General features: G+C 41.8%; 11 protein-coding genes across 13 annotated transcripts in view; 6 read left to right on the top strand and 5 right to left on the bottom strand.

Annotated features, from left to right (window-relative positions):
- Positions 1-8187, top strand: part of LOC129370520 (uncharacterized) — a 9012-nt gene extending 825 nt beyond the window's left edge. The window contains exons 3-8 of the mRNA XM_055046561.1: positions 235-461; positions 808-1152; positions 5079-5461; positions 6894-7306; positions 7466-7692; positions 7832-8187. Of these exons, the coding sequence (XP_054902536.1) occupies positions 235-461; positions 808-1152; positions 5079-5461; positions 6894-7306; positions 7466-7692; positions 7832-8187 (1951 nt within the window). The remainder of the gene's footprint in view (positions 1-234; positions 462-807; positions 1153-5078; positions 5462-6893; positions 7307-7465; positions 7693-7831) is intronic.
- A 2158-nt stretch (positions 8188-10345) lies between these two features.
- On the top strand, positions 10346-11905 carry LOC129370519 (olfactory receptor 52E4-like). The gene is made up of 3 exons (XM_055046560.1): positions 10346-10734; positions 11164-11390; positions 11532-11905. Exons 1-3 carry the CDS (start codon positions 10361-10363, stop codon positions 11903-11905), a joined length of 975 nt encoding a protein of 324 aa, XP_054902535.1. The 5' UTR covers positions 10346-10360.
- A 1853-nt stretch (positions 11906-13758) lies between these two features.
- On the top strand, positions 13759-14886 carry LOC129370737 (olfactory receptor 146-like). Its single transcript, XM_055046910.1, has 2 exons — positions 13759-13829; positions 13938-14886. Exons 1-2 carry the CDS (start codon positions 13759-13761, stop codon positions 14884-14886), a joined length of 1020 nt encoding a protein of 339 aa, XP_054902885.1.
- Positions 14887-16877: 1991 nt separating this feature from the next.
- On the bottom strand, positions 16878-17825 carry LOC129370518 (olfactory receptor 52N5-like). The gene has a single exon (XM_055046559.1). It carries the CDS (start codon positions 17823-17825, stop codon positions 16878-16880), a length of 948 nt encoding a protein of 315 aa, XP_054902534.1.
- Positions 17826-22327: 4502 nt separating this feature from the next.
- LOC129370624 (olfactory receptor 52N2-like) lies at positions 22328-23299 on the bottom strand. The gene has a single exon (XM_055046730.1). The coding sequence runs from the start codon at positions 23297-23299 to the stop codon at positions 22328-22330; it is 972 nt and encodes a 323-aa protein (XP_054902705.1).
- Positions 23300-27074: 3775 nt separating this feature from the next.
- On the bottom strand, positions 27075-28025 carry LOC129370621 (olfactory receptor 52D1-like). Its single transcript, XM_055046722.1, has one exon. The coding sequence runs from the start codon at positions 28020-28022 to the stop codon at positions 27075-27077; it is 948 nt and encodes a 315-aa protein (XP_054902697.1). The 5' UTR covers positions 28023-28025.
- A 2292-nt stretch (positions 28026-30317) lies between these two features.
- Positions 30318-31262, top strand: LOC129370618 (olfactory receptor 146-like). Its single transcript, XM_055046714.1, has one exon. It carries the CDS (start codon positions 30318-30320, stop codon positions 31260-31262), a length of 945 nt encoding a protein of 314 aa, XP_054902689.1.
- Positions 31263-34300: 3038 nt separating this feature from the next.
- LOC129370626 (olfactory receptor 52N5-like) lies at positions 34301-35238 on the top strand. Its single transcript, XM_055046732.1, is given in 2 exon segments — positions 34301-34454; positions 34457-35238. Coding segments are annotated over 2 exon segments (936 nt in total).
- A 1057-nt stretch (positions 35239-36295) lies between these two features.
- On the bottom strand, positions 36296-39354 carry LOC129370616 (olfactory receptor 146-like). 2 transcript variants are annotated; one of them, XM_055046711.1, is made up of 2 exons: positions 38441-39351; positions 36296-36326 (listed from the first exon to the last, which is right to left on the bottom strand). In XM_055046711.1, the coding sequence occupies exons 1-2, from the start codon at positions 39349-39351 to the stop codon at positions 36296-36298; spliced, it is 942 nt and encodes a 313-aa protein (XP_054902686.1). The 2 variants fall into 2 exon arrangements, with proteins under 2 accessions (XP_054902686.1, XP_054902687.1); XM_055046712.1 differs by lacking the exon at positions 36296-36326 and having other exon boundaries at positions 38410-39354.
- Positions 39355-44402: 5048 nt separating this feature from the next.
- Positions 44403-61870, top strand: slco2b1 (solute carrier organic anion transporter family, member 2B1). 2 transcript variants are annotated; one of them, XM_055046512.1, is made up of 15 exons: positions 44403-44643; positions 44765-44852; positions 45917-46054; positions 46599-46761; positions 46875-47084; positions 48121-48219; positions 54048-54178; positions 56624-56717; positions 56967-57131; positions 57316-57505; positions 57663-57807; positions 59069-59232; positions 59637-59701; positions 59872-59992; positions 60769-61870. In XM_055046512.1, the coding sequence occupies exons 2-15, from the start codon at positions 44793-44795 to the stop codon at positions 60947-60949; spliced, it is 1926 nt and encodes a 641-aa protein (XP_054902487.1). In that variant the 5' UTR covers positions 44403-44643; positions 44765-44792; the 3' UTR covers positions 60950-61870. The 2 variants fall into 2 exon arrangements, with proteins under 2 accessions (XP_054902487.1, XP_054902486.1); XM_055046511.1 differs by having other exon boundaries at positions 44403-44691.
- Positions 61871-64821: 2951 nt separating this feature from the next.
- Positions 64822-69007, bottom strand: part of serpinf1 (serpin peptidase inhibitor, clade F (alpha-2 antiplasmin, pigment epithelium derived factor), member 1) — a 5877-nt gene continuing 1691 nt past the window's right edge. The window contains exons 2-8 of the mRNA XM_055046509.1: positions 68491-68551; positions 67628-67823; positions 67326-67481; positions 67001-67204; positions 66238-66377; positions 65955-66165; positions 64822-65685 (exon numbers count right to left, since the gene is read on the bottom strand). Of these exons, the coding sequence (XP_054902484.1) occupies positions 65435-65685; positions 65955-66165; positions 66238-66377; positions 67001-67204; positions 67326-67481; positions 67628-67823; positions 68491-68550 (1218 nt within the window). The 5' untranslated portion in view covers position 68551 and the 3' untranslated portion in view covers positions 64822-65434. The remainder of the gene's footprint in view (positions 65686-65954; positions 66166-66237; positions 66378-67000; positions 67205-67325; positions 67482-67627; positions 67824-68490; positions 68552-69007) is intronic.

Genomic DNA, 69007 nt, shown 5'->3' with positions numbered 1-69007 from the left:
ACTGAGATCAATGAAGATGCATCAATTATAGGATTGAAATTATTTTTGCAGAAAAGGCCTTGAGATGATGTGAAATGCTACTCTATAATAAATTGACTTAATGAAATATTTTTTTTCAGGAGATGTTTTTAGGTTTTCATTGTGGAATCTTATTTTAATTCTTTTGTGGTTCAGTGTGAATGATCAAGTCTCAAGAATAGTGAATCAACATCTAAATTTGTCTTCTCTCTGCAGGTATGTGGCAGTGTGTGAACCTCTCAGGTATCACTCCATCATGACTTCGGCTCGGCTGCACAGCTGCTGCGCTGTGGCCTGGATCGTTGCTCTGCTGCTCATCGCTGTGCTCTTCTCCTTCCACATGAACGTCCCACTGTGCGGCCATATAGTCCAAAATGTCTACTGCAGCAACCGGGGAATCCTGAGCCTGGCCTGCATTCCCACACCTGCCAACAACATTTATGGTCAGTGTTTCCTTTTTTACACAAGATGTGAAATACAAACCTTACAAATATGAAACAGAAGAAACAGCTTGGGGGAATACTTCCATCCTTTTTCTAAATTTTGCTCATGCCCAACATTGGCAGATACATTAACATAATTGTTTTATTTTTTTGCTGAGGGTACAGCGAACCTGATGTATGGCTATGATAACAGTGGAATGCCAATTTGTTTTCATTTAATATCCTCTTTACTTCAGTAAATGTATTTTTTCTTGGGACTCAAACAATAAGCTGGCCACTAGTGATACTTTAAAATTTTTTAAAATATATTTATGATATATAACCCCTAGTCTTCATTTCTTTTCAGGTCTGGCGATGACCTGGACTTTGAGCACAGGGACCTTCATCATCATCGCCTATTCCTACATCAGAATCCTGAGTGTTTCCATAAAACAAGGCAGAACAAACAGCAGCATCCGCAGCAAGGCGTTTCAGACCTGCGCTCCACACATTGTTGTTTACGTTCTCTATGAAATCGCTATAATGACTGTGATTGTGAGTTACAGGTTCCCCTCTCTTTCCCAAAATATAAAAAAGTTCTTCAGTATCCTTGTCTATATCATTCCCCCCATTATTAACCCCATCATCTACGGACTGGTCAGTAAAGACCTGAGGGTCAGCTTCATCAAACATTTCTTAACCAGAGTAAGAAACAAAACTTAGAACTAACACTGTAGCTGGTCTTCTTCAGTTATATAATTCCGCTGATGGAACTTATGTAAATGTTTAGATAGCTTCATTAAGTTAATTTAATTTATTATATAGTGCCATTTCACATCATCTCAAGCGAGAAGGCCTGCATGCTTTGGTGTCTGAGACTGCAATAGAGCTCAATAAGTGTCTAACCACTCCACTGTAACAGGCTGCAGAATGTATTGACCAACAGTTCTGAGACCGATGCTTGGCAAAAAAATGTGAAAGCCGGGACTACACAAAATGGAAGCTCCAAGTTTGATGAGAAGATCACGCCTCAACAGGATCACAGGCCATGTAAGGGAACACACAAATGGATGTCCCACAGTCTGATTACCCACCATGGCTTAGTCCCTGGCAGAATCTGTGTTTCCCAAGAGAAATCCACTGGTGATGTAGCGTGGTCAGTTAAGGCTCCTTGTGGAGGCGTCATGTTGATGGAAGAAAATGTGGCTTCAGTGTCAACAAGAACACTGTCCCACAGTCTGATTAATGGTTACTGACCTTCACTGACAACATGGGTCCCTCGTTGACATGTCATCTTGATTTCTCTGCATAACGGCAATCAAAATGCTATAATAAACTTCAAAAACTCAAATGCTCAAGTGATAATTACTTATTTTAAGGCATAAATGAGTAAAGTCAATGGTTGTCATCCTCAGGAGTCAGTGCGACCCATGGGTTGAAAAATGGTTTATTATTTCAGTCCGACTGTCATGTTATAAAATTAATGAAGAATTGTCATGTACTTTGAAAATTCTTGGCTATGGTGGTGTTCAGTTGTCATGCTGACAGACATGTTCAAATATTTCTAGTGAAAACATGAAGATGAGTTCTGATGGTATCAGTATCATTCTTTATGTAGAACTTATGATGTTGCAGTGATACAATTTTTGGGTATTTTTCAAACACATGCAAAGGTTCAAGAAAGCCAAGTGAGACAGGAATCTGTGTTGGTGTTTCCATCGTACCTCTATGTTTGGAAATGTGTTGAAAACGTGTAGAAAACCTTTAAAGGGACACAAGGGGCTGGATGCAATGACCTGGACTTTAAGCACAGGGACCTTCATTCTCATCAGTTCTTCCTACATCAGAATCTTGAGTGTTTCCATAAAACAAGGCAGAACAAACAGCAGCATCCGCAGCAAGGCGTTTCAGACCTGCGCTCCTCATATTGTTGTTTACGTTCTCTATCAAACTTCTTCACTGATTGATTTTAATTCAGAGGTTTCCCTCTCTTTCCCAAAACATGAAAAAGTTCTTCAGTGTTCTTGTCTTCATCATTCCCCCTAAAAACCTTTAGTCAGCTTTATCAAACGTTTCTCAACCAGAGTAAGAAACAAAACTTCTCACTAACACTTTAGCTGCTGTTCTTAGGTTATATAACTCGTCTTGTGGAACGTTTGCTCCTTATGGATCCTGTAAAATGTTTATATTATTTATGTTCTAAGAGGTCACACATCCTTTGCTATCTGTTACTGATAGAGTTGTGTATGCATGTTTTTATTTAACCATGACAGTAACTTAACTGAGGTTAAACCCCTCTTTTCCAAGAGTGACTGGGCCAACACAGCAGTAGAAAACAGTAAATCCAAAATACAAGACCAAATACACACAAGACAGCGTTTAACTAAACAAAGGTTTAGTACCAGGAGACGAGTGATCTGATGCCTCTGCCCTTCCTGATGGATTGAATTGCCCCAAAGTAGTAAGAGGTGATAACATCACATTGTTAAGTTTACTATTGCAGGTGACAGAAAATGTGAAAGCCTTTATACCCAGCATGACATATAAACCCATCAACTATTCACATACAAAGAACACAAAAACTGCTTAGTATTGAAACCTGACACTGAAATAATAAAGCACATTTTATTCAACTTTCCGTGTCTGTTTATTGCAAGTTAAAGGAAAACAGAGGAGTGTCTCTTCTTTGCTGGCTCATTCAAACATTCAGAAGTGGATTTCATGGTCCCACAGCCGTCCTGCCGATTGCCTTCCTTCTACACGCAGAGAAAAGCCAACGATCACACAGTGAGAGCATATTTTACTGTGTTAACAGGATGTTAATGATTTTCTGGTTCAAATGATGAGGCAGCCTGTGTCTGCTCCTGGTGGATAGTCATCAACACAATTATTTTATCAACTGGTATCATTATTTATTTTATTTGTTCTTTTCTATGAGTTTGTCTTATTTAAGTTTTAAGTTTTTACTATGGACCTTTTTTTGTGTCTGGAAAAGTATCAATTTGTTGATTGATTCATTGATTGATTTTGGGGAGAGACATTAGCTTAGCATCTATATTCTTCCAGCAAGCATCAGGTCTGCAACAGCATGACACAGGATAGAATACATCCAGATCCCTGAGAGAAAGCAGAAAAAACTAAATGCAGCAGTTGAAAGTCAAACCTCAGATTTATCTGAAGCAACCTCGAGTTGAGCAATTATCCATTCGAAAGTCACTGTCCTTGTTATCAGCTTCTGCTTCATGACTTTGTGACTGACAATGTTATCAATGTTGTGTTTGACTTTGTATTAAGCATGTTTCTAACAGAAAACATTGTTGGATGACAATAAAGAATCACTGGTACTGATTGCGGCAGCAAGTCCTCATTTCACTTTTTAAAGTAAGAATAAAACATATAAAAGACAGGCAGGGGTTGTTGCAATTTTTGCTTCATTAACTGTAAAAAGGAAAATATGACTCTTGAGTATTTGGGAATTGAGGTAAAAAGGCTATAAGCTTCAACACTAACTCTTTATAGAGTATTCGCTCTGTGTGCCCAAAGAGAAGACAACGTTCAGCGTGTTCTGCAGGGTTTGATCCTTTTGGTGTTTCTGTTGGGAAACATCTGTGTGTCACTCCTTGTGACACACTCTCATGACTCGCATGGAGAACAGCTTCGTAACGCCGGATCTTAAGTCTTTGCTGACCAGTCCATAGATGATGGGGTTGAGAGCTGGTGGAACTATGATGAAGAGGATACTAAAGAACTTCCTGATGTTTTGGGAGACAGAGGGAAACCTGAGACTGACAATGATGATAACTGAGGCTATCTGATAGAGAACATACACAACGAGATGAGGCACACACGTCTGCAAGGCCTTCTTTTGAACACTGCTGTCGGTCCTCCGCTGTTTAAATGAGGCGCTCAGGATTCTGATGTAGGAAAAAGCAATGATGACAAACACCCCGGTGCTCACAGACCAGGTCATGGCCAGACCTGAAAAACATGGGCAAACATTTTCACATACAGTTTCTGATCAAACGCAGAGCTTTCCTCTCAGTAAATGTCCAGACCGTAGATGTTGCTGGCAGGTGTGGGAATGCAGGCCAGGTTCAGGATGCCCCGGTTGCTGCAGTAGACATGTTGGACTATATGGCCACATAGCGGGACGTTCATGTGGAAGGAGAAGAGCACAGCGATGAGCAGCAGAGCAACGATCCAGGCCACAGCGCAGCAGCTGTGCAGCCGAGCCGAAGTCATGATGGAGTGATACCTGAGAGGTTCACACACTGCCACATACCTGCAGAGAGACAGAGCTGTCATGGATCGGGTTTTTAACTAAATGGTTATTTAAGCTGATTTCTTAGGGAACCCATTAAGATGCTATTTGTATTTTACATTTATCCATTTTCAATTTAATTCTGGAGAATTTGTTTAAATAAACATTAAAACAAAAGGATTTTCCTCTTTGAGGTGAAAGATAATATATGATCCAACTATTTAATGATCAAGAATATTTATTGAAGTTAAATGTAAATTAGGGAATCCACCAAAGGCTCCTATACTGCAAATTTTGAACATTAAAAACTAAAAACACTTATGGACACTCAAGTCCATAATGTTCTCACACTTGACACGTTTTTTCACCTATCATAGGCCATCACTCCCAGAATGGTTTGCATTGCTACGCCGTATGTGTGAACACAGAAACCCTGAGCAATAGCTGGGAGGTAGCTGATCTTCTTCTGCCCCATCAAGAAGTGCATCATGAGCCTGGGAAGCACCGCCGTGGCCCCCAGCAGGTCACAGACCACCAGGTGGCAGATCATCACAAACATGGGTCTGTGCAGGCTCCGGTCCATCATGATGACACAGATCACCACACCGTTCCCCAGCAGCACCACCATGTAGGCAAACAGAGCCAAGAAGAACAAGAGTGGACCATGTCCTGGTGGAACGTCGAAGCCCTCCAGTTCAAACACAATCGGCTGCCTGAGAGGAGTGAATGTCAGGTTCTCCATCCAAAGCTGGACAGCTCTGTGAGACAAGCAGATTAAACTGTAACAGATTTAACAACAAACATGTTACAAGCTATGAAACTTAAAAATCCAGCTCTTTATGTTACAGAATGCAAACAAAAGGTAATAAAATGAAATGTAAAGAATTAGTAAAACCCGGCGATCACCTCAACAGCAGAGAACTGAAGTTTCAGTGTAAGATGAAGGTGCTCATCATATTTGTGCTGTTCTCACTTTTGAGCAAACAGACATCTCCGTTAAATTATGTAACTGTGTATATGATTTATTCCCACTGTCAATCAAACCATGGAAACAGATTCTCCGCCTCCCATGTCATTCTGAGGTCTGTGTTTCTGGGTCTGGTACCAGAAATAAACTATGAATGGTTTGGGAGAAATGTCTTCAGCAATGGTTTACAGAAAGAATTAAAAATTGTTTGCTGATTTGACATAATCCTCTTGTTACAGCCAGATTTCTGTGAGACAAAACAAAACAATCTAATCATCTCAGATAATGTTATTGTCATAATTTGCAGTATGAGATGGTGAGAAACTCAGTAGATCCAGGTTATGGAGAGAAAATGGAGACTTAATGATGCAAAACTCAAGGCAGCACAGAGATTACTAATCTCTGGTAGCAACTGGTAATGAAACTAACTGACAGCAGACTAGACCAGACAAAGAACAAGGGACACAGGTGGGTTTACTAACACAGGGAGACAATTGTGTGTTTTCAGGGGAAACAAGGAACAGCTGTACTCAGTCAAGGCATGGTCGGGTCAACACAGAGACTTAACAGAACACAGAAACCTCAGAAAGAGACCTGATGTACAATAAAACACTTTTTCAATTATTATTTTTTTCTGATCAGAGTCGTATTCATCTTTATGTTCATGGTGGATCTTTTTAGGTCAGTCTTTAATTTGTTTAATTTTGTCCGTGGTTAAGGTATTTATTGTGTTAATGGGACAGTGGGTGGATAACTGAACAGAAGTGCAGAAAACCATGTTGAAATAGCTTTCTGTTTCCCTGGGTCATGGGTTGTCAGTGTTGGGTGAAAATGGTGTGTAAATTTGAACTTTGTCCTCTAAAAATAGAATAACATTAAAGAGTATTGTTATTGGCTGACAGGCAGGGAGCGATGGTGCTATGGAAATCCAGTAGACATCAAATGATTTAAATGGAACACCTCCTGAAGGACGGAGCAACACTGATGCTCCATCAAGATAAGAAGGGCCATCCTCTCATCATCGTTTAACATAACCTTTTGTTTGCTGTTGACGTTTTTCATGAAGGTTTTAGCATCTCTAAGACTTTCCATTAAGTGGTGTTTAATTTTCAGGTATTATTTCACAATCTATACCAAGGACAACTGTAACCTATTTACTGATGCTTTGCAAAGATGAACTTGCTTCTGTCTTTTTATAGCAGTTTTTATGTTTAATATACTGGAGGGTTTAATCTGCTTGTCTCACAGAGCTGTCCAGCTTTGGATGGAGAACCTGACATTCACTCCTCTCAGGCAGCCGATTGTGTTTGAACTGGAGGGCTTCGACGTTCCACCAGGACATGGTCCACTCTTGTTCTTCTTGGCTCTGTTTGCCTACATGGTGGTGCTGCTGGGGAACGGTGTGGTGATCTGTGTCATCATGATGGACCGGAGCCTGCACAGACCCATGTTTGTGATGATCTGCCACCTGGTGGTCTGTGACCTGCTGGGGGCCACGGCGGTGCTTCCCAGCCTCATGATGCACTTCTTGATGGGGCAGAAGAAGATCAGCTACCTCTCTGCCATTATTCAGGGTTTCTGTGTTCACACATATGGAGCTGCAATGCATACCATCCTGGGGGTAATGGCTGTTGACAGGTGATAAATCATAAAATCTTTGCTGGTATCTATGTCTGTATTAACTTTTCCTATGTGCTAACATATTGACATTTTCTTTTAATGTCCATGAGTTAAACTACTATCCGTCAGTAATGTGCATAGTACAGATAGAAATGTTTTTTTGCCTTCTCTCTGCAGGTATGTGGCAGTGTGTGAACCTCTCAGGTATCACTCCATCATGACTTCGGCTCGGCTGCACAGCTGCTGCGCTGTGGCCTGGATCGTTGCGCTGGTGCTCATCGCTGTGCTCTTCTCCTTCCACGTTAATCTCCCTTACTGCCGTCGAATCATTCAGCACGTCTACTGCAGCAATAAGTCCATAATGAATCTGGCCTGCACTCCCCCCCTTATCAGCAACATCTACGGTCAGTGCAAATGAGCAACTGAAAACAGACAACCATCAGCGTGATAAAGGAACAACAAAAAGCTCATTTTACTTAAACAGGAACCACTTCTGATAGTTGCATGAATCTGACTGGTCCTGTAACTCTCTGTGTCTCACAGGTTTATTCATTGCTTGGTTCGTGAGCACAGGGATGTTTGTCGTCATCGCTTATTCCTACATCAGGATCCTGAAAGCGGCTTTCAAGCAGGGCAGGAACGACACCAGCATCCGCACCAAGGCCTTCCAGACATGTGCGTCACACTTTGTTGTGTATGTCTTCTATGAATTAGCCACGTTGATTATAATCGTTAACTACAGATTTCCATCCACCTCCCAAAACATCAATAAGTTTCTTGGCATCCTGTTCATCATCGTCCCTCCAGCCATCAACCCCATCATCTATGGGCTGGTCAGTAAGGACCTGCGCTCCAGCATCATCAAGCACTTTTCTACCAGAACCGTTCCCAAGAACTGATTTTGTCATGTTGTTATATTTATGAAATGTTGGAAGAACAGGAGCTTGTAATAATGCAATGTTGTTCAAGCAGATCTGTTTGGGATCTGCTGTCTTCAGAAAGTGAAAACAAAGCCATAACGAGTTTCTGTCCTTATAGTTTTAGAATATCGACATGAAAGTCAAAATGAAAGGTCAATTATCTGTAACTGGTTTCATGAACAGCAGGATCTTCCCCAGTATCCCCTGTATTTCATTTAGCTAAAGTACAAAGTGAGACATGAAAGTAAAACATTTTCTGTCGACTGCCTTGATGTTGAGCAGATTCAGACGCCCTACATGTAAAAAAATAAAGTTATAAATACCAATTCAGAGTAAGGGTCACAGAATCAATTGGTGCCAGTCCTTATTGGGGTCCTTCCGAAAAAATGTAATTTAATTTATTGATTGTCCTCACTTTTGTAAAACTATTCAATATTTTAAATCACTGAGTTTTTTCTGTGCTTTGATGTTTCAGTATGAGCGAAGTCCAGCACTTTAATGTTTGGGTTATTGTTCAAAGGCCGAAATAAAACATTTTTAACAGATGACTTGGTTGGACCGTGCCGATAAATAGAGAAACCTGGATTAATTACATTGTTGATTGTTTTTGTAAACATGGAGTTCTTACAGGTTTAAAAAGTGTAATCCTTTAATAGCCACTTTGAGTTGCAGATGCTAACCTTGCTTTGAAGGAAGAACATGGTGTGGTGCTGAGACTGAAACCATATATTCACTGATATTTTAAAAATCGATGTTTTATTGCAATCTGAAGATAAAATCATCATTCTAGACAATGATTATGTTGTCTAAGGTTTCCTTTTCAAAGCTGTGACACCCTCTACTGACTTAGTCTGCATGTAACCCTGTGTTATAAAACAACTTGTTTTCACAAGGGAACCTTCTCTGAAAGGAAAATGTTCACAGTTGTTCATCTAGAAAAATAAAGTAATTCCTAAACCACTTATGCGGTGTCTTGTTAAAACAGGACACTGTATACCAATTAACAGGACCAGTGTCCTGTTAAGATACTTAAAAGGACACTCTTAAGAACCCTTAACTTTACTGTTGGCTTTGGATTTAGTTTCTAAGTTGACCAGTCAGAATTTTTTCACAAAGAAGACAGCCATGTCAAAACAAGCTCAAGTCGCTCTCTGGATATTATTGGCACGAAAAAAAGCCATTTCATAACATTATTGGTCGAATGTGGCGTCAATCAAAAGGGGGGTTGGGGTCTCTGGACTGCCCAATAAAAGTGTCATAATGGACATCGGTGCAGGTTATGGGGTCAACTGATGTAAGGTACAGAACAGACAGAAGAAATAAAACCACAAAAGATGATGGTAAATGGTCCTTATCAAGTCCGAAGTTACTTTCAGAGATGCACCCTCTGAAGGTGACTCCAGTTGGGTCCTCTGCACACAAGGTGGACAAAGTGTCTCAATCAAGGACTCAACAGCAGAGTTGGGTGAAGCACCACCTTGTGTGGTTACAGGACAAATCTAAAGCCACAGATGTGTAACCACAAACCTAAAAACTATTAAACCGACCATTAATATCAATCAGTTGATTGGATTAAAGTGAAACCACCACTCGACAAGTAAATAAAAATATGTCGAGTGAGTTAAAAATGAAGGCTTTTGAATTTCAACCAAAGATCTTAGCAAAGCAAGATTTAAATTCATGTCATGGTCAGAACGGTTCATAACTTGGAACATTGTCAGTGATTGTGTAATCATGAAGTTTATTGTTGGTGTGTGACTCAGTGATGCGTGTTCAGGCTGCAGGTAGGGAGCGGCTGTAGTGTTTCCATGGTGCAACTGACAGCAGGTGGTATTAAAAAGAGGAATCATTAAATGGTCAACACACTCCTCAATAATCAGAGCTCTGCCAACCAAAAGGTGACTCTCCAATGTTCCCTTTGGCTTTCTGTTGATGTGTTTCACTGGATATTAAAGTTTGTTGGTTTTGCTGATGTTTAATCAGCTTCTTATGAAAATAACTGTACAGTCACTTGTATATATCTTTATAATCTTTTAGTTTATTGCAGATTGTTTTATCACTTTAATGTTATTGTTTTCTTTGATACTGCAGGAATAAGCTGATCCAGATGGTGTCATCTCTCTTATTTTTTGACAGGCTCGTACTCATTTGTATGGAGAACCTGACATTCACTCCTCTCAGGCAGCCGATTGTGTTTGAACTGGAGGGCTTCGACGTTCCACCAGGACATGGTCCACTCTTGTTCTTCTTGGCTCTGTTTGCCTACATGGTGGTGCTGCTGGGGAACGGTGTGGTGATCTGTGTCATCATGATGGACCGGAGCCTGCACAGACCCATGTTTGTGATGATCTGCCACCTGGTGGTCTGTGACCTGCTGGGGGCCACGGCGGTGCTTCCCAGCCTCATGATGCACTTCTTGATGGGGCAGAAGAAGATCAGCTACCTCCCAGCTATTGCTCAGGGTTTCTGTGTTCATACATACGGCGTAGCAATGCAAACCATTCTGGGAGTGATGGCCTATGACAGGTGAGTGGGAGAACCAGTCCATATCTTAATGTATATGTTGTTCCTTCAGTGTTTTGTAATGCATTCTACATTATTTGCTAATTCCTGAACATTTCACTGATCTGTCATTCACTATGCTCTTTCTGTTCTCCTTCTGAGAGAGAAACGTTCCTGTCTTTAATGTCACCTGATTGTTCCTTCATGTTTTTGCAAGGAGGTAACCAGGGCAGCATCCTTAGTCTGAAGAATTAGCTGCTCCTAAATGACTGATTTCTGTATTCAATTCCAGGATGTCATGTAACTGATGTGTTTTTTACATTTTCAAAGAAATATAATTACATGTAACTATTTGGTTTCTCAATTCATTGATGGTTGGTGTGCATATCCCACAGATCAAGCTACATCCCCTTATATTTCGCCCGGTCCTTTAGAATAAATGTCTCTCTGCAGGTATGTGGCAGTGTGTGAACCTCTCAGGTATCACTCCATCATGACTTCGGCTCGGCTGCACAGCTGCTGCGCTGTGGCCTGGATCATTGCTCTGCTGCTCATCGCTGTGCTCTTCTCCTTCCACATGAACGTCCCGCTATGTGGCCACATCCTTCAACATGTTTACTGCAGCAACCGGATCATAATGAATCTGGCCTGCACACCCACTCCCACGAGTGACATCTATGGTCAGTGTAAAGAAAGTATTTTAAAACTTCAGTTCTGGAAAACATCAAGACTTAGCACCGCTTCATAAAGCAGAACAGTCTTCGCTCTGTCACTAACATTTATTTACTGTCTGTAATGCTTTGCTGTTCTGTGTTTTATAGGTTTATCCATGACCTGGTCAGTGAGCACAGGGATGTTCATCATCATCGCGTTTTCCTACATCAGGATCCTGACAGCTGCTTTTAAGCAGGGCAGAACCGACAGCAGCGTCCGTACCAAGGCCTTTCAGACATGTGCATCACACCTTGTGGTTTATGTGTTTTATGAATTAGCTTCGCTGATTATCATCGTTAGCTACAGATTTCCATCCACCACTAAAAACATGAAGAAGTTTCTTAGCATCCTGTTCATCATCGTCCCTCCGGCCATCAACCCCATCATCTATGGGCTGGTCAGTAAGGACCTGCGCTCCAGCATCATCAAGCACTTTTCTACCAGAGCAACTCACAAGAACAGACTTTCTGTCTTACAGTGAATATTTATTTCAAAAGCACAATTTATAAATAAATATGACCGGTAGCTCACAATAATGTAAGGCTGTAAAACTGAGTGTTTTTAATTTATCATCAATAAAATCAGAGAAACTTCCAAGATGCTATTTACTGTTTAGTTGTTTCCAGTTGTGATCTGAACCAGTTTGTTAAAAATGGCAAAATATTAAAATAAATTGAAAATACAATATCTCACAGTGACGTTGATATTGGAACCTTTCCCAGTCTCCAAACCACCAACAGCATGATTACAGTCTGACCAGCTGTCTCTTCATGACAGACCTCAGTTCATTATTTGCATTGTTTGGCTTCTACATTCAACCTACACTCGTTTATTTGTGTGTTTATCTGACATGTTTAAAGCTCAGACATGTTGAAGAAGACCTAAAGTAAAGACCTGACTGTTACTGTTCACCAGGACTCAAAGCGGGAGGTTTCCCAAAGGGCCGGTCACTGGTTTGGAATCTGTTCTTATTTCACCCCAATAATGAATGGCATTAGTGCTGCCTTCATGGTCAATTTGGTGTTTTGTAGATAGTGAAACATCAGTCTGGGTTGGTCTAATATTCTGCACATTAGGGGATATGTGAGCGGGCCTTCCCAATTTGAGGAGAGGAAAAAATTAATCAATTCATCAAAGGAGGAAAGAAGGCCTGAATTTGAAAAACCTATGATACCAAAACAAGTTAATGCAGGATGCATCCAAATGCACCAAATTAACAAATATATTCCACACTGGACGGGTCAAAGGTCAGTGATGGTCGGGATCAAGCAGAGAGACTTCAGCAGGTTAGGAAGCGCTGCATGCATGGCTCCATCATCCCATCGCTGACGTGTGTCTGTGTTTCTGAATGTGATCAGAAAGTTACACCAAACGCCCATAAATAATTATCTGCTTGATAAATTAGAATCAATCCAAACAGGCTGAGAAAAAGGCACATCTATTTACTGAACATGTTTACAAAGTGGAGAAGATACTATCTGAATATACAGACTCTTCTGGGTTTTTATTTTTTTCCAGTTCAAGGAAATAAAGTCAGTAAATCAGTTCATGCATTTAATACTTTTCTTAAGGTGATTGTTTTCTTATAACACTATAAATTCTTTGACAAACTTTATTAAAAAGTATTATTGTTGCTGTCAGCTGTCGTAAGAGGGACATGATAGAGAAGAAGAATAAAAAAGTGAGTGGAGAAGGAACTACTAAAAAAGTTATGGTTTCAGCTTTGGCATTATGTGTTTCCTTAGGATCATATTAACCTCTGAAAGAGTTTATACATTTTTACTCCAATATTTAGTTTTATTTCACAGAATGTCACCTGTGAGACAAACAAAACCGTTTAAAGATATGATGGTTAATGTTGCCTTACTGAATTAGAAATAAAGCTAGAAAGAATCTATGCTGATTTAAACAACAAAGTGCTGCCTGTAGACACAAAGGTTTTATGAAGTTGTACAAGTTGCAGCGTTTATCAGCAGCTTGTACAGATCTGTCATTACTGGTAATAAAAAATCCCACAGACTTTTCAAGAGCTTTCCAGTGAACAAGGTTAACATGGTGCGATTTGTTGTCAGGGTTCATTCGTCACGATGCATCCCATAATACTCTGTGGTGACGTAAAGAGCAGCTCCCTCTGAGCTCAGCAGCCTCTTAAAAGCTTAAATGTCTGATTCCTGACAGGAAGAAAAGGAGGACATGTCAGAACAAACACGGACAAATTCATTGTTTTCTTCATGAGTTGATTATTAAAAGTGTTGTTATTCATGCAGTTTTTATTGACGTGTTATATTTGTGTGATTTGAAGCACTGACGGTAAAATCAGTTTAAAGAAGTGTTATGATGGAAACCTTCAGCTTCAACACAGACACACACGGTCATAAAGACTGGAGGATCATCAAGAACAACAAGTAATTGTTTTCCAACACTTGTGTAAAAGTTCATGTTGTCAGATTGGAGCATTCACTGTGTGATTTTTGTGTTGAACAGTTTGAATCCTCCATGAACTTTTCTTTCAGGTCGGAGGAAGGCTACGCCTACAACAGCTTCACGCTGCAGCTGGAGAGTTTAAATGTCTCTGGTGGATCCAGATATGCTGCGTTTTTCTCGATTCTTGTCTCCTATGTGTTTATCATTGCTGCCAACATTGGAGTTTCTGTCCTGGTCTTTCTGGAGAAGAGCCTGCACTTGCCCATGTATCTCTTGCTCTGCAGCTTGTCGGCCAACGACATTTTAGGGAACTCTGTTGTGTTGCCCCGTGTACTGCTGGACGTCCTGCAGCCGCCCACGGACCGCCTCATCGGTTACTACGAATGCGTCCTCCAGGCCTTCATCATCCACATGTTCAACACCACCTGCCACACGGTGCTAATGGCCATGGCCTTCGACAGGTATGTGGCCATCGGCAACCCTCTGCGTTACTCTGCCATAATGACCAACAGGATGGTGATGAAGCTGACGGTTGGTGCCTGGGGAGCAGCGCTGATTCTGGTTGGGATCCTTCTGGGTCTGACAGTTCGGCTGAGCCGCTGCAGGACTTTCATGAGAAGCGTGTACTGTAACAACGCCTCATTGTTTCTGCTTTCGTGTGAGGATGTTTTCATCAATAACGTGTACGGCCTGACCTTCACCGTGGTGCTGTTCACCGCTTCCATCGGCAGCATGGTGGTAACTTACACCAAGATCACCGTCGTCTGTCTGACCAGCAAGAGCGCAACTCTGAACAGGAGAGCACTGAAAACCTGCAGCACGCACCTGCTGGTTTACCTGATCATGTTTCTCAGTGGAATGATTGTCATCATTCTGCAGCGCTTCCCTCAGTATGCTGAGGAAAAGAAAGTTACAGCCATTTTGTTTCACATTGTTCCTGGTGCCTTGAATCCCGTTATTTATGGCATGCAGTCCAAAGAGATTCAGAAATATTTTTCTAGGATGTTTTACTCCAATAAAGTTTTGATGTCACCTTGATGTCTGAAAGCTCTTTCCTTCCAAAGAAATGACAAAAGGTATTTTATTTTTGGAAGCTCCAAAGTTAAACCAGAGTTTAGGACAAAAAAGTCCTTATAGCAACCATATCTTTGTTCATTTCCTTAACTGAGTTATTAATTAGGTGATTCAGTTTGAGTTCAGAGAATGTTTAAGTGATTTTTAACACGTTGCTTTGGACTCACAACAAAACAGCCATTGTCTTTGACAGTAAATGAAAATGCAGATGTTTGAACTATTTTATTGCCACATTTCAACCAACAATCTTGATAAGGTGAGTAGCTCTTGCTAAACTTCATAAAGTTTATTCTGCACTTTGTCAGAAAACACTTTAGATTAATTTCTAACTGTGTTTGAGTTGAACTCCATGTTATTTGATGGTTTTTTGACCTGAAGGCCAAGCAGCTTCCAGATGCGCCTGAAACTCTTTTCTGAATCCAAACAGGAGTTCATGTATTGCTCCTTTGTTTTAGTGTCTCTAAGCTACTTTTGGATCAGGAGGAGTTCATGACTCGACATCTGCAACGATCCTGCAGCTGCAAACAAGCCCATAGCATGAGCCTCCACCCCCATGCTTAAAAGTAGAAGGTGATGATGCTGATTAGCTGTTTATTTTCTCCTCTGCTGTAAATTATGATAAACAGATTTACATTAATATTGATCTGACTCACATGTGCAGAGTTTTGTTTTCAATGGAAGCTGAAATGGCATATTCAAACTTTTTGAAATCAAGGATAAGAATAACAATATGTTAATCTTTCATTGCTTTTTCACAATAAAAGCATGTTCTAAAAATGGTTTTGTGTTTTCATTAAGATATGTCTGCTGCTCAACAGAATATGGGCATTCACAGAGAAGTGAATAAAAACAAGCACAATCATATTTATAGAAATATTATTTATTTATGAATAATGTTTATAGATATCATATATATTTCTTTGTTTCATTGACAGAGTAGTGTGAAGTCACGCAAAACAAAATTGCAGCTTTGCATTAATTTTAAAGAAAAAAGATTTTGAAGCATTTAAACTCATTTTCTGGGTATGTTATTATAATTATTAATTTCATAATAATTAATAATCATCACCCCTCCATGGTGACGATGAAGGTGGACTCCCCTAAATTTAACAAATGTAGTTTTTTTGTTTTTTTTAGGCAGGTGTTGACTGAGTGAAACAATATTCTGATCCATAACAGGATTTTAAATCCTGTTTGATATTAGCTATCCTTCAAATTCATGAAGAATAGCTAATATATTTTTCCAGCTGAGCTTTTCAAACTTTTTCTGCTTCAGATAAAACAATACAACTGTTATCACGTTGTATAACAGTCTACAGTCTCTTAGATTAATGAGTCTTTTTGCATTAGTGATATAGTTGAAATTTTAAATCAGTCCAGTCTGGTAGGATTTATTATCAGGGTTATGCTGCTCCATTACTGTTCTTTAAGTTTGTTATGTTTAACTAAATTTGTTCCCTAATAAATTAAAACAGTGTAATTTTTTCAAAAAAGTTAAACATCTAGAATTTCTTTTCATAGTAAATAAGAAAATACAAACCAGGAAACTGATCTTCCAGTTCTTGATGTATTTCAAATTTTAAACTTTAAAGGTGATACTTTCATTAAATAAAGCTTTTATTAATCAGACTGATTTATAATTACAGTTCTTTATAATATATGTAACATAGCTGTGTATTCTCACAGTTTGCTTAATAAATAATTATAATTTGAAAACTTATTTCTGTTTCTCTTTACATAACCTTTGTCTCTTTTTTCACAGCCCTGTATGTGAGAACATGTTCATAATACTTAATGAAACAAAAATGGACATTAAAGTATAAATATGTTTGAATAAACAGCAGTTCTTGTGGATGTTTCCAAGTACAGATAAAAAATTGGGAATAAAAGTGAAATATATTCTGAATATTAACAGATGATTATGTTTCTGTTTACATTTGAGTACATGTTTTATTTTACCCCTTCATTTCTGCCATTGTGTTCTTTGTAAATAAGATGAAAATCTTCTGGCGGACGGCTTTGATCTGCAGTCCGTAGATGATGGCATTCATAGCCGGAGGAACAACATGGAAGAGGATGGAGGCCATCTTCCTCTGGTCTGATAAGTCAGGGAATCGATGGAAAAAGATCATGAGGGCTCCTGAAAGGAAGGTGATGATGTAGAGGACGAGGTGAGTGCCGCACGTCTGCAGCGCCCTGGAGTTGTTGGTCTTGCTGCGGTTGGTGAGGCACACCATGGCGATTCGCAGGTAGGTGAGCGTGATGCTGCCGAGTGACGAACCCAGCAGGACCACGGTGTAGGCCAGGCCGTAGATGTTGTTGACCAGGATGCTCTCACAGGACAGCTTGAACAGCGAGGGGTTGTCGCAGAACGGGCTGAGTACAACCGCCCGGCAGCGGGACAGGCGGACGCTGAGCCCCACCAGCACCAACACCATCAGCAAGCACACCGCCCAGGCTGACATGGACAGCTTCACCACCATCCTGCTGGTCATGATAGTGGCGTAGTGCAGCGGCTTGCAGACGGCCACGTAGCGGTCAAAGGCCATGATCATAAGGACGGTGTGGACGACGCTAGCGTGGAAGTGAGCAAAGAAAGCCTGTAGCACGCAGCTGCTGTAGCGGATGTACCTCTGCGCGGTCGGTGTGAAGATGGTGCTCAGCACCGGGGGGATGATGGTGGAGGCACCGAGCACATCGTTGGCACCCATGTTGCAGAACAGCAGGAACATGGGCTGGTGGAGGCTCCTCTGCAGGGCAATCATGGTCACCAGGCCGACGTTGGACAGCATCACGAAGACATAGATGAGGAGCAGCAGGATGAAGACTGGGATAGACGAAGAAGGAGTGACCTTTAACCCCTCCAGGAGCAAAAGGTCTGGATCTAGAGTTGTGTTTTCCATAAAGGGTCAGATGTAATGATGCCTAAAGAACAAAATCCACCAAAAGCAGTCAGTCTCACCTGCAGAAATCCTCAAATTTTCTCCAACCTGATACATCTCTGCCTTCGCCTTCACAGTACTTTACATTAATTCAGTTCCATTCAGTGTATTTTCATATCACCAATTCAAAAACTAATGTTGTCTGGAGGCACGTTACAAACAAAATGTCAGTTCGGTCAATTACTCTACTGTGAATGTGATAAACTAATCTGATGTGCGACACTTGCACCCCACGTATTCAGCAGTGACCCAATCATAGTAACACTCACTAAAGCAGCTCAACACGTTTACTCCAAAGCAATGGCTCTGGTAACAACACGCTCAACTCAGCACTCTGGTTGCTTGAAACCTGAAGATGAAACCAGCAGCTTGTCCTGATTTGAAATTACTTTGGGTGATCAGTACCTGAAAATGTGAGAGAACTCAAAAATGTTAGATTTTATTTTCAGATCCTCAGTTAATGACAGAAAAGCAACATAGCTTTGTTCAGAACCAGTACGCATCAAATCAGACAGGCTGAGACCACAATGAACTCTCACCTTTTCACACGCTGCATAACAGGCACTGTTTTCAAACCTTGTGTCTCTTAAAATAATTAAATCTCAATGAGGAATGACTGTTTCAACAAACACGACAAAGGCAAAGCAATGGCAGCTTCAATATTTCACAGGAGGTCCTATCAAAGTTCAATTAATATAACCAAAAATAATCAGGACATGAACATTCATCTCTGCTTTGTGTAGAGCCAGTTATTAGAAAGTGAGTACAGGAAAGAGACCATGATGATAAATGTGAAGCTTAATGCAAAACAAAAACACTTCTAAACATCCTCCTCATCACTAGAGAGTAAAAAACATGAAAAGTTGACGGTAAGTCAACTGATGATTTGGTGTTGCAGCAACCTGCCAGAAGATTCATCAGATCACAGCTGGGGTTTCCTTCCAGTAGCTTTCACTCAGCAGACTGGAAAATGACAAAACCTGACAAGGATGTCAGAAATTGATCTATTTCTGCTCAAAACTCCAGATGTTGGTTTCTTTGCTCCTGGTTCCTTTTAAAATGATGACGAGGATAAACATGATGAGGCAGACAACACTACTGTTATCACTACAATATTATCAGAACAGAAATATATAATCTGTTAAGAGAGCGCTGCCAGTAAAAGGACCAAACTTGACGTCAAACCCAGTAAAAGTTTGAATCATGACACAAATAGCACATATTCAGTCAGATTCTCACCGCTGTTGACAGAAACCTCCTCTTCTGACTCCTGAGCTCAGTCTGCAGATTTATAGCAACATTGTCAAACTTGGGTGAAGCGTCATCACTGAATGTAAACAGCAATAAGTTGTTTCCAGATCCAGACGCAGGGATGTTTCAAAATAAAAGCAGCATTGCATGCCTGTATCTGAGAAAACATCCTGTCCCATAACCCGTGACAGCTGATGGTCAACTGACTTTATGGAGAAGTCAAAATGTTTTAGTTAAATATGTAGGAATAAACCTAAGATTTGTTAAGTTATATAAACCAACAGAAAGAATAATTATGTTATTGAGTGATGTCATTCAACATTTTAATGAGTCTAACTGCACCAGCAACTGTAAACATCAGTCACTTTGACGTTAAAGTCTCCACCAAGGCTGCAGGTTGTAAAGTGATTAAACTTTATCCCAAAAGTTAAAGGTTCAATCGTTTCTATGCAAACTGCTGTTCAGCATTTTGTTGACATAGCCATAAAAATTTTAAAAAAATAAACAGTCTGTTAGTTTTGAAAAGAAATGATCAATTGTGTCACTTGACTTTAAGCATGAACACATGCTTAAGGTCACCAAAAGGGGGCAGCATAGCAGAAAAAAAGAAAGCTTTGAAACTGCTGGTACAGTGAACCCTCGCTATAACGCGGTTCATCTTTCACGGTCTCGCTGCTTTGTGGATTTTTTGTGCAGTTTTTTTTTCCACAGTGTATTGTATTCTGTGTCCTGATTGGCTAAGCAGTCTCTTCGCTTCTCTGTGTGTCAATAACGTTGCAGTGTAATGTGTAAACGTGCTGTACGTTAAACAGCTTGCCAAATTTAAGTTAGCAAATTCTCTTGCAATTTCAAGTTTTTCTAAAACCCATAATGTCCACAAAACGTTTTGCACAGACAAAAAGGCACTTGAGGTCGGGCCCAAAAGCCAGAGGAAGATTCTAACTATCGCAGAAACAGTTAAACTTCTGGACATGCTGCTCAAACATAATCGATGGCGGCATGTCGGTTTATAAGAATCATTTTGCCCAGAAGAAAAAGGACAACTAGTTATAGTTGTTGTCACTCAGGTGTGTTTTTTCTTCTCTTGAAAAAACACACCTGCACTGTGGGCTTTAGAAGAAAAAGGACTGCAGAGAGGAGTCAGGATGCAGCGGCTCAGTCAGAAATACACGAGTCACTATTTGTCCTACTGGACTTCATATATTTTTTAATAATCATTTTTCATTTTCTCCCGTTCTAATCCAATGGTTCGGGTCGCGGTGGGGCGGTGCTGATCTCCGCAATTTGAAGCCTCAAGTTCATATTCATGATTAAAATTATTATTTTACAGTATGGTAGTTATTTAAAAAAAAAAAACTTTATACTGTACTTTAATTTGTTAAACAAATGCTTGGGCCTGTAAAAAGGTTTAGTTGTTTGGTTTCAATGTATTATGGAGTTTTTCATTGATAATAATTGTAAAAAAATAAAAATAAATAAATAAAGGTTACTACTTTATGGATTTCGTCTATCACGGGTTCTTGCTGGATCGTTACTCCCGTGAAAACCGGAGTATAATGAACTGCAGTATAATTAGGAGATTAATGGTCAGGATACTGGGAGTATTTCCTCAGAGACAAACTCATAAAACAAAGTTTTATGAGTCACAACAATATTAAGCAGCTGGACCAATCAGCAGGTGGGCTCAGTTTAAACCTGAGACTCATTCTGACCTCCTGATTGGTGGAAGGCGTGAAGACCAAGGTGAGACCCAAAGACCGACCCGGGAATCAGAGGAACCAGAGGCAACCTGGGAGACATTCACTGAGGGTAGATTTATACCAACTGTTCAGTTGGACTGTCCCAGGAGGCCAGAACCAGAACCATCAAAATCAGAACCATAAGAACCAGAGCCATCAGTTTTATTATTTTTGTTGTGTTGTGTTTTTTAAATCAGACATGATCAACAACATCTTTTGTTTTTATAAGAAAACATATGAAACTTTTATTTAAAAAAATCAGTTCTTTATTTATTTTTTGAAAAGTCACAATTTTGTGACACATTAACAGAAGTCAGACAATCTGTGAAAACATTTGGCTCTTCCACCTTCTTAGCTCCTACATTAGTCACAAATATACACCATTCCTGCTCAGTCTATTTCAACAAATATTTTAAAAACTATATAAAAAAGTTACGTACACCAGCATTATTGCCAAAGTAAAAACTGCCAAAATAATGAACTTGAAATAAAAATATTCTATGTAAAAAAAAAGTCATTGAATAAGTTCTCCCTCCTTTCCAGTTAATATGTCAGGCTGCTTAGTTTTCCCCATTCTTCCTCCTAAACTGAGCCACTTCTGCTGGGGGTCAGCTGTGAAGAGCTCTGGGCTTTGACTAGGCCACCCCAGAGTCTCCACTGTGTTGTCTTCTAACCATGCAGGGAGATTTTAAAGCTTCGTATTACTTTGTTGGCGCTAATATTATGGTTCCTTTAAAAATGTTAGTGTGAGGATTTTTCACAAATTTGACCAAAGAAATTGAAACAAACTGGGTTTTAGTAACATGTTGCTGATAAAAGAAAAAAGAAAAAGAAAAAAGCCTGAAGAGTTTCTTGGCTGGGTTGCCTGTTATGGGTGGACACAGAGAAGCGGTTCTGAGAAGCAGAGTTCAGTTCAGCTGGACGTGGTCGGAACAGAGTCTGGAATGAAACGGATCAATCCGGTGAAAACCTGTTACTGAGCTCAGAAAGTAACAGACTGTCCTGGTTCAGGACAGTCTGATCCAAACCAGACTGTCTGAATCACACAGTGGAAAACGTAAAGCGCTGAGGAACGAATCAGGATTTCTGCTCAGATAAATAGGATTCTAGTCCAGCTGATATCACAGAAAACTAAGGCTGCTCCTGTTTCCATTTGATGGCTGAACTTTATTGATTCTGAAACCAATTTGTTTGGTTGAAATGTTGCTAAATATAGGATGAAAGTTGCTGAGTTGGTGACAGAGGGGTGACTATTGTTAACTGCAAACATGCAGACCTGACCTGATGGGCCAGTCTGCCAGACAAACATCTCTCATTAGAGAGCAATAAGGGAGCTTTGCTGAGGTATATGAGATCGGAGGATAAAATTGGCTTCTCATGCAAATATCGGCCGATCGCCAATCTCCTAAAATTAAGGAATATATGTCAATATACCTCTAATGTAATGCATTAACTCCCTGAACACATTAGTTTCTAAGACAAAGAAAAAATCTTCCTAGACTGAAAAAACTTGGACAATAATTTCTTAATTTCTTTTGACTGAACTCCATAAATGATGGGATTCAGGCTGGTGGGAATGAAATGGATCAGGATAGCCGATATTTTCCTCTGCTCAGAGTACTGAGGGAAACGATGCATAGCTACAATTAAAATACCACAGAAAAGCATGATGAGATACACAACCAGGTGTGTGCTGCAGGTCTTCAGGGCTTTAGTGTTTATAGACTTGTTACTGCTGGTCAGACAGACCATGGTGATCCTGGTGTAGGTGAAGAGGATGCTGCCGATGGAGGAGGTGAACAGAACCACAGTGAAGGTCAGGCCGTAGATTTGATTGATCACCACGCTCTCACAGGACAGCTTGAACAGTGAGACATTGTCACAGTACGGGTTGGCGATCAGAGCCCTGCAGCGGTTCAGCCGGACCGTCAAACCCAGCAGAATCCCGACCAGAACCAAGGCCGACCCCCAGGCAGAGACGGTCAGTTTCACCACCATCCTGTTGGTCATTATCGCAGAGTAATGCAGAGGATTACAGATGGCAACATATCTGTCGAAGGCCATGATCATCAGCACCGTGTGGGACGTGGTGCCTAACATGTGGGAAGAGAAAGCCTGAACAACACACTCATAGTAACTGATGAGGCGCTCAGCCGGAGGCAGCAAGATGTCCGACATCAGGCGGGGCACCATGCTCGAGACGCCTAGAATGTCATTAAATGGCAGGTTGCAGAAGAGCAGGTACATGGGCTGATGGAGGCTTCTGTCAATGCAAATGAGAATCACAATCCCCATATTCAGCATCATTATTCCCAGGTAAGAAAAGAGAAAAAGGAAAAACACAGGGTACAAAAATGTCTCTGTGACCGCTAACCCTTCTATCTGGAGGGTCAAGCTGTTTAAGGTATAGTTTTCCATCAGCCTGCAGAAGAAATAGGAGGACATTTTTACATGCAGAGAAAATTCCCAAACAAATCAAACTACAAGCATCATGAAGGCCAACTTACTCATTCATAACACAACGATAATCATCTACCTGTTTGTTCCCTTCGTTCTGTTCAGAAACCGACTGTCTGAAAGGAAACAGCAGCTTCAGTCTCAGTTTTATAAAGAGCTGGATCATCAGTGGGAGAGTCTTCAGAGTAAAACTGAAACTTCCCACTGGTCTAAACCAGTGGGGAGAGGGAGAAATCCTCAACAAACCATCCACCCAAAAACACCTTGCAAAATACATCACACCATGCATGTTCTTCCATGAACTTTAACATAAACTTACTTCATAATGGAAAGACAATGCTGGAGGCGTTCACACTTTTGAAATCCTGTTTCGCTTCATTCTGGTTTCTTCTGTACAGTCTTTGATGTAGGACCTGCAGTTTTTGGGCAAATTACCCCAAAGTATTGAAGAGTCACCAAATTGGGTACAGGTCAATGTATTAGGAGATGCAACATAAAGACACAAACTTTGACATGATTTCAGTTCAGACCATCCTCACGCTCACATTTATTCGTCTCTTTATACTTGTTGCAGCTTTGCCATAGATTTAGTTTGTTCCAGATGCATATTTGTTTTTGCTCAAATGGAAGTGATTTACTCTGTTAGCTGGTCAGGGTTCAGTGATTAACAAACCCTGAAGGATTCAACCATGTCCTTCCCCTATTTTGATCTTTATATCCCCATTGCAGCAGCAGCTGGGTTTGGCCTTCTGCTCATCCCATCATTCACTCATGTTTGCTGATCAGTTTGTTTTTACTGCAGTATTTGGTATTGGTCAGTTTTTCTGTAATATTCTTCGAGGTCGTCCGGCCCTCAGGGTTCATCACATTTGGGTTTGAAAATTCTTAAGTGTGCTCTGGTTTTGTCTCTCCTCCTATCTGGCCTTTGGCTTGTCTAGTCAGTAATTTATTCAACCCAGTGATTGTTTGTTTTGTGAAGACCACAGTGGTGGGCAGTGGAGTGGGACATCTGGAAGCACAGCAAGGTCCTGGGTTCGAATCCTGGCTAGGGGTCAATCTGCAGGGAGGTCGCACATTCTCCCTGTGAATATGTGGGGTCTCTCTAGGTACTCCAGCATTTTCCCGATCCTAAAACATGATTGTTAGGTTAAGTGGTCTCTCTAGATTTATGTGCACAGTTTGGTAGTCCTGAGGGCGCCTGGAGACCTGTCCAGGATGTCCCCCATGACTCTTCTAATGCTGCATTAAGGAGGTTTCTGTTGCTCTATTGAAAGTAATGAGGACCTCAGAAATCTCTTGCTTTCCACTGTGACCACTGAGATAATTGAATTAGATACTGAGGTGTTCAGGGGACGATGGACAGGGACTCTTTGTCTCATTATGGTGCTAGGCGGCCGCCCTAGTCATATTTGTCTGTTTTAGGCTCCCAGATGAATTGGTGATCATTTGAGCCAGAGTCCAGTGATGACCCATTTTCACTGGTTTCTTGTCCAGTCTCAACCAACAGCTGCTTTTTTAAGTAATTTCTTTTCTGAAACTGAATTATTATTGTCTTTATTTAAATTGCATTTGTTTTAAGACAGACTGAAAATGTTCTCTTTTAGCACTTTATCTTCTTACAAGTTTACAAGACAAACTTTCTTAGATTCCACTTTATGTTTTGATTTGTTCCCCGAACTTTTAGTCATGACTCGAACTTAGTTTGGGTGTTTCATAAAAGCTGATATGTGACAACATGTGAATCCCTACAGAAACGTCTCGGGTCACATTTCCTCCCGTAGGACTAATTATCATCAGAAACTGTTGATAGTTCGTCCTCTGGGCTTCTATGGTGCCGCTCATTAATGCTCACTGTTGTTGAGAAACATGAATGTTGTTCCTGTTGGTTGTTGGAACGCAAATTAGTGAAACCACCGGTGGGTCCCTAAACCCCAAACACCTGAAACAGTTTGACTCCCTGAACACAAACAGGTCAGGTGAAAGACCTTCAAAGTTCAGTCTTTTTACAAATAACTTTTTATGCTCCACTTCCTGTTTGCTGCTTTGAGTCCAAACGTCTCCTGTCTTCTGATATCTATAGGAAAAAATCTCTGTGTGGTTGTTGAATTGATAGTAATTTTGGGTCAAATGTGAGTGGGCCCATCAGACACACAAATATAAGACTGACATGTTTATCCTAATAAGAGGACTAATAAACTAAAACAACATATTTCAAGTATTTTTTATCCTTTTTGATCAAAACTCAGCTTGGTCTCTCAAGTTGGAAAGCCTCCATACCATCACCCTAAGCTTGAGCTCATGGACTCTGATTGGTAATGCCCACTGGCAGTTCAATAATCTTAACACTACTTCCAGCTCAAATGAACTTGTTGACCATCATTTATTTTCAACTTAAACTATCCAGAAGGATGTGTCATTCTGGAGTTAACTGAACAGGAGGAAATTTCAAGAAACTTTCCAAGTTTTTCCTGCTCCTGTTTCACATCCCTTCTTGAGCTTTACATTAATAGCATCTACTCCCCCTTTCATGTGGAGACATTTACTGATGTCTTGACATGTTTAGGTGAAGGACTGAATCCAGAAAATAAAAAAGAAATTTATAAACCTATTTGATAAAAGGAAAATAACATATTAGAGAACTTATTTGCCTTCTGTGGCTTTAGTTTTGTAAGTTACAAACAGTAATCAAGGCCCCTGCAGGCCTCAAAGCTCTCAGGTGTGTGAGTGACCAGGACACTAATGAAATCACACAAATTGATTTGACCTGGTGTCTCTGAAGACACTTTGGTCTGATGTCTCTCTGTCTCTGCACATGTTGACAGTCGTGTGTCTTCACCGCTGCTGTTTCGCAGGATTTAGGCCCTTGAAATTATTTGACATGTTTATCGTTTTGTTTATTTAACTGTAATTTATTGAAGAGCTTGTTGTTGCTGGCTAAAGGAGAAACATAGACTGAGACTTTACTCCAATAAAATAAGTTAAACAGTTTGAAGATCCCAGAAGAGATCTTTCATCATTGTAATCAGGTTATTGTCTAAGCTGTAATAAACATCTATCAATGCTTTCTCCCTCTGGGTTAATTATCAGAAACTGTTGAAAAGTGTTTTTATGGAGCAGCTCACACTGGGAGTCATTAATGATTTTCTTTGTTCTGGAAACTTCAACACTGTTCTGTTCAAAACATGCTGATGAAACTTGCTGCTCACCGGGGGGCGCTGTGTCCCCTGAGCGCCTGAATCAAAGTTTGACTCTCTGGACACAAACAGTTCGACTGAATGTGTTTTAGCTTCAACAGGAAGGAGTTTTCAGAGACACTTTGTGTTTTAAATGAAACTTTTGAATGAAACCGAAGGCCAAAGATATGAACAACTGTTGATGTTTAATTAGAAAAAATACATTAAATTACTTCAAATTGGTTTTAAACTGGGATTTTAGGTTACAGAGAAACAAATGCAAGTCTATAAAATCTTTATTCTTTAATCATAGGGATCGAAACATGACAGAAAATTGTGAAAAGGCAACTTTGCAACACATAAGTATAAAAATGACCAATTAAAGTTCTGTATTATATGAGGAACACACACACACACACACACACACACACACACACACACACACACAGGTATTTAAATTCACACTGTCCTTTAGATTATCATGTCTTGGGTCATAAAAATAAAATAAAGAGCTGTTTGCATTTAACAAAAATATTTCATTTCTCAATTCCTGTTAGACAACTTTTCTAAACCATAAAATATTATTTTTTTCAAGATGAAGGTAAAACTTTTCTAAATCTGAAAGCGTTTGAGAGGAATCTTTTTATTTCTTTGGACTGAACTCCATAAATGATGGGATTCAGGCTGCAGGGGATGATGTGGAACAAGATGGCAGACATTTTCCTCTGGTCCGAGTACTGAGGGAAACGATGCAACACGACGATCAGTATGCCACAGAAAAGCATGATGAGATACACAACCAGGTGTGTGCTGCAGGTCTTCAGGGCTTTGCTGTTCAGAGACTTGTTCCTGCTGGTCAGACAGACCATGGTGATCCTGGTGTAGGTGAAGAGGATGCTGCCGATGGAGGAGGTCAACAGAACCACAGTGAAGGTCAGGCCGTAGATGTTATTGATCACCACGCTCTCACAGGACAGCTTGAACAGTGAGGCGTTGTCACAGTACGGGTTGGCGATGAGAGTCCTGCAGCGGCTCAGTCGGACCGTCAGACCCAGCAGAATGCCAACCAGAACCAAGGCCGACCCCCAGGCAGCGACAGTCAGTTTCACCACCATCCTGTTGGTCATTATCGCTGAGTAACGCAGAGGATTACAGATGGCAACATATCTGTCGAAGGCCATGATCATCAGCACCGTGTGGGACGCGGTGCCAAACATGTGGGTGCAGAATGCCTGAACAACACACTCATAGTAACTGATTATCAACTCTGAGGGAGGCTTCAGGAGGTCCGACAGCAAACGGGGCAAAACAATTGAATTCCCAAAGATATCATTGACCGGAAGGTTACAGAACAACAAATACATGGGCTGATGCAGGCTTTTATCAATGCAAACCAGGATTATAATCGCAATGTTCAGTATCATTATGAACAGATAGGAGAAGAGGAAAAACAGAAAGACAGGGTACGCTGATGTCTCTACGACCTTTAACCCCTCCAGCTGGAGGGTCACACTATTAAGGGTTTCATTTTCCATCATCCTGCAAAAAGATCAAATGAGAACATCAATGTTTTTTCTTTTCTTTTTTTCTAATCATGAAAAAATTTAACAAAGACACCTTTCAGAACAAGCAAAATTACTTGTTGGTTCAGAAACACAAACACCAAAAGCAATATATTCAAAATGTTTGAACATTTACCTGGGATTTCTAAACTTCTCAGGCTTGCAAAGATGAACCACCGTGATTGTAGGAGAGGTATGTCTTGGCTGATTTTTATATAAATTTGTCAATTCATCTGAGAGTAGCACTGTAACAACATGCTTGGAGTCATGGAGACTAAAACTCGCAGGCCACGCCAATAAACTGGTGTTGAGTCAACGGTGCCGCTCCATTTAAACTGACAATGCTCACTTAATTCTGACAATTTTTAAATTTGAATGGTGAAAATTGTGTTGAATGTCACCGGACCGAATATTTCCTTTTCTCATGACAGATTTAGAATCAACTGATGAATCATGGACTGACGTAATAATGACAATCACAAAGTTGGCCTTCCATCACCTGAAGAACATTTCCAAAACAAAGATACAAGTGTTCCAGCAAAATGTAAAGAAACTCATCCACAGGTTTATCTTTAGTTGCACCAATTACTGCAACAAAGTCAATTCAACTGTTGCAATGACACTGCAGATGTCACTGCATTTTTTGTAGACAGGAATTCCTACAAAACTCAACAGCTGAAACCAGAAACATGAAGCACATCACCCCAACAGTCCTCCCACTGAGATAATAGAAAATACTGTTGTTAGTTTATAAATCCTGAATGACTTAGCACCACAGGCCTCAGGTCTTCTCCCTCCCCTGAACCAGAACCAAACACAGAGAGTCATCTCAGTCTACTTGAATTATGTGCAGCTGATAAAATTGCAGCAAATCAACAGTTCAGATGTTTGCTCATTGCATGTGTAAAACAAAACCAACCTTTCTGCTCACCTCATCGTCTTAGCGGTTCTACCAGAGGCCCTCGAGCTTGAAGCCTTTGCACAGTATCACAACTTTACAGAGGACTCTACTCTTCTGGAGAAATTTGAGAGGGTTTTCCTGAAATCTGTCAGGACAGGTTATGTTAGCCATATCCTGGGAGTCCCAGATGACGACTGTCATCATGGACAATGGTCTTGCAGACCAGATGACTGCAGTCATCAGACAACTAAGGACAGGAACTTAAGTAACTCTCCTGAGCCAGTCTGGATCTGGGGTGTGTTAGGACTTTCATTATCAATCTCTCTTGGTGATTATTTTTACTTTAACTGTAAAGGTTCAGCCATATTGGACAAGAGGAACCTGAAAGAGGTAGAATTTCTTGGATCATCTCAATACAGAACTCAGGAACTACATCAAGAGATGGAGAAGAACCCTTCTGCACTCCGTCATCTGGACTGGGCTGCTCTTATTTTGCACTTCATCTCACCCAGAAGACCCCAAAGTGCTTCACACACATTCATGCACTGATGGTGGCAAACTGCTACATAATAGCATAGCTGCTCTGGATCAGACTGAAAGAGGCAACGCTGCCTTGCAACAGCACCACCTGTTCGGCCTTTTGACCTCCACCAGCAGGCAATGGGGGGGCAGTGACTTTGTCTTAGGAAACAACAGAGGCAGATGAATTGGACTGTCAAACCTCTAACTGCAGTGCAAACCCCGACTTCCATCTCCACTATGTTATCTGACAACAAAAGACAGGAGCAAAAGATGGAGGTGAACTCTCTTGGGTGTCTCACTGGAGAACTTGGAAACAGGAATCTTTAAAACATTTAATTCAGCTGGTGTTTTTCAGATGCCTTGGTATCAGCTGAGCTGGAGTGGGATAAAGATCCTGCTGACCGGTAGCCTCAGAATACACCTGTAAAATAAAGATCAAACGAGCCCAATTCTGTAGAGTTTGCACCTTTTTCCTTTGAACTCGAACTAAAACATTTTAATTGAGTCATCATACTTGAGTTAGTGCTGTCAAGTTGGAAACAGATTGAAAACTTTTGTCTATCTCCAGCGGCACCACCTCCATGTTGGGACTTCCCCTTCCCACAGCTCCCTTTAATCCAACATTATAAACAGGGAAAGGATGCAGGGATTTTCTGTAGTGCCAGTTAGATAGCAAGTGAACATCATTATAGAAAGTCAGAAGAAATTAAAGGTACAATCTGGACATTAAATTACTAAGCTTTTCTGATAGACTTTGAGCACAAACTCCTTTAGGTCCTACAGATTTCTGTTAAAAGATTTAACAAATTTCAACAGTGATTTCTGCTTATTAGTTTTTGCTTCTAGTAATGATGGAAAACTACACGTTCAACAGCTATATGCTGCAGATTGAAGGCTTAAATGTGGAAGAGGCGTCCATGTATCCTGTATTCTTCGTGTTGCTGTCTGCCTATCTGTTCATTATGATAGCTAACATTGGGATTGTGGCTCTGATCATCTTTGATAAAAGCCTCCATCAGCCCATGTATTTGCTGTTTTGCAACCTGCCTTTTAATGATATTCTGGGAAACTCTGTCATGTTGCCTCGTGTGTTGATGGACATCTTGCTGCCTCCGGCTGAGCGCCTCATCAGTTACTATGAGTGTGTTGTTCAGGCTTTCTGTTCCCACATGTTCGGCACCACGTCCCACACGGTGCTGATGATCATGGCCTTCGACAGATATGTTGCCATCTGTAATCCTCTGCGTTACTCTGCGATAATGACCAAGAAGATGATGATGAAACTCACTGTCGCTGCCTGGGGGTCGGCTTTGGTTGTCGTCGGGATTCTGCTGGGTCTGACCATCCGGCTGAGCCGATGTAGGACTTTCATTGCAAATACTTACTGTGACAACGCCTCACTGTTCAAGCTGTCCTGTGAGAGCGTGGTGATCAATAACATCTACGGCCTGACCTTCACCGTGGTTCTGTTGACCTCCTCCATCGGCAGCATCGTCCTCACCTACACCAGGATCACCATGGTCTGTCTGACCAGCAAGAGCAAGTCTCTGAACAGCAAAGCCCTGAAGACCTGCAGCACACACCTCTTTGTCTACATGATTATGTTTGTTTTTGGGAAAATGAACATTGTGTTGCATCGTTTCCCTGAATATTCAGAATACAGGAAAGTGTGTGTTATTCTGTTTCATATCGTTCCCGGCAGCCTGAACCCCATCATCTACGGCGTTCAGTCCAAAGAGATGAAACGGTTTCTGTTCAATAAGTTCTACTCCAGAAAGGCTCTGTTATCATAATAATGAGTAAAATTAGCTTTAAGTTCTGAAAGCTGAGTGTGACTTGTTATGTTTGAAACATTTGACAATGAAATGCTTGCATGTAAAAAAGAAAAGGAAGGTCAGAGACAGAAAAATCCCCATTAGTTGGGAGTTTCAGAAAATGTAGGGTCTGACATTTCTGGAGACATTTATTTTATTGAATATAAAAATGTATATAGACTTGTAAAAACAACTTTATTGACCAATGAGGAAAAATCATGTATGCTTAAAAGGTAAGGAAATATTCTGAGTATTTTTTTAGCCAAAACATGTCTACAATGTCTTTAGACTACAATGCGGTTGTATTGACATACTACATTAAAGTCAAAGTTAAAAATATGTTAAAATTGAGTTCCGAACAAGTTCAGATTTTAGTCTTGAATTTGTAAAAGAAATTTAAACTGTAGTAAAATGTAGTAGACCCAGATATACAATTGCAAAGCGCCTCCTGTTCGTCTACGAGGGACACAACTGATTCTGTACCGTGTCCCTCTATCAGGGGCCATGAATGTGGGACATCGTTCCATGTTATGACTGATATTTTGTCACCGTCTTTCATAAATAAAAACATTCCCGTTTTTTTACAACCATCCTGATATGTTTGTTTTCAGGGATGCCTCATCTCTGAGATTACAGTGCAACTAATACCTTGCTTGGTTTATTACAAATCGATGAAGGCTTTCCCATAGATTATATTGGGAAAATGTTCAAGGTTTATGCTGTAGCACCTGTTCCTGGGTAAGAAAATTTAGCCCTACTTTAGAATTAGAAAAATGTCAGGCAAATGTCCCACAAAGTTTTACCTGACCAGAGCCATGGAGTTCTTCAACTCTGGATTGATTTGTCTTTGACTCGGCTTAAGAGTCCAGATTCAATTGGAGGTCCAGGTAAGCCCCCAGTAGGTACTTTCTAATACTTCTGATCCCCAATTTTGATTCCTGGAATCAAAATTCTCCACTATCCCTGGAGAAGGGATAGCTCACACTGGCCTGGGAAACCTGCGAGATTTGCCCAACACTAATTCTAATGACAAAAAGTGAAGCATTTTGGGACACCTGTCAGACATTGTAACTGCAGAAAGTGTAGGGCAAATGTCACTGACGAATGGGATCAAAGTGGACACGCCTCATACATCCCATTGTTGTTCCCAGAAGTGCCATGCTTATCCCAGACAGCATTCAGAAACGCTGCCCACCCCCAATCTGCAACTTACAGCCTGGTCAGAAATTCAGCTTCAGTGCGATATATCTTAGCAAAATATTTGCTTGTTGAAGAAACATATCAGCTTCTGCTGCACCTAGAAGCTTCTCGTCTTTGCTGACTTGACACTCGCAGTCCCACTAATAAAATGCATTGAGTTTACACAACCTGCACACTGCCAAGGGTCAAAGTCTGACCTGAGAGTCTGTTGACATTTATCTGTCCTTTGGGGCCTTTTGCCACTTTTGTCCAACCTTCAAACTTGACAAATTAACATAATTACTGGATTCCAAAAGAGTCTGCCTTGTGCAGACTCTGGTGTAGCTGCACCAATCAATGGGGGTTAAAAATTTTAATGGAGATGCTAAATCCCGAGTGTAAACAGCGGGCAAGTTCTCATAGTACCCAAAACAAAAAGGAGCATATCAGGCCGGTGTCCAAGTTGACATGCCGGACACATTTGGATATTGCAGAATGGCTCTTTTCTCCACTTGGTTTTGGTTTTATGTACATATTTCCCCATGGTCGGATGGCCAAATTCATCTGCTACCTTGGAAATCCTTATCCACAAAAATATTGAGAAACTTGACATACCTCAAAGGAAGGTTCATTGTTGACAACTCTTTAATAATCATATCAGTTCACATGGTGCTAGTAATTTAGTTTAACAGGCATTATGGGAGCATAGCTGGGTTGGGAGGAGTTTGATATCAGTCACAGCCATTGAGCAACTGGCGAGGGAAGGATTGGACGAACAGGAATGCCTGCTTGGATATGAAGGCCTACCAAATCTTAGGGTTCCGTGAGCCGGGTCAGCATTTGGCTGGCACGAGTTCTCCTGAACTGCTAACACAGGAAGGATCGGCACCTTGCAGGGGATCCTGTTTCCCAAAACAGAGCCTTGGGAGGGGCACATTTTCCTTGTTCTGGGTAGTTGGGTTGCTGGAGGGGTTTGCAGGTTCTGGTGATCAGAATGACTGTCGTACTCCAAGGATGTTCGGGTTTTGGTTTTAACTCACAAAACATGATGGACCACGTTGAACTGTACAGGGCAATGTGGTGCAGGGGTGGGGTTAGACCTGCCTCTTTATAGCAATATGGCTGCCCATATAGTGACTGGTATCTGTCTTCTTGAGGCTAGGGTAGTTTTTGGAAGACGAGTCTGTCTGTCCCTGGCTCCTCTTTGGCTTTAGTGATGAGAGGTTTCTTTTCACAGAAAGTGACTCATTTTCATCCACAGTCTGAGTGAATGTCATCCTGTCACCCAACTTTCAGAGAACAGGTTTCTGTTTTGGCCTTACTCCAAGAAGGCTTCAAAGGGAATTTACTTGTTTGGATTTAGTTCTCTGGCAGGTTCCAGTCGCTGGATGTGGTTAGAAATGAATCAACCCTGATGAGCTAAAGGACAGCACAGATTAAGGATTTCAGTGGTGTTGCTGCTTCCTAACTGAATATGTCTTTCTTCCCAGGCTCAATGGTTGAGGTAGGACCATGAATCACTTGATTTGAGCAGAACCAGTTCTACTGCATCCACAAAAAAGTGAATGAAGCTTCTGATCTGAGCAAGGCACCTTGAGTATTTAATATGAAGGAGAATAGGCTACATGTCATTAATATTGTGGCTTGAAATGATTGACATTCTTAACAATGAGTCTTAATGAGTCTTAACACAAAAAGATTTTTGAAAGACCTCACTGTCTCCATGGCCACCTGATGGTTAGGACTTCCCCTTTCCACCTGCCACTTGGTTCCACACCTTTTATATTGTGAAGAAAGATGTTGCGATCCACAGAAGGGTCAGATAGTTGAAGAGCTTGATGGAAAACTACACATTCAACAGCTATATGCTGCAGATTGAAGGCTTAAATGTGGAAGAGGCGTCCATGTATCCTGTATTCTTCGTGTTGCTGTCTGCCTATCTGTTCATTATGATAGCTAACATTGGGATTGTGGCTCTGATCATCTTTGATAAGGCCTCCATCAGCCCATGTATTTGCTGTTTTGCAACCTGCCTTTTAATGATATTCTGGGAAACTCTGTCATGTTGCCTCGTGTGTTGATGGACATCTTGCTGCCTCCGGCTGAGCGCCTCATCAGTTACTATGAGTGTGTTGTTCAGGCTTTCTGTTCCCACATGTTCGGCACCACGTCCCACACGGTGCTGATGATCATGGCCTTCGACAGATATGTTGCCATCTGTAATCCTCTGCGTTACTCAGCAATAATGACCAATAGGATGGTGGTGAAACTGACCGTCTCTGCCTGGGGGTCGGCCTTGGTTCTGGTCGGCATTCTGCTGGGTCTGACCATCCGACTGAGCCGATGCAGGACTCTGATTGCCAACCCATTTTGTGACAACGCCTCACTGTTCAAGCTGTCCTGTGAGAGCGTGGTGATCAATAACATCTACGGCCTGACCTTCACCGTGGTTCTGTTGACCTCCTCCATCGGCAGCATCGTCCTCACCTACACCAGGATCACCATGGTCTGTCTGACCAGCAGGAACAAGTCTCTGAACAGCAAAGCCCTGAAGACCTGCAGCACACACCTCTTTGTCTACATGATTATGTTTGTTTTTGGGAAATTGAACATTGCGTTGCATCGTTTCCCTGAATATTCAGAATACAGGAAAGTGTGTGTCATTCTGTTTCATATCGTCCCCGGCAGCCTGAACCCCATCATCTACGGCGTTCAGTCCAAAGAGATGAAACGGTTTCTGTTCAAGCTGTTCTCCAGAAAGGTTCAGTCATCATAATGGCTCAAATCTGTTTTTTGTTTACTTACTATGGAAAGATTTAAAGATAAACATTTTAGGGCGTGCTGTGGTGGTGTTGGGGTTTAGCACAACCTACGTATGGAGGCCTTCGTCTTCATTGCAGGTTCGACTCCCGGCTCTGGCGACATTTGCCGCATGTCTTCCCCTCTCTCATTCCCTTTTTCCCATTAGCCTAGTTTTAAAAAAATACAGGCCACTGCAGCCATCAAAAATCCTTGGATAAAAAAAAAAGATAAACATTTTAAGATGAATTGTCCCCAGTTTCCGAAAAGTAGAAAACTGTTTCAGAGGAATCCCTGACATTAATGAAATAGTGTTTTAGTTTTAATCATGTTTCTTGTGTGTGAGGCATTTAATCACAATGAATGCTTGTGTTTAAAATTAACAATGTGCATCCTTTTAATGTAAAGTCCACATCTTTTCATTTGTAGTAAGCTTTGTGGTCAGATATACTTTAAAATAATTTATGGTATTTTAACATCTGGTCTTTGACAGTTTTAAGTCAATAAAATTATTTTCCTTCACAAAGCATTTTTTATTTAATAAATTATTCATTTTGTAAAACAATCAGTTCATTTTCTCCTCATCTAGTATTTCATTCTTCCTGAAAGTGCTGCAGATTGACTCATTTGTTGAGACATGTTGTTTCCTCAGCTATTTGGAGTTGTGGTCTTGAACAATCAATATAATTATCCATTTAATTAATAATTATATGCCTGCAGGAAATGTAAACAAGAAATGACAAATATAAAGGACTGAACTAGTATCTACAGTTTGCACTTAAATTAACTAATAAAATATTGAATTCAATGACAGTTCAGCCTGTATATATGACAGCTAACATTCACAATGAAAAAACAGTTCTTCTTCACAAAGGTACTCCATTATTTGTCAGTGACATAAAAATGACTGAAATCAATGACAAAACTTTCACTTTATGTCCAAATACTTTGAAAACTGATCAAGATTACAAAAAATATGAATGGAAGAGTTGCATTTTATGGATTTAATTTTGATTCAAAAGGACTCAATGAAATTAACTTAGTAATTTTTTAGTCATTCTGCAGCTTGCTCCAAACCAAAAGCTCTTTTACCAACAGAATTAGAATCGCCATGCTAAGCCATGTTAGTACTGACGCTACGTTATGCCCAGTTAGCTTCTTCATTCTTAGAGCAAGCTTCCTAATATGGAAAAAAGAGCTGAAAGCTCTGCTAATCTTAAACTCTTTCAGAAGGAAATCTGTGTCTGAAAGTATTATTGTAACTCGGTTTGGCCTCTGTTTTCTGGCTCACTAACCAAGTGGCTGCTTTGCTACCACTTGGTTTGTGAGAACATTTTAGGGAACAGTAGGCTTGAAATGTTTTCTTTGAAGACACATATGGTCCTCAACCAACTACTAACTACCAAGACTTGTTAGCCACTGCATGCTGCTGCTGTCTTCCTGTTAAATGCGTCTGTACATGAAGACCTCCACATTTACTACTATTTTCTCTATTTTGTTTCATCAAAACTGCTAAACATAAGGACTGATGTAAGGTTTAGTGTTTTGTGGTATTTTTGCTGGATTTATGAATATGCTTGTCTGGGTGTGACCTTGTAGAGTCGAGTCATTTTTCACTCTGCGATCTAACTTATAATACTTTGCCCCCATGCCCTGGCAACATGACAGAGTCCTGATCCCAACGTGGCAGAAAATCTTTAGGATGAAATAAACCAGAGACTGTGAGTCAGACTGAAAACTCTGCACTGAACCGGGTGGACGAAGCTGATAATGCTGAAGCTGCTTCAGGGTTGGGCAACCAAATTAAACCCTTTATATTAACTGTATTGACAATGGCATCCAATTTCAGTGTGTGAACGCAGGTGACCCAACGTACTCGGCCTTATAGTGTGATCCACACTAACCTAACCAATAGCAAATTACAGTTAGAATAAGGTGAATTATAAATGGAGTGAAGGGACCTCAGAATCACGAGGGAATGTTTTGGTCTTCAGCCCAACAGGATTCACTCCACTGGACTTTTTTCATCACAGTTCTTATTGGACCATGCTCCAGGTGAAGGAGCATGTGGGCAGGAAGCAATAGACTCCAACTAAACCTTTAGTTTGAGAAGTGGCCCAGCAACACAGACCAGAACTGGCTCATATAAAACCTGCGTCAGGTTTGGGCTCTGATGGTTGATGCCAGATTTGACCGAGGAGAAATAACTGGATGTTTTGTTGGATTTAGCATTGAGAGTGTCGGTCAGGAGAAAGAGACGCTTTTTTTCAACAAAATGATTCCATGTTTTAAACATGAACATGGGGAACCTCCAAGAAATATTCAGTATTTTGCCTAAAATATATATTTCTATTACATCATTAGCCAGAAAAAAACTAACAAGTTTCTGATTTTAAACCAGAAAATATTGGGAAATCCTGAACATTAATCTGGTGGCCTTGATGGTTCATCACTTCCAGCAGGTTTATGAAACAAAACCTAATCAACGTTCTTATTTGGCCAGCTCTGTCCTCTCAACTAAATAATGTCTAAAACATGAGGGTTGAGCTAAGAGATGATGAAGTTGGACCATCTAGAACCAAATATTTAGATCTTCAGCTTTGCAGAGTTTAGAGGCAGATCAGTTAAATCAGTTTGATTTACAAAAACAGTTCTGTATAAATGAAAATCATCCACCAGTATAAATCAGATCGTAATTATGAAATGAAAAACTACTTCAGGGACACATGACACCATTGTCAGTTAATCCAAAAAAATAAGAAAATAAAGCAATAAAAAACAAGCTGATTAAAAAATTGCCCTTCATGAACTTTCTGTTAATGAATCAGAGAACAAGAACTGTTCCTTTGTTTTGTGTTCATCAATTAGGAATTTTTATTTTATTTTGAAATCACATTTTTCACATAATTTTCTTGAATATAAAATAAAATAAATTAGAGTTTGAACTAAAACATAATTTCTTATTAGTGCTTTCAAAGACTTAAACATGAACATTTATTAACAAAATTCAGTTTCGTACAGAGACAGAAGGTTATAATATTTGTCTGGATCAGATGTTTAAAATATCTAAATGCAGAAAATATAAAGTAAATGTAAGAAATGTGTGAAAACAGAATTAGAACTCAATTCTGTGGTTGGATATCCATAATCATGATGACAGAACCTTTCTGGACCGAAACAACCGCGACAGGAATTTCTTGATCTCTTTGGACTGAGCTCCGTAGATGACGGGGTTCAGACTGCCGGGGACGATGTGGAACAAGATGGCGACCAGCTTCCTTTGGTCTACGAACTGAGGGAAGCGATGGAACACGATGTGAAACTTTCCACATACAAACGTGATCATGTAGATGAAGAGGTGTGTGCTGCAGGTCTTCAGGGCTTTAGTGTTTATAGACTTGCTCTTGCTGGTCAGACAGACCATGGTGATCCTGGTGTAGGTGAAGAGGATGCTGCCGATGGAGGAGGTCAACAGAACCACAGTGAAGGTCAGGCCGTAGATTTGATTGATCACCACGCTCTCACAGGACAGCTTGAACAGTGAGGCGTTGTCACAGTACGGGTTGGAAATGAGAGTCCTGCAGCGGCTCAGCCGGACCGTCAGACCCAGCAGAATGCCGACCAGAACCAAGGCCGACCCCCAGGCAGAGACAGTCAGTTTCACCACCATCCTGTTGGTCATTATTGCTGAGTAACGCAGAGGATTACAGATGGCAACATATCTGTCGAAGGCCATGATCATCAGCACCGTGTGGGACGCGGTGCCAAACATGTGGGCACAGAAAGCCTGAACAACACACTCATAGTAACTGATAAGGCGCTCAGCCGGAGGCAGCAAGATGTCCGACATCAGGCGGGGCACCATGTACGAGTTACCAAGAATGTCGTTAAATGGCAGGTTACAGAAGAGCAGGTACATGGGCTGATGGAGGCTTCTGTCCATGCAAATGAGGATCACAATCCCCACATTAGATATCATGATGAACAGGTAGATGGAAAGGAAGAATAAAAAGAGAGGGTACATCGACATTGGAGTCACTTGTATCCCTTCTATCTCCAGAGTGAAGCTGTTGAAGGTGAAATTTCCCATCAGTCTGAAATAAAGGCACCAAATAAGAGATCAGAGGAACCATCATCACAAGCATGAAGTTCTTGGATCATTTTAAGTAAATTAAATTAAAAACTGTAAATATTACCAGAGTTTTCTTCCTTCCTCTTGATTTACTGGACAGACTGGCGACAGACCTCCAGCTCTGTCAGTTTTATAAAGACGTCCATTCATTAGAGAGGCAACGTCAACTCTGTGGTCATAGCAACAGAAATCAACCAGAAAGATTGCATCATCGCTCAACTGTACTTTTTTAAAGGTTAAATCATTATTTCATGTTTTCAAAGCGTCTGCAGTAATATCGCATTTTATCCGACTTTTCCATAGGTAACGTGAGACAGGAGAAGAAGAAAGACAGTCAACTTGATGAAGAGATGAAAGCAGTCTGAGTCAGTGAAAGCATCACATCCCAACCGACTGCTCCTGGTCTGAGTTCACATCCAAACAGAACCAGGTTAAAACCAACTCAGAAACTGCAGACAATGCTCCACTAACGGCTGTTAGCTTTGATCAGCTTTCTTCATCTGCCGACTAGCTGCTGATTGTGCTGGCTCTTTCAGAAACTTTACAATCCATTAGAGATGGCGGCCATTTTTACTGCCATGAACAGGATGCTGCAGCAGCACCATTTTGATGCTTTTACATCATTCAGCAGTGTGTAGTGTTTCAGATGTGAGTTTCAGACGTTTCCAATGGGACGATAAGAGTTGAAATAGCTCTGGAGTTCAGGAACTTGTCTCCGTTTAATCACAAACTTCCCTTCTTACAGTCTCCAGTACGAGGAATGAACCATTTTAGGCCAAACATGGCTACCACAACACACCCTCACCTTTCAAAATAAGAGCACAAAACATAACCCGAACTCCTCCCCTTACATTACGAACAACGCCACAACACAAATTCAGATTTCATCAAATAGAAAATTTGAATGTGGCATCCTTAAGGAGGTTTAGAGTCAAGTGTTCAGAAATGACACAGGTCATTGTTTTCCTTCCTCTGGTTCAGTTTAAGCTGTAAATAATCAATCAATTTATTTTTATCAATTAAAGCAATGTCAATGCAGATTATTAACTCCAATATAAAGATTCTTTTTCCACACTGTCCTTGTAGTGTAAAATATCCTGTTTTCGTCTTTTTTTTCTGGACTGTGGCGCCCCCTGCTGGTTATAGCACACATAGAAGTCTCATCTGAACAGTTCTCTGGTGGTTTTACCAAAGATGACATTTCATTCATCTGCACTTTCCTAATACTTTGAATCAATAAAAACTGTCCTAATTCCATATTCCAGGCTTTTTTCTTTGACCCACATTCTGAAAAACATGTTTCAGCTTTTTGTTTTCATGGAGGAAGGAGGCTGAGGTCAGGGTTCTCTTGGCAGAAGAGGGTTTGTAACAACTAAAGGACGAGAGAAACATGTTTCAAATTAATGTGAAGCTTAATGTTGGTCTGGACGAAGACGGCCTGATGGTGGCGCTATCGGACCACCTTCAACCGTGAATCCTTGCAGTTGGAGCCAACGTCCTGCTGATGTCTGGAAAGCAATTTGACTTTATTTATTTTTGAAAGTCTGAGTCTGATAGAAAAAGCATGACAGGAAACAGAGAGGATGTCAGCAAATACAAACAGGAAGTGAATGTGGAGCAGATGAAGAAGAACCGGACAGTTTCACTCTTACAACAAAACCCAAGAAAACATCTAATCAACTCAAAGAGGAAAACCTGAAAGGCTTGCTGCACACGAGTTAGAAGAATGGACTGGTCTGGGCTGAATTTAGATGCATGCCACACTTTGAAGATTTTTCCTCTTTTAAAAGACAGCCTGACTTTAGGCTGCTTTATCTCACTGTTTCTAATTGGAATGGAAAAACGAGAGGAACATGAGCGGAGACATCTGCTGATCAACTTCTGTTCACTTTTACTTTGGAGGAGTTTTATTTCCTCTGATCACCAGTTGTCATTACACCTCCCAGAGCTCCCACTGCTCCCAGAGGTCCCAGTTCTTGACAGTTTGGGTTCAGTCCAAGAGTTTTAGGTCAAAGTATCGAAGTTGACCTTCCTCCTGAGTCTGGAGAGAAAAGATAAAGCTATTAATAATGAATAACTGGAGAGTAGTAGGAGAGAGTAGCGAAAAGCACTGAAAAAATAAACAACTGATCCAACTTAAATATATATATTATGTTAATTGGTCACAAGTAATCAAGTTAATTTATTTAGTTTATTAAAGGGAGAGTTTTATGTAAAATCATTTAATTTTTAAATCATATTTTAAAGATTTTCACTGGAGTGTTGCTTTGATGTGTGAGAAATCCTTTAATCTCCATGGCAACCATTCAACTGCTAAAGCACCTCTGGGAACCTAGCTCCGCCTTCGAGGCGCAGCTCCTCCCGCACTCTGCTCCGTCAGACTAGCCAGTAGTAATTAGCAAACATCTGCTGAGCTCCTTATGGGAGCTGCTGCTCAGAGCAACGCTGGCAAAAACATTAAAAGGTCAACAGAGGAGCCATGTTGGGATGACTTCCTGGAGGCGGAGCTTCGGAAAGAGCAAGAGTTTTTAAAGAGACAGAGGGCCAATTTCAAGTTAAATTAGGAAGTAAAATTTAAGTCATATTTGAGCATGTGAAGCATTTTATAACTGAAGATAACACAGTTAGTTGATTGTGAATGTTGATGTGGCAGGAAAACACACGACGCTGCTCCTTTAAGAAGTCAAGGTAAACACATGCAGATCAAATAAGTTTGACAAACTTCATTTAGTTAGTTTTCAACAATTAATTTATTTTCCTTCTCCAGCAGCTGGTCTACCAGATGAATAAAAGTACAGAACGGTTTAAAGTGGAGACCAGATTCCAGGTCCAGATTCGCAAATCCTGCAGGATAAGAGCTGACAGAACCAGTTCGATGCCAGATCCAGATGTGAAGCGGGTGGGCCGGCCCGAGGAAAACGCTCCAGTGGGTCAAACGGCAGAGGAGCGGGTCCGACGGGTTCTGACGGGTATCTGATTGCTGCTGCCGAACCGAAGCAGAACAGCGTCTCCAAGCTTCCTGGTTCCTCCCGCCGCTCCGCCTTCCTGGATTGGCTTCAGGTTGCAGCAGAGGAGCAGAACCAGAACCACAGCCGCCGCTCTGCTGAAGTCCTCACGGTGAGTCTTCCTCTCTGTTTCCTTCATCTTCATCATGACGGGTTTTCATGCTGCAGCTGGTCTGACCCTGAAACGACCTGCAGGGCTTAGAGGAGACCTGACGTTCTGATCTCACTGAAAACCTTCAAATTAGATAAACTCTGAATTTAATTTCACAAAATGCAATCAAAAAAAAAGTTGATCAATTAATCAGATCACCATCGATTTTCGCATTTTATTCCACATGTTTGCAACGCGACCCTGACTGTCTGCTGTAAAACCTCCTGATCACCAAAGTTACTGATTAACTCCAACATTGGGATCTGCAGGAGGCTCTGCGCCACACAGATGGAGTTCATGAAACAGACTTCATTTCTCAACCTAGTCAATCATAAGACTATGTTTTTATGATGTTTTTATGATGTCTTGTGCTTTTTTACCTTGTTTTACAATGGCCTGAAATAATAAAATGTTGAAATCAAAGGAATGACAAGCTCAGTCAGATCAGAGGGAAGATGTTTGAATTTCAGCATGAAGAGGAGACCTTCCAAACTGGAACCCTACAGAAGAATTTAAAAGCTCTGGGATTGTTCTGCTGACAGCAGAGAACGAGGAGAGGCGACAAACTGAATCGAAAGCTCTGACTGAATTCAGAGAGCGGCCATTTCTGCTCCAGTTCTGACCAGCATTATTACCCTGATGACCTCATCGCTACAATTAGCTAGTCAGCTGCATTTGCGAGTCCAGCGGTGAGGTTGTGTTTGTTGTTCTGCTGGTGACTGAGCTGCAGCTGGACTCAGGTTGGACTCCAAAGGAAGCCATGAAGCTTCACTGCTGCTGGACTGGAAACCAGTCCAGCCAGTTTAATAACATGGAGGACGTGTTATTCCATCTTAAAATGACTCATTAAGGCCAGATATCTAATCTGGTTGGCATCCAGATGAAACAAATTGTGAGCTGACAATGCTCTGATAAGGAACTATTTCCTGTTGAAACAGGAAGTTAAACCACCTGGAACAGATTACTGATTAAATGAAAACATGGCAGAGAAGAATCTGAACGATAATCGATCAAAGAAATGTTGAAATAATCTTAGTATGGAAGCTTTTTACTGTAGTTTAAACAGAACCTGAGCTGGAAACCTCAATAAGTCTAAGGCAGGCCAAAGTGCTTTTCATATAAAAACATTACAAACCTGGTTAGGGTTAAAGTATGAAAAAACATTACATTTTTAAATGCCCATCTTCAATGTTTCAATATGTCTGAATTATATTTGACACTAAATTATTTTCTGAAAATGATTTACTCTGTCTCAAATCAGATGTTTGGTTTGAGACAATGAAACATTTTCTTAATTAGTTTTTTTTTTTTTTGAAAATGTGTATTTTTACATTTGAAGCTTACAAAGTTAAGCATTAATCAAATTAATCAAATTAATCTCAGCGCTGAACATTTGATGATTTCCTCTCCAAGCAGAGACATCATCTGCCCTGAGGATTACCGCAACGTGTTAGTAGATAGGGGGGAAAAAAATCTGAAATTTTAATATTACGCTCAGAAATAAAACAAAATAAATAAATTTTAAAAAAAACAGAAAAAAGCGAAGAAAGTTTAAAAATAGATTTTTTTGTAATTAATTAGTTGCATTTTTATAAATAGAAATTTTCTAGAAGAAATGAGTGTCAAAAGTCAAAAATTTGTTAGAAAAAAATTGCGATTTATTTTTCTGATTAATCTCTGAAAATTTCTAGAAAAAACATGGAGATTTCTGGCTTTGGAAAGTCGTAAATTTCCATGTTTTTGTTTTATATTGATTGATTTCTGAGGTTTGTGCCGCGCAGAGGACAGCCTCTCGGCTTCAGCCTGTTTTTATTTAAAAGCTGCAGAAAACGATTTAGACCAGTTGAAGTGTGAAATGTTGGTTACCGTGGAAACGTGGGGAATTGAACGGAGAGCCGCGTTAGGAAACGAGCTCAGGTCCTTCACAATAAAAGCCCTGTTGTGTTTCGTGTCCGTGGCCCTGGTGGAGACCCTTCGTGGAGCCCAGAGGTCGGGCTGAAGGCCACCAGGACATTTGGTTGAGGTTTGCGGTCGCCTCTGATTTCTCCTGCGGTTCCCCTGCAGCTTCGCTCCAGTCTGGCTTTTCTCTCTGAGGTTTGCAGAAATGTGCTGTGTGTGCAGAGCAACGCGAGTGTGTAAAATGTGTGTATGGGCTTTGAGGTTCGGGACCTAATGACAGAGTCCAGAACCGGGCTCATCGCTGTGTGTTTTGCAGGTCCTGTTCTCCTGTCCGCAGAGAAAGGATGGTGGCCGACAGCTTGAATTCCGCGGGCCGCCGCTGGAGCCCGTTCCGCAGCATCAAGGTCGGTTTGGGTTCAGGGTGGAGCAGCAGACATGAAGCCAACATTCACTGTGTGGAAACACCGGCTTCTGTTCTCTATGTTTAAATCGAACCTTTTCTGACTCGAGTCGGTTTGGATTAACGAAATTCTGAATCTAAAAAAGATTCGCCTTTTTTTAAGGGTCACTCGGAAAACCCTGATTATGATGGGGTTTTCTTCAGCTTCTGATTAGGTAATTCACAACGTTTGACTTGATTTATGTTAATGCTTTTTTTTGTGACATTATAGAAAAATAATATTGAGACTTGAATAGCATTTTTAATCAAGTCAATTGCAGGCTTGGTAATTAATTGAAAACCAAAATGGGCAACATTTTCAGTTCAAAACTCATTATTGCTGCTAAATTATTGTACAAATATATGAGCTCAAGATTTTCAACCAACAGATTGGAGCAAACGTTTGTTCCAAGAGAGCATGAAAGTAATCAAATACTAATCAGCTTAACCAATCAGACAGCAGGTCAGACTGCTGTCCATTGTAGCTTTAAAGTGTTCAAGTGGAGAAATCTTCATTAGCGCAGATAGCGTCTGCAGGGTGTAAGATGAGATAAAACAATTCAATTATTGCTGCAATATCAGAACAGCATTTGTTTAAATGCTTGTTTAAAGTTGTTCGCATGTCCGGAAGATGTGGAGGAGATGACAAGAAGCTGGTCTGTTGTTTCGCTGAAGCTGCTTCATTTTCCACTGAAGCAGAGCGGTGGTTCTTAACACACAGCAGCAGAATTCATCCATTCATCATTCTGCTCATGTGAATGTGAAGGTTTCAGGTCTGAAGAACCAGATAAACTTGGTGTTTGACTTTCAGGACATTTTGTTCTTGTTTTCATTCTGAAACTCTTGGTCCAACCTCCCACATATTTTCTTCCAAGCTGCTGGAGTTTCCTGAAATGGAAAAAACGTTTCCAGGGATGTCTGGTGGTTTGCAGAGAGGGGAGGGAAATCTGGAGTGGATCAGGACTTTTCTGGGCTTCTGTTGGAGCAGAGGCTGAATAAGCTGCCATGTCGTCTTCCCTCTGCCTGCAGGTGTTTGTGCTGTGCCACAGCCTGCTGCAGCTGGCTCAGCTTCTCGTGTCAGGCTACATGAAGAGCTCCATCTCCACCATCGAGAGGCGCTACGGCCTGTCCAGCCAGAAGTCCGGGATCCTGGCCGCCTTCAACGAGGTCAGTGCTGCAGCTGAAGAGCTTCGCCCTGATTCAAACCCAAACCACTCAAAAGTCTCAGGATGATGTTGGCTGGAGGCCGACATCATCGCTCCAGCACCAAAATATTACAAAATAAAATCTGAGGCCACAGCAGCGCCAGGTCAAAGTATTCACCCTACTTGAACTTTTCCACATTTCAATCTGATCCAACAACTTTCATCAGTGAGTTTCATTTGGACCAAGCATAACAATTAGAACCTGATAAATAGGTTCCATTTCAGACGGTTCAAAGTGCCATAAAAACTTTCCACAGTCATCATTCACTAAACAAGCAAAAAACATTTAGTCGAACGCCATCATCACGCAAATACACTTCAGATATGTTGAATTTATTACTAATCATGTCTGACCAGGTGAGGTTTTAGCCTTCATTTAAAGGAGCTCAGAGTTTCGGTTGCTTTGCAGTTTTCTGAAGTTTTGTTCCAGATTATGACCTTCACAGTTTCTCTCCCCTCTACTGCGTCTTCCTGTCCTCCACCCGTCCCTCTGCTCTCGTGTTCAGGTGGGCAACACCGTCCTCATCGTCTTTGTGAGTTTCTTCGGCAGCCGCGTCCACCGGCCGCGGTACATCGGGTGCGGAGCTCTGCTGGCGTGCCTGGCCTCACTGCTGATAGCGGTGCCTCACTTCCTGAGTGGAGAGTACACCTACACGGACAAGATCACCAGTAAGAACCGCGCTCTGACCTCTGACCTCTCATCCAGGCTGGACCTGAACGTTACCTCCTGAGACTGAGGTTTGCTTTGTTGCTTGAGGGTGAGCCTGCCTGTTTCCCTACAGCATCCAGCGGTAACAAGTCCGGCCTCTGCTTCTCCTCGTTGCCCTCCAATCAGACATGCCACAAGGAGGACAGCGACACCCAGTGGGTCGTCTACCCGCTGCTGCTGCTGGGCCAGCTGCTGCTGGGCATCGGCGCCGTTCCTATCCAGCCCTTCGGCATCTCCTACATCGACGACTACGCCAGCAGGAGGAACTCTCCGCTCTACCTTGGTAGGAGACCAAAGATCAACTTTAACCCAGTTGAGAACCACGTAGCTTCTGTTTCTAATGCTGGGCAAATTTAACAAGTTTGGGTTTCTATCAAATAAACTCTCATACATGAATTGGTTTCTTCAAACATTGATGCTTCGTTGAGAGTCAACACCCATTTCCTCCAGTTTAGGGAACCCATCATACATCATCAGCGGTTGATGTTACACAATACGATGGCAGGACACAAGATGGCACAGCTTTTGCTGCTTTGTTTAAATATCTTCCTTCAACTTAGCAATCTGCAGTCTGGAGAACATACCTTTTAACTGATCACTCTTACTGCCAAGAAAAGAGAGAATGAAGTCATGAAGCAACAGAGAAGCTGATAACTGACCAGTGATAATGGAGCCAGTGGTAGATTTGGTTTGTGTTATGGAAACATTCTAGACTGGTTCAAAAATTCAGACTCCAGACTGCATTGGTGGAAACAGCCTCCCACAGTTCTCATGTGGGAGGCACTGGCTCCACTATCACTGGTCAGAGAAATGTTGCCTAATCATCAATAGGGCAGTTCAACATAAATAGACCAAAAAAAAAACAACAAAAAAAACATTTATTCATCTGTCAGTCTAGTGAAATAGCAACACTGATTAAAATAAACATATTTATGAAACTGCAGCCCCTTGTCTGACTGACCTACTTTAACTGGTTTCCTGGAACTGAATCTGAATCCACCAGTACTTCTCTGCTCAGCTGAAACTCCGTCATAATAACTTGATGTTCTGATTCCAATGAATGTTCACATCCACATTAAAAGCTCAGTAATCAGAATGCATGAATATACACTAATACACCAACAGAAAATTTGCTGGTTTTTATCTGGGATCCATGAGCAACATGCCATGTCTGGAATATTATACATACTGTTATAAATAAGGTTCTGAGTCTGAACTGATGTATTTCTGGTGCTAATTGACTCAAAGCACTACAATCAGGTTTAGTTGTTTCTGTTTTTCTCTGAAGTTTTGCTTTGATGTGTTGCTGCGTCTTGCAGGCATCCTTCTGGCCATGACCTCTATCGGTCCGGCGCTCGGCTTCGTCACCGGATCCTTCCTGCTGCGCATCTATGTGGACTTTGACAAACTGTCCAGAGGTGAGGATTCACTCTGCTGACGGGTCCCAGCTGGACCAAACACCGACAGTTCACTTGTTTAACATTAGCAGACAAAAGGGAGGGCTTCCTGTTTAACACAGACGCTCAAAGAGAAACAGAGGAATGGATGTGGGTCACTCATCAACGAACTGCTAAAACTACCAGGAGCAAAACAGAGATGATTAAAGTCAAAAGTAAGCCCTTAGGGAACTCAGTGTTTCCTTTTTCTACAGAAATTATATTTATCACTGGGGAGTGGGCAGGAAATATGAGAACAACAAACATCAACTTGAAGCCAGTAGCATTTAAAAGCTCCAACCCATTTCCTGGAATCCAGCAGTTCCTGAAGAAAACAATGACTTCCTACAACCGTGCTCCACTTTTAGTTCAGCGTTTGAATGAGATGTGCAGCAGCAGCACTGAACCCTCAGATTGTTCACCGCTAACAATACCTGAGCAACAACAGCAGCCAGAGAAAATAAACCCGTCAGGCATTTCACAGACTGAGCAGCTGGCAGAGACCAGCCTTCAGTTACAAAATTATCTACAGCTTGATTTCAGAACTAAGAAAAGCTTCACACTTTGCTGCAGAAGTCACTCAACAGGATGCTATGATCATCTCAACAGAAGGGGTTTTCCTGCTTCTTCAAGCTGCTTTACAGCTGAAGATAAAACTCTTCATTATTCAGTAAATATTTATTCAGCAGCTAGCAAGAAAATAAAGCAATGCAAATAAATCCTTAATGTTCAAACACTGAGCTAAAATAAATTGTTTTGTTAGCTCAGATTCAGCAGGGAAATGAACTGTGGGTTCAAAAAATAAATACACATTTCAGTAGATTTTAATTTAGCTGCTGTGATCTGCAGATTGATGTTCTCTGAAATGCTGCTCCAGTTTGACACGTTTGTAATTAATAGTTTTACAGTTGACAGACCTGTCTGAACAAAAAAATTTTTCCTCATATGGGGCAGGTGTGTACAAGAATGACAGAATGTTGCAACTGTGATTGTGTGTGATATGTTTGTGGGTAGTGTTCAGCCATAAATCAAGACTTTGTACCAATTCAACTCAGTTGAAAGGTTTTCATAATTGAGTTGTAAAAGAATCTGGTCAATAATTAAATGTGCGTCCTCCAACAAATAATCACTCATCAAATATTAAACTGGATCATTTTTAGATCATTTTAGTTTCCTACCTTTTATTTTAGGGAAGAATCTGGCCTCTGTCTCTGCATGTTGTTATTATTATTAATAATATTTAAACTCAGTGGAGGACAGCAGGAACCAGAGCCAACATCATTCTGGACCTAGGGAGTTAACATACTTTTAATGTTTAACTGAACGAAAACCCACATCTTTTACTTTCACTTCGAAAGTAAGGACTCATTGAATCATTGAGACAGCATCTTTTCCATATTTATATTTCTTTTTTAAATTATTTTTAGCAGCAGAGGTTCCTGTATTTCTAACTTCATCTTTCTGAATCCTTCATTGACTTTTATATAATTCTTAAAATGAAACTAACAGCCTAGACAACTTGTTTTTTGCTGATTAACTGTCTAAATAGTTTCCTCATGTGTAGTTAACACTCAATCAGTAAAATGTTTTTATGTAAGTTGCATTTTGTGTCCACTGTCCTGTATACTGACTAGATTTTGCCCATAATAACTGATCTTCATAAGAACTCAAATGAACACCTTCTGTATTCTGAGACTTTTGTAAAAGAGGTTAATAATCTCAGCAGATTTTTTTACCTGGAAACAAGTAAAATAAAAAAACAGAACTAGCTAATATGCTTCATGCTACTCAGTAGATGTAACCAAAATATTTGAATGTAGTAAAAATATGGATCCATTTTAACCAGCTACATTATCAGCAGGTTAAAAATTTTGCTCATTTAAAACAGAGTGTCAAATGAGGAACAGTTTTAGATGGTGTAGCAGTTAACCATAGAGAAAACAAACATGCTCTTTTTGGGCAATATAGCCAAAAACTTTCTTTAAGTTCCTCATAATCAAGTATTATTTTGTAGGTCTGTCGTGATTTCCTGACATCTTCAACACAGAGGAAGGAGCAAAAGTTGTTTTCTATATGTAGCGATAAAAAGAGATAGTTATATGCTGCAGCCACACAGACAGACCTACCCACTAGATAATACCAAGTGCACCCAGTGGAACGCTGTCATTCTATTGGCCAGAATGGTGGTTGGGGGGTCAACGGTACTCCTTGACCTGCCAGAGAGCAGAAAATAATTGAAAGCGAGCAGAAAGGTTAGCGAGTACCGAGAGAATGTTTGGACAGGAGGAGAAAATCTGAGGGAGGACATAAAATATTTGAAAGAGAGCAGAAGTTTTGAGTGAAAGACTTACAAGTTGTGAGATAGAGAGATGAAATCTGCTTTCAAATTGAAAATGTAAGCTCTGGACTTCTGGCGGTAAAATTTACGCAAACAGAACAACTGATTTCAGAGTTGAGGGAGAGTGACGGTGTGAAGGCAGTACCCGCTGCTCACTCCAGATGGAGCACTGCTGTCGCCATTAAACCCTCCAATAGTACAGAAAAAGTCTCCAGAAGGTGTGAAGAGTCACCAAATGTTGCATCGTAGATAGTCACTGAGCTAGCTTTAGTGTCGCCTGGAACCACCCACTGTGTTAAGGGTTTGTTTTCACAAGAACTATTAGCTAAGAAATGTATTGATGAATGTTCTCATAGTGCAGTCATTCATCAACGTTCCTGTGAACACACAATGACAGGAATGTGTGTGTGAGCATGTGGGATTATGAGATATTTTTTGTTCCTCACACATTCTTTGTTGTCTTTGAACCAGATTATAATACTAAGCCTCTGGGCTGCTGAGCTTCAGTTTGTCCGTTGGGGTTGGGTCAAACTCTGATGGCTGACCCGGTAGCCTCCACTGGTTCTGGTTTCTGTTTTGCTGTGGTAGCAGGCAGCAAGCACTAAAATAAAGTATATTTGTTACAGTTTGTTTTACTTTGATGCTGAGCTTCACATTGTAGGCCTGATTCACTAGAATAACAGATGGCTTCTTAAACTCATTGATATATAGATGAATTTCAACAGAGAAGCAGCCGAATGGCATTCATAAAAGCCCAGGAGATAAATCGGCAATATGATAAATTTGTGTTTTCCAAACGTTTCACTCTCTAGGTGACTGGTGTTATATAATGTCATTTTGAATAACTTCACCAACCTCTCAGTGTTTCAAAGACCTTTTAAAATGACTCACGATAACATTCTCTTTGGATTGTTTTTTAAATGTGTCATCAGGAAGCATAACTGACTCTGCCAAGCATTAATGTGAAAACCAGGCAGCGTCAGCATTTCCTGTCCTAGTTTTCAGGTGTTGGTGAAATTAATTCTCCAGGCTTTCTGAAGGTCTGGGTCACAGTTCTTCAGAAACTGTTTACTTTGCAGGATCCGTGATAAATGGACCTTTCTTATTGAGTTATGTGGGTTCAGAAACAGTCTTAGCAAAATTAGTTCAAATGATCCAGATTGTGCATGTACCCCTGAAAACAATGGAGAACAGAAAATGGAAAACAGATGTTTTAGCAAAAATGTGGCCCCAGTCCAGACAAACTGCAGTAAATATCTGTCCTGGAGAGTTTGTTTCAGCTTCAGACACAGCAGGAACAGACTGAAGCTGATCAATTAGATTATGATTAATAGATGACAAAACTTTTTGTGGAGATAAATTAAGAACACTGGTATGTTTCAAAATCTAGTTGTTTTAAATGTTAGTTTTAAGTGCAGTGTTTTGCTTAGACCTTAATATTTTGGTAATATTCTAAATTCACTTGCCAATAAGTGGAAAATGTTTTAGTAAAGATAAATATTGAGGTTACCAACAAAACATTTAGTTTGGAGCTAAATATTTAGTTTGCTAATTAAATATTTAATTGAAACTGTGACATTTATAAATGAATGAAAAATATGGAGAAACTATTACTTTGAAAAATCAACTCCCATTTTCTTCTCATGACAGGCAAACGACCCCAAATTATTGCTGCTGGTTTTTGACTGTATAATCATCGGTGCCCCATTGGGCCGTGTACCACCTCTCTCCCAGTAACCATGGGAGAGTGGGACCAGTTGATCAATTCAGCAAAGCATCATGGGATTGTTGATGCTTTGCTGAATTTGACAGTGAAATAAAGCTTTTCTCCCAGGCTTTTAAGAAAACCTGCTCGGCGTTTTGACTTTCAAAGTTCATCATTTTTAGTTCTTGTCAACGTCTGTTAGCGTGTTTGTGCAACAACCACTCTTTCACTCTCTCTGGTCACACATTTCTGATTTTTACTGTACCGTAAAATCAACTGATGTCAAACAAAAACATCCAGACAAACTGATTCCCAAACCGCTCATGCAACCTTTGTGAGCCTCCAGCGTTCCTTGTTCAAGTCTGGTTCTGTAAAAACAAAGTACAGCATGACAACGTCACCTGCATAAGAAAACATTTAAACTTTTAGTTTTTTAAGTTTTTTTCTGCTTCTTGGAGAGAACTGCGGTTCATAAACTGGAAAATAGAGTTCATAGTTTCACCTAGATGAAATTGAGCACTGTAGCTGGTAATATTGACAAACATGAAATGTGATGTTAAAAGTCAGACTTCAGCAAATATGGGACTAAATGTGCTTTCAGATTACATTTGCTGTGAGCAGACACATTGGAAAGCAGCCATGCTGGATCTGGGCTGGAAGTTGTTTATTATGTTGTATAAACAACTTCTATCTTTTTCATCTTGATTTGATGCAACAGGACCTCCCACACTTCCTTCATTTGTCCCCTCTCTCCCCCATATTTTTCCCAGTTTCTCGTTACAACAGTTTAATCTGTTGTTATGTTGCAACGTGTTTTTCTGAGCCACCTTTAAATGCAACTGGAGATTAAGATCTTTGTATTGTTTTTGCTTCCTAAGAGCAGAGACTGAGACATGCAGAGAACTGAAGGCTGTGTGTGGTCAAATCATGGCAGAAAATGAGCAAAATGCACAGACCGTGGTAGATTTTTCCTAAATCTACCACGTAAAGTAACTGTAAAGTTAATTTACCATGTAAAGTTACTTTACATGAAACTGAGTTGAGTGATCCTGCTGGATGCAGATAAAGTTAGCTTAACTAGCTAATCCAAGCTAATATATCGTCTTAAACTTGTTAACAAGAACAGGCTGCCTCTATGTTCAGAGGTCAGTAGTTCTGGTTACATTTTAGTTAGTAACTTTTTGGGTAATTAGGAATAGTTTTACTACACTGTACTATTTACTCTCACTTTAGTAATATTAATATTGCTATTCTTACCTTAGCAGATTTTTTTTTTATTTAAAGAATAAATTTCAGAGATGAGAAACATTAGTTTTTCTACATGTTGCTGTTTACTTATTGCTGATTTTGTATCATTAAACATAGTTATTTTAGTTGCACATTAGTTCATGTATTTATTTTACAGTAAAAATCAGATGACGGCCCTGCTATAGTGCTCTGGAGCCGGGACTGTCAGCTGATCAATGGTAGATCTGTAGAAACTAAAATCCTGAGAAACTACAACCGGGAGCGTTTCTGCTGGACGGGTTTGAACAAGTTCTGATCCAGTTTTCATGGAAAGTCTCAGGGGAAAGTGACAGAATGCCAACAGTGATTAATCATCATTTATTATCTCAGATCTTCTTCCCAGACAAATTCTCATCAGTCAAACAGCAAATAACACACGACTGCATGGTGAAACATGTAACATGTTGTTTGAGATCATTCCTCTTGAATTTGGAGGATGTTTAAATTAAACGTAAGTTGTGTTTTGTGTGTGCGGTCCAGATGACATAACGCTGGATCAGACAGACCTCCGCTGGGTCGGGGCCTGGTGGCTGGGCTTCCTCATGGCCTCCGGCTTCCTCTTCCTCACTGCTTTGCCGTACCTGTTTTTCCCCAGAGAGATGCCCAAAGAGGTGAGTCAGGATCAGCCGGCGAATCACTCCACCACCGTTTCACCCCAGAACAGACACCGTTACTCACCACAGCAGAACTTGGAATTACATGAAAAGAGTCACTTTACATGACACGAATGTTGGAGGTTAAGAATGATTTAAAATAATTGTCTGCAGACTGTAGAGATGAGAATAAGGACTTTTACATTAGGACTTCTCCCTTTTTCATTCCACTGTAAGTCACAGCATGTTCAGAGCCTCCATGTTTACCTTTGGTTTGGAGGGTGGGGGGATGCCTCTCACTATTGCCTCTCCTGTGTGACACTGAGTTGTTCTGTGATGAACTGGGGATCAGATCAGTCCAGGGTGGACCCAACCAGCAACTGTCTTCTGCTCATCTGAGTTTGGTCCAGTCAGGTAACGGGTCTAGCAGCGAGACCAACACTTTCTTCTGCTCAGTGACTCTCTCCAGCTCAGACCTGAAGGAGACGCGGTATTTTGGGTCTGCCACTCATGGGCCATGACTAGAACACCTTCAAACCGATCTAGATCCATGATGGATCACAGAACTCCTCACCTTATGAGTCCAGAGATCCTCGAGGAGCCAAACAGCTGTGAACCTCTGCAGCCCATGATGAAGCTTATGGCTTTAATCCACCAATGGAGTCAGATGTCTCCTCAAAGGAAGCAAGCTTTAAAAAACCTCATCGTCATGACTACACCACTCTAGATGTGGTCCAATTCACACAAAGTCCAACATGCACTGGGAACCAGTTTAACTACCAGCTGAGGATACAGGCATCTCCTACTGCAGGTTCACAAGGACCGGAAGGTTGTCAAAGTAACCAGGTACCCATCGCCCCCACAGAACGATGACCCACTGGTGAATAGATCAACTCAACACTTGAGGAATTGGCCACCACAGCAGATCTCTGGTTGGGTTGACTTTGTTCGGGATGAAAGCCTCTCTGCTCCTGAAACTCAGGTTCATCACCTGGAGCAAGGCTTTCCAGGAAGGCCTGGACCGTTGGGTCCCATTGCCTGGTCCCTTGTGACTAGGATTGCCTCTCTGATCAGTCTCTCCTTGGGTGTTGCTCCAGTTGCGACAACTGAGAAGCGTGCTAACCACTGTAATCCATCTGCTGCCTTTAGGCTAATCCTGTTCCTCTGTGACGCAGTTGCTCTCAATGAAAACAAGCACTGGATCAACAACATGACGATCCCTGTAGCGTCTAATGTGTGTGATTAAAATGTTTGTGAACAGACGTAGCTCCTGCAGGCTGCCAGTCAACTGTGTGAGGAGAGGGGAGTTTTCACAGCTCTGGGAGGATTTTTTCAGAGGAAGTCATTTCCTTGAACACAGTTTATGTGGAGTAGGCCTCCTGTGGTCTGCTGCGCATGATGGAGATCTGCTGAGGTTTGTGAAACGGCCGAACAGGGGATCAGGTTTGTTGACAGAAGAGGCAGGAATGTCATTAGATCTGACTTTGTGGGGCTCAGTCCTGCTGCAGCTTGTTGAGGTAAAGAGAGTTCAGCAAGCTTTGGCTGCGACCCATTTAGCAAGCAGCAACATAAACATATAAACGCTAAATGATGCAGCTGTGTGGGAGATTATACAACAGAGTTCCAGTTTAACCCTCAGTCTAAAAAGACTTCAGCTGAAAAATATGCAACAATTTTTACTTTCTGTTTCCTTCTGGAGCAAAACATCCTGGAATCTTTATGAGAATCTGTTTATGCTTCCTGAGACACAGAGGCAGCACAAACGAGACGCAATCACATTCAGTCGATTACAACGTTAAAACAGGAAAGTCCACAAGTACAGAATTCTCAAATTAATTCACCAGAGATGTTATTGACTATATGGAAATATAATTTATAGCGATGCATACACACATGGATTTATTTGTGGAACCTGTTCAGTCTAGTTCCCAGTTGAGGCAGACAAAGTGAGACAGCAATGGAGGGAAAATTATATTTTTTAAGTTTAGTATTCAGTATTCAGCTCTGTGTCATATAAATGTGGCTCAGATCAGCAGCATCCAGTTCTGAGAATATTTAACCAGGTCAGGAACGGTTCGGACTCAGACATGAGCCTCATTCATCTGTAATGAAAATAAGTCAAACTGAGAGTCAGTCTGGATTTGGACCTGGTGTTAAAACTGAAAGTCGGAGGCTTGGCTCTTGGCTCTTGGAGTTGTGCAACAACCTGACAGAGATCCAGCTGTTCAGAACCAGCTGCAGAGTCTGCATGAGGCAAACAGCTCTGGTTCATTTCCAGAGATAAACCAGAAAACAGATGAGAGAATATTATCAGTTTGAACAAAATTATATTTCTGTTGAAATGAATGTTTGCCAGCCAGTTTCATGAGAATGAAAGAAAGATAAACTCTGTTTTTGGTCCTTCAGCTGACAGTTAATGGTCTTTACAGACCAGAACCATTCATCTGGTTCCTCTCTGTGCAGAATGGAGCGGATGACCAGGAGTCCAGAACCGACATCAAGTCGCCGCCGCAGACCGACCCCATGAGGGATCTCACCCTGCTCCAGTTCCTTAAAAGTAAGAGTCAGTTTCCCCGCTTCCGCTTCCTGCCTGATGCCGCTGAGGTCACTCAGGGCCAGGAGCTCTGCATCATGACCTTTGGCTTAGTAAACATGGCCCAAGTGAACATGCAGATCATCCATGTTGAACAATGAAAACATTCATCTGGAAAGATGTTTTCCAGATGAGTGACCTAAAAATGAAACCCAAAGTGTTTACTCGTCCCAACCAGTCCAAGCTGAAACTAAAACGGATTCGATTCCCCAGGTTTCCCTCGCATTGCCCTGCGGACACTGAGCGGTCCCATTTACCTCCTGGTGGTTCTGGCGCTGGTAAACATGGCGGCGCTGGTGTCCGGCCTCGCCACCTTCATGCCCAAGTTCATTGAGAAGCAGTTCAGCCAGACCATTCCCTTCTCCAACATGATGATCGGTGAGAATGCCGCCAACACTGTCGCTCCAGATGGTTTTGAACTCAGCAGAACTCAGGATGTTCCGGTTCGGGTTCTATGACTGTGTTTCTGTGTTTGGTGATGTGAAGCTCTTTGAACGGCCATGTTGCTAAACGTTCAAGAAAAATAAACTCGATTTGCTGTAACTGGGCTTCTCTACTTCAGGAGGAGTTGGCATGCCGCTGGCGGTGGTGGGTGTGGTTCTGGGTGGAGCAATGATGCGACGGTTCAACATGTCGGTCGCCGGCGCCAGCAAGCTGTGCGCGACGGCCATCTTGCTCTGCCTGATCTCTGCCCTGCCCATGATCTTCATCGGCTGCCCCACCCAGAGGGTCGACGGGATTTACCCTGTCAGGTAGCGCCTCCATCAGTGATTCATAACCCACAGCCAGAGTCAGCCATGCTCAGGAGATTCTGTTGGACCTGGTTCTTTTTGGGGTTTGTTTTAAACTCCTGGACCAATGTGTGGTTCTGATCGTAGTCGGTCTGAATCGGTCTCTGTGTGTCCCCAGGTACAGTTCCCCAGAGTGCAGCGCTGGCTGTGGCTGTCCTGCGGACGCGTTCAATCCCATCTGCGGCTCCAATGGCGAGGAGTACAGGTCTCCCTGCCACGCTGGCTGTTTGGCAAAAGAAATGAGTACCAGCAACAAACCCACGGTGAGCTGACTCATCAGTCACTGAGTTGAATATGAATTCAGTAACTCCAGATTCACAGACCAACAGAACCATCAAATCACAGCCTAATCTAAGTGTCCTCCAGTCCATTACTTTGATACTCAGTCCCGACACGCCAGCTGTTCACCTCTGGCTCAATTAGTCTGCAGAGGTTTCTCCACCTGCACCATCTGCATCAGCCCTGCTGTAGAGCAGAAAACACCTCCACTACCTCTGCTTAGTGTTCAGTAATTCATCCTGCACTGCCACAGCTTCGGCGGCCGACAAGTTCAAACACAGTGAACAGCAAAATGATCCACAAATATTTGAACAATGCAAAGTCCCAAAAACGGCACAAATAAAACACATTGCAATATCAGGAAAATTCTGCAAATGGCAAAAACAGCTACAAATATAAAACATGACGTCCTCCTTTAGGGGGAGTCTGGAGTCTGTGATACTACCAGTGTAAATATGCTGCTGATTTTCAGACTGCGTGTTTTGAAACACATAAAGCACAACAAACCTTTTCTTTTCCGAGGGTCGGGTCCCATATGATCTGCTGATCGACTCCCCCTGCTGGACTGGAGGACTTCCATTATGGACGAACTTTTCAACGTTTTATACTTGCATCTGGTTTTACTGTGATTGCAGTGTTTTCCAGGCTCCCATTGCCTTTGGTTGCAGCATTTTTTATGTGCATTTGTTTTTTGTGGTTTGGAGTTCGCATTATTCACATGTTGTTTTCACCTGTCTGCGATACTGCTCTCACAGCAGGGTGACCTGGGTCAGGCCATGCAAGCAGGTGGTGGGTTCTGATCATTTGTTATCCATTTATGATAATAATAATAATAATACATTTTATTAAACAAAATAGTCTACAAGCAGTATGGTTTTCAGTTGTGACGTGAGGAGTTGCAGAGAGGAATGAAGGTGGATGGAGTGGATTGATATTCCTTTTTGTTTTATATTAAATTCATATGATGAAAAAGTGAAGACCGAACCTTGAGGAACAAGAAACATGTTCTGTAAGATTGGTGTCAAAGGTTGCTCAGAGTTGTCAGCAGATCATGATGGAAATGATTCTCATCCCAAATGTTTAACAGAACCTGTCTGCGCTTCTGATTCTGTTTTCAGAGCTTTGAATTCCCAAAAACACAGTTCTATTCACATTGTTTTTAAAATCAGATACCAGAACTAAGCATGAGCAATGTTACCATGGAAACAGTGTCCTCAACATTATCCTGATCATCTGTTCCTATAGAACTTCACAAACTGTCGGTGCATCAACAACGGTTCTGGTTGGGCCCGGCCCGGGACCTGCGGCAGTGGCTGTTCCAACCTTCTGCCTCCCTTCATCATCCTGATGGGGCTCACCAGCTTCATCATCGCCTTCACCCAGACGCCCTCCTACATGATGGTGCTCAGGTAGGAGAGCCACAGCTGACTTCTGGTTGGTTGGTTGGTTGGTTGGTCGGTCGGTCGGTCGGTCGGATGTTTGACTATTTGGCTGACTGATTGTTTGTTTGTTGAATCAGTCAGAGAACCAAAGATCAGGAAGGGAATCTGGTTGTTTTACTGTAGCTTTGTCTTATTCTGGAGTTTCACAAACCTCCCATTCCATTCCATGTTTCCCTTCCTCACAGCCAGAATTCCCTGCAGTCTTGAGTTTTGAAGTTTTTTATTTTAAATGGTTGACTAGAGAGGTTAAAAATCAGGCCTGGTTGTCCCTGTGAAAATCAGCTAAACCTTTGTGGGTCATACAGAGAAAATCACTGAAATAACAAATTCTGTTCTGGGATCCGTTCATTATGTTTGTGTTTGTTCTGCAGGACGGTTCCACCTGAAGATAAGTCCTTTGCTGTGGGAGTTCAGTACATGCTGTTCAGAGTCCTAGGTGAGTCACGGTGGCCCGCCAGAATCTCCTGCATGTTCCACTGTTGTTCTGCCATCCAGTAGAAAAACTGGCTCAGTTCTAAAGGGAACCACCTGCTGCCAGATGTTTGTGGCCTTCTGAGCACTGGCGCCACCAGAAGGTCAACATTTGCGATGTTTTTCTCTGTGCAGCATTCCTGCCCGGCCCGGTTCTGTATGGCAGTGCCATTGACACCACCTGCATCCTGTGGGGTGCGAAGTGCGGAAAGAGGACTTCCTGTCTCTACTACAACCTGGACGGCTTCAGACACAGGTACGAGGTCCACCCACCTGTCATCCCACAAACCTTATTCACTTCTCAATAATCAGTTGAAAAACTCTTATTGGTATCAACCAGGCTGGAAGGCCTCTGCACCATCACCTTAATCTTTCACATTTTTTGTTCAGAACCAAACTCAGGTTGTTTATTCCCCTGATAGTCAAGTAGACCCAGTTCTACTGGAACCAAAACTTCATTATCTGTTCTATCTCCAGCTGCTGTGGTTCTCTTTCTCTCTGCTGTGAGTCAAACCAATCAAACCCTTTGAGCAACCTGTTCCCCTCCTGGCCATGGGGGGGCGCTGTATCAAGAACCACTGGAAGAATCGACAGAAAAACCTCTGAAGACTCTGAGCGCAACTTCTTTCTTCACCAAATGGAAATTAAAATGGAGGTGTCAGATTTTAGCGGTTAGAGGATTTCTCTTTAGTCTTTGACAAAAGACTGCAAGAATGCCCTGCGCTGTTGTCCACTTCATAATTTTAGAGCGGCCTCCGGTCCACTTGGCGTTCACATTCAAACTGAACCAGCGTTCACTTCAAACGAACCCAGGCCAAGGTTTGGAGGACCAGAGGTCAGAGGTCGTTTAGCGTTCACACCTCACCAACCAGAACAAACTCTTCTAGGCAAATGGACTGGAGTTGGGTTCAAGTGGACTGAACAGGGCTGATGGGGATGCAGTCTGAGTCCAACAGGGAGACCTGGGCTCAGTCCAAGTTTCCCAGCAGTCAGAATTGGCATTAGGTAGTGACTGGATCTCTGTGTGTGCAGGTTCCTGGGTCTGATGGTGGTGTTTGTCTGCGGAACGCTGCTCTGCTTCGTGCTGACCATCATTGTCCTGAGGAGAAGAACCGGAACTTTCCAGCTGCCGCCCGGAACCAGAGGCTCCCACTACGAGATGGTGGGAGAGCAGAATACTTCAGAGAAAGAGCAGACAGCATTGAAGACCTGAAGAGAGGCAGCAGGAAGACAAGCTCCTGACCAGAACAGGAAGTGTTCCTGATGGGAACAGGAAGCTGCCCACTGGTTCTCCTCGTGTTGGCATAAAGAGCCCTAACAAGACAGTGTTTTTATGTTTGTGCCTCTACTACTCTGCACCCTCTGCTAAGGTTTGCTGTGAGTTTTTGTACACAAAATGTTTTTTATGATGAATTTTTTACCTGTCCTGTGGAACCTCGGTGGGTTCTGCAGTCCGAAGCAGAACAAAGACAGAAAACTGACCTTTAAATGGTTTTTATGGGACTTTTCTTAGTGAACTATGGTGCAGCTTTCAAAGTGAATACAGAAACATTGTGAAAAGAAAATATAAGCTCCTTCCATTAGCAGTGACCTGCAGTTCTAACCTGAACCCGGTCCATTCTGTACATAAACCTAGACTCTGTCTCAAAGGCTATCAGTCACACATCTCCTCTTTAACCTGACAAAAGCTGCAGGGAAACTGAAACCCTGTCGACTTTAGACAGGGTCTTCAGAAATCTGCTTTTAAGAAGCTGGAGTTCTGCCACTTTCCACTAAGTGCTGCTCAAACGATCAGAGCTCTAAGTGAAGAGGAAGATGAGGTGAAAGGCGGATGAAGACGGCTACCTGACACCAAGAGAGGAACAAAAATCTGTGAATTCTTCAGATCAGAGCAAAAGTCCCGACTTTTCTGCTGCTGCTTCATGTTTTCAGACGTTTAACCAAATTTCAGGCTTTACGAAACTGTTTTATATGCCTCTACTACATATAAAATGTATTTTTTTTACAAGTGTGTTTAAGAATTTTGATTAAATCTTCTGGACCTTTTCAGAACAGAAACAGTGATTCAAGGAAACGTATGTAAAAAAAATACTAACGTTTGTTTGTTTTATAAACTGTTTTCTAAGAGTAAAAATTGTTTTTTTGTGTTTTCTGTCAGAATTTAAAACCAACATAAAAGATGTTTGTGGAAAAAAGGTTGGTTGGTTGGTTGGTTGGATGTTTCGTTGGTTGGTTGGTTGGTTGGTTGGTTGGTTGGTTGGTTGGTTGGTTGGTTGGTTGGTTGGTTCTTTGGTTGGTTGGTTGGTTGGTTGGTTGGTTGGTTGGATGTTTCGTTGGTTGGTTGGTTGGTTGGTTGGTTGGTTGGTTGGTTGGTTGGTTGGTTGGTTGGTTGGTTGGTTGGATGTTTCGTTGGTTGGTTGGATTATCTCCTTCAGGATTTCATTTTCTTTCACTGCTGGCTTTGTGTTTTTGCTCTTGCTCATTCAGCGTTCCTCTAACTCATTCCTGAATTCTCCATCCTCTTCCTCCTGATCTCTAACTTCCTGTTTCTTTCAGTTCCGCTGAAGCGATTCAGAAAGTTATGGTTGATCTTTTGCTGAATGTTGTGTGAAATTCTGTGATCCAGGCAGGAAGTGGTGACTGTCAAATTTCTGGAAGCTGGGTCGTCATGACCGGCGCCGTCATCATGCCGCTCCACCTCCTCAATCTTTAGATGATTTTCTTCTGTGGAAACATTTTAATCTTCACCATGTCAGCACATTAGCAGCGAATTCTGGTTTATCTGATTCATGGTTCTGTTTTTACTCATTTCACTTTCTGAAATTTGGCAATTCTCTTCCTGAGGATGAAACTTGAACTATTGTCCTCCGCCCCTGATTCTGATCTGGTTCTGACAGTTCGGATCAGAACAATATCAGAGTCTGAAGTTCTGAAAGAAAATCTTCCTGCTGGCAGGTAGATCTCAGTCAGAGAATTCTTGCCAGATGGACGGGTTCAGACATAGAGCGGCTTCCAGGAACCCGGTGCAGGTTCAGACCCGCGGGCCTGAAACCGGTACCGCATATCTCCCATATATTTAAACAGTCACTCACACACTTTCACTGTAAGTGATCCGTTTACACAGAACCTGACAGAAAAGACCAGAAATATGTGGAAGATGAAAACAAAACTCTTTCATTAAATTAATAATCGAGATATAAAATATTTATTTTAATATTTAAATCTTTTTTACAATGTAGATACTTTTGTTACAGTTTTTCTGCCTTCAGCTGAACATTAATTGCTAATAGGATTAATCAGAAATGCTTAGACTTGAGGTAGTTTTGATATTTTCACAGCAGGCTGAGTGACAATCGGATTCTGGATGAGGACAGGAAACAGGAAGTGCTGGTACCGGTGAGTGAAGACCCGGTCTGGACTGAGAGAACCATTTATAGTCTGCTGAGCTGTGTGTGCAGCGCTGCAGTAATCCTGTCATGAGTAATTATTTATGTGAAACAGTGGAAATTAGTTCAGCAACATGAGCCAGAACCAGAGGTCAAAGGATAAGCCGAGGTACTGTGGAAGTCCAGGTTTCTCCTTTAGTCCAGACTTTGCTCTGCAGCAAAGAGATTATTTCCATTTGGGTGAAACCAGGTGAACAAGTGGAGATCATCTGCATGAAAGTGACCAGAGACAAGAGGAGGCCCACAGCATGACTCCACCACCACCGGACTCCACAGCCGGGATGACACCAAGTGTCTGTCTCAAAGGCTATCTGATTGAAGTTTCCTCAATCAGACCAAAGTCAGCAGAGTGCCTAAACAGGAAGCAGCGTTCTAGTCTAAAGGTTGTTTCATCACACCAGCTTGTCAGCCCAACAGGAAGTCAGCTTCTCTCTCTGACAGACGGCCACTACATTGGCAGGATGAAACCAGCAGAACAGTCCGGGCTGGTTTTGTTAGATCTGAACTCCGTGGACTCAGTTTTGACTCCACATATTCATTAAAACGCACTGATCCCTTTAAGTTTCTCAGCATCATATCGTAGTGAAATGTTGTTTGAAACTTAAATGTATCCTTAGAGGCAGACTGTTCCTATTTACCTCCTAAAATAAAATAAAAATAATCGCAAAATATGAGAATCTAATTGTAATGGAAACGCATTAAAATGTTCTGGAAGTCAGCAAACAAATCAACCAGATTTAGTTTAAAAGACAAAAAGTGGGACAAAAACAAAAATTTAACCCAAAATCAAACAACCGGGATAAATCTTCTCCGTTTTACATAAAAATAGTTGAGATTCTGAACTGTTCAATTAAACCCAGACCCAGAACAAAATGTCCAGGAGGCCAGAAGAGTTAAACTGCCCCCTACTGCAAGGTATGGTGCAGGATAGTCTCTGTGTTGACATAAAATCTGATGATTTCTATTAACATAAATAAAGCTTAGAGGTAAACTGGCTTTTTTTCTTCCTCTGTTTTATCTTCCGGCAGAAGAAAGTTTTGTTTATTTCTTCCAGGAAACATTTTATTTTCAACACAAAATGTTTCATTAAAACTGAAACAGTTACAAAGATTTTCATTTAGATTTTTTTTATCTTTTTATTTTTTATCTGCAGAAAAGAGATGGAGGTTCAGAAGAAGAAAAAGGCATAGGAACCAAAACAGAAGAAATCTGGTTGCTATTTGTGTTTACAGGCTGTTTGTCTCCCTTTGGTGGAGACAGAGGCGCATCACATGCTGAGTACCTCAGTCATGACTAAAGGTGATTGCGGCTGGGATTTATTTAAATCTGCTGTTTTTGTCATAGAACCTGCTGAAACATCTTCAGTTGTTCAGAAATCTGAGTCCTCCACTAAATTTGACCATCTGTATAAAGTTGGTCAAACGTTAACCCTAAGAGGCCAATGTATCCTGACACTCTGGCCTCTCAGCACTGACATTATTCATATCTGGTTCTGTTCCTGACAATTCAAAACCGTAAACATCACACCAATACTTAAAACCTGGCTTGGTCCCTGCGAATCTCTTCATACACACTTCCAACTGAAACAAAATCCCGACCGGCTCATGTTAAACATCAGAAAACATCAGAAAACGTGTCCTGGAGTTTATTGTCATGTTTATTGTAATTAAAACAAATGACGACATCTGCTTTCTTACAAAACATTTCTTAATGTAGATTATTTCAAGAGTATTCACAGATTAGCATGATCCATCTCTGTTTCAACATGAAAAATATGATCAAATATCCTTAAACCATCTGCCATCACAAACAGCTGGAACCCCTCCTAGGACCTGCTAAGAGTGTGTGTGTGTGGGTGTGTGTGTGTGTGTGTGTGTGTGTGTGTGTGTGTGTGTGTGTGTGTGTGTGTGTGTGTGTGTGTGTGTGTGTGTGTGTGTGTGTGTGTGTATTTGCAATACCGTGTGGGGACCATTTTCCTGACATATACCCACTGGTTCCCACAAGGGGAAACACTTTTTTTGGGTCGGGGATTAGATTTAGGACTAAGGTGTGATTTGAGTTTTAAGTAGGGTTAGGGTTAGGACAAGGGCAAAGATTAGGCTGAAAATGAATGGAAGTCAATGAAAAGTCCCCACAAAGATAGCCACACAAACATATGTGTGAGTGTGTGTGTGTGTGTGTGTGTGTGTGTGTGTGTGTGTGTGGGGGGGTGTGTGTGTGTGTGTGTGTGTGTGTGTGTGTGTGTGTGTGTGTTAAATTTTCAGGACTTTGGGGTTGACCACCTTCCCGATGAACAGCAGTGCTCCTGACGGTTCATCTCGGATCAGGTAGACGAAGGGCCGGTCCACTCGGTAAGTCAGGTGGGAGGGTGCAGATACGGTGCTGGGGTACTGGGCTCCTTCGGGTGCTGTCTCCATGACAACTTTATGATTGATGCTGGTGAGTTTGCCCGGCTGGACGGAGATCTTCTCCAGTTCTTGGTTGTCCAGCCAGTCACTGAGGCCTGCAGGAAGGAATGAGGAGAATGAGGATCGACTGATGCTCCATGGCATCCCACTGGGTCACCCCTGCCTCGCACAAACCAGACAGAATGCTGGGAGTCAGTCAGCTGTGTGGCTGAATGTTCTGCCGGGTTCCCCCCGATTCCTCCCAGTTTCACTGACTAGTCCCTTAACTTTCCCTCAGGACTGACTGTCCTGTGTCAGAGAACCAGTGTACTCCTCAGTCATGGACAGAGTGAAATTGAAGGTCTTGCTCCTCTGGGTGACTCACCGAGGTCGCCAAGCAGTGATAGCAGGTCGATGGAGTAACTAAGCTTCAGGACAGGCAGCGTTAGGGACACCCGGGCCGGCTGCAGCGCCATGGAGAGGTCCTGAACGAACTCAGCCGTCAGACTCTCCTCCAGCAGCGTGGTGTTGGTCGTCACATCGTCGGGCAGGAAGACAAACATGCTGACGTCGTTCTGCATCTGGATCTGAGCGATCTGCAGGAGGAACCACAACATTCCTGAGATCTCTGCCAACAGCTCCTCAGCTCTGCTGCTCACAACACTCACAGTGCAGCTCAGGTCCGAGTCCACACCCATCTTCACCGGGTAGTTATCCTGTTGCATCATGGGAACACGGACCGGAGCCCCATTTTCCACCTGGAAGTCCTGCTGAACTCCGCCCTGACTGAAGCGGGTCACCCATCCCCCTGTTGGAGGAGAACCCAGACGTCAGTCCGGTTCTGGCTGCTGTAACGGCTGTCTCAGGGTCCGGCAATGGAACCGACAACCCTGCAGGGTCTGACCATCAAACGTCAGGAAGCATTAATACTGCTGCTGCTGATGTGAAATATTGCTGATTTGACTCGGCCCGCTCCTGCCCCCTGGTGGTCACTCCAGCTCATTAAAGATCTAATTATTTACATTCCTATCAATGACCAACGACGAAGTAACAGAGCCCGCTAAGATTGAAAATATTAACCACAAGAGTACTAAAGATATTAACAATGATGTAATATTACCAGAAAAAAACAAGTCATTCTGTGAAAAAAGGAAAAAGTTGTTGATATGACGATTTTATTGTCATATTACTACGACTTTATTCTGGTAATACTAGATCTTTATTATTATGACGTTATTGTCGTACAGTTAACACTTTGTCCCTGAACATTTCTCCTTCCTGTCTAAGTGGTTCTGAACTGCTTGTCACCAGGATGTGAGTCCGGTCTGATCTTTACCAGCTACAGGTTTATATGTCTGTCAGAAACTCCTCCGTCTGTCACGTTTAAACACCAAACCGGGATTTTCCTCTGCCATCATGAACGCTCAATACCTTTGAAGTAGGCGGCACTGATGGCGTTGATGCCGGCGATTCGAGGGAGACCGTTGGTCAGGAACTGTTGGACTTTCCTTCCCGTCTGCTGAGACACCCAATCATTGATCTCCTTCGTGTCTTTGGCTCCGCCCATCAGCGCTTTGGGGCGGACGCCATACTGCTGCTCCACCAGTTTGAAAAAGTCCTGCTTCAGACGGAGTCCTGAAAACCAACGGAGTGATGAGTCATCAAAGCTTTGGGTTTTTTAGAAGATCTGAACTCTTTGAGCAAGTCACAGACACCAGAACCTTTTAAACGATTTGGGTCGTAAACCTGGACTCACGTCGCGTCACATAGAGCCGAGCAGCCATGCTCAGGCCTTTGCCTGAGGAGGTCACTGAGGCCAGCAGGTCCTTCAGGGTGTTCTGGAGCTGAGGGTCCTGCAGGGTGTGGTACCGGAGCGCCCGGTGCAGCTGCCTCTGGGCGTTTTCTGAGCCCCCTGCAGGACAGGAGGGGAAGGACAGAGTCGCTGGTTATGACGATGCTTCAGAGGAGGAATAAGAAGATGGGGTACCTGAAGGTTCCTCACTGAGGGGAACAATCAAAGTAAACTCATTCAGGCCCAGTTAGAGCCAGTACACTCACCCATAGACAGCTGGGTCAGAACCGCAGACACGCTGATCGGAGACAGAAAAAGGTTGGCTGAAGTTTCGCGGCTCGTCAAAGCCCGGAACAGGTTGTAGCCAAAGTCCGAGGTGGCGGCGCCCATCTTGGTGGCTGGCGTGGTGAAGAGCTCCACATGTTCTTCCTCCACGGCCGCTTCCTCACCTCCGGAGTCCGACTGCACAGAACCGGGACAGAACCATCAGGATGGACCCGGCTCTGACTTCACAGTTGTGTTTACTGAGCAGAACTAGAACTAAAGCCTGGAGGTGACAAATGCCTGTACAGGAACCAGTTCCACTGGAGATGTTCTACTGGAAGTTCTCCCTCTAAAGCAGTTTAGTTTTCTCACCAGATAAACAGGCCATGTGCACAACAGTTTCACATTTACCAGCTTTCCTTTAAATGATTACATTCAAACAATCTGATCTGCTAAACCAGCTAAGAACTCTAAACACACTTCATAAATTAACCAAACTTGCCTGCAGATTGTTGGTATTGGTTTCATCTGTTTGTTTTTAGTTTATCCCAACATCAAATCTGAATTATCTCTCTGTCATGATTTACCTTTTCAACACAAAATCCTCCTGATGGCCCAAATATGATCATCGCTGTAACCATCTGCTATCACCACATATATTTAAACACAGTTTCAACCCTCCATGCAGAAAGACCCAGACTGGGATCTGAACCCAGCAGAAGGTTTTTACTGCATCGCAGCAGCAGAAACCATGAACTGAACATTTTCATTGCACCAACTGAAAGTTTTTACTCCATGAATTAAACAGAGTAAAAGCTGCAGGCAGCTGATGACCCTGAAACACGAGGAGACGATCTGTGGTTACCTGAGCCCAGCTGAAGCTCAGGACGGCTGCCAACGCCAGCAGGAACGTTGTTCGCTTCATCCTGAAAAACAAGCAGATGAACGCCATGACGCAATGATGCTGTGACGCCATGATGGCGTGACGCCATGATGCCACGTCACTAAAGAGACAGAAGGGTCACATGACTTCCTGTTCTGCCTCTCTCTAAGGCCTGAGGTTGTCCTGATGCGTCTCTATTATTCTGCTGCAGGAGAAACTCACCACTTTTCTTGTTTTCTTTTCCTACTGCTCTCCATCCTGCTGTACTTGCTGTTATTTCAACTGTTAACTTTATGTTCAGTTATTTTCTCTCTATAGAAGAGCTTCTGATTGGTTGGTTCCTTCCTGGAGGCGGGGCATCAGCTGGCATGATGCTGCCATCACCTGATCACTCTCCTCTCCTGCTTCCAACTCTTTACTTTAACATAGAAAGTTGTCCTGGTTCTCATTGTGTCTCTGTCTTCTCTCAGCTCCAGTCTGTCGCTGGTTCTGAGTCCGG

This window comes from Poeciliopsis prolifica, unplaced genomic scaffold, assembly GCF_027474105.1.
Source record: "Poeciliopsis prolifica strain line A6 unplaced genomic scaffold, Auburn_PproV2 SCAFFOLD024, whole genome shotgun sequence".
Classification (NCBI taxonomy): Eukaryota; Metazoa; Chordata; class Actinopteri; order Cyprinodontiformes; family Poeciliidae; genus Poeciliopsis; species Poeciliopsis prolifica.
This window is presented reverse-complemented; position numbering and strand designations above follow the sequence as displayed.

Bases quoted from the DNA above. Each gene is read 5' to 3' on its own strand.
- slco2b1 (XM_055046511.1), top strand. From the start codon at position 44,654: ATGTGCTGTGTGTGCAGAGCAACGCGAGTGTGTAAAAT. The intron at 48,220-54,047 runs GTGAGGATTCAC...TGTGCGGTCCAG, and splicing joins CTTTGACAAACTGTCCAGAG to ATGACATAACGCTGGATCAG. The intron at 59,993-60,768 runs GTACGAGGTCCA...CTGTGTGTGCAG, and splicing joins CTGGACGGCTTCAGACACAG to GTTCCTGGGTCTGATGGTGG.
- LOC129370624 (XM_055046730.1), bottom strand. From the start codon at position 23,299: ATGTCCTCCTATTTCTTCTGCAGGCTGATGGAAAACTATACCTTAAAC.
- LOC129370519 (XM_055046560.1), top strand. From the start codon at position 10,361: ATGGAGAACCTGACATTCACTCCTCTCAGGCAGCCGATTGTGTTTGAA. The intron at 10,735-11,163 runs GTGAGTGGGAGA...GTCTCTCTGCAG, and splicing joins GGAGTGATGGCCTATGACAG to GTATGTGGCAGTGTGTGAAC. The intron at 11,391-11,531 runs GTCAGTGTAAAG...TGTGTTTTATAG, and splicing joins TCCCACGAGTGACATCTATG to GTTTATCCATGACCTGGTCA.
- LOC129370737 (XM_055046910.1), top strand. From the start codon at position 13,759: ATGATGGAAACCTTCAGCTTCAACACAGACACACACGGTCATAAAGAC. The intron at 13,830-13,937 runs GTAATTGTTTTC...CTTTTCTTTCAG, and splicing joins AGGATCATCAAGAACAACAA to GTCGGAGGAAGGCTACGCCT.
- LOC129370518 (XM_055046559.1), bottom strand. From the start codon at position 17,825: ATGGAAAACACAACTCTAGATCCAGACCTTTTGCTCCTGGAGGGGTTA.
- LOC129370621 (XM_055046722.1), bottom strand. From the start codon at position 28,022: ATGATGGAAAATGAAACCCTTAATAGTGTGACCCTCCAGCTGGAGGGG.
- LOC129370618 (XM_055046714.1), top strand. From the start codon at position 30,318: ATGATGGAAAACTACACGTTCAACAGCTATATGCTGCAGATTGAAGGC.
- LOC129370616 (XM_055046712.1), bottom strand. From the start codon at position 39,351: ATGGGAAATTTCACCTTCAACAGCTTCACTCTGGAGATAGAAGGGATA.